General features: G+C 41.2%; 2 protein-coding genes across 5 annotated transcripts; one reads left to right on the plus strand and one right to left on the minus strand.

The window, feature by feature from the left end:
- Positions 1 to 9,203: 9,203 nt before the first annotated feature.
- SMAD5 (SMAD family member 5) lies at positions 9,204 to 39,318 on the plus strand. 4 transcript variants are annotated; one of them, XM_068408448.1, is made up of 8 exons: positions 9,204 to 9,354; positions 13,192 to 13,316; positions 27,215 to 27,825; positions 29,057 to 29,308; positions 30,524 to 30,643; positions 31,300 to 31,521; positions 34,030 to 34,286; positions 35,257 to 39,318. In XM_068408448.1, exons 3-8 carry the CDS (start codon positions 27,423 to 27,425, stop codon positions 35,398 to 35,400), a joined length of 1,398 nt encoding a protein of 465 aa, XP_068264549.1. In that variant the 5' UTR covers positions 9,204 to 9,354; positions 13,192 to 13,316; positions 27,215 to 27,422; the 3' UTR covers positions 35,401 to 39,318. The 4 variants fall into 4 exon arrangements, with proteins under 4 accessions (XP_068264549.1, XP_068264548.1, XP_068264547.1 ...); XM_068408447.1 differs by lacking the exons at positions 9,204 to 9,354; positions 13,192 to 13,316 and adding exons at positions 17,171 to 17,312; positions 17,772 to 17,854; XM_068408446.1 differs by lacking the exons at positions 9,204 to 9,354; positions 13,192 to 13,316 and adding an exon at positions 17,171 to 17,312.
- Positions 39,319 to 46,317: 6,999 nt separating this feature from the next.
- On the minus strand, positions 46,318 to 46,638 carry SMIM32 (small integral membrane protein 32). The gene has a single exon (XM_068409742.1). It carries the CDS (start codon positions 46,636 to 46,638, stop codon positions 46,318 to 46,320), a length of 321 nt encoding a protein of 106 aa, XP_068265843.1.
- Between the last annotated feature and the right edge of the window lie 24,789 nt (positions 46,639 to 71,427).

Below are 71,427 nucleotides of genomic sequence, written 5' to 3' on the forward strand. Positions count from 1 at the left end.
ATTTTCAAAAAGTGGCAAATAGATTTTCTTAGAATTCTCAGAAACTGAAACAAAGTTTCAGTTATCAAAATGGTTTGTTATCAAAACCATGGAACTGATGGAAAAAGAAGCTACTGTTACCTTCATGCTGCTAAATTTACTGAATGGCTTTTGCAAACCCCAGTCACTATGTGCTTTGCTTTAAAAGGGCAGCCTAGATTCACGGCGCAGAGCTTCCCAAAATTTTCTCCTTATTCTGTGTAATTGTGCCATCACGTTGTAGGAACCTCGTTATTGTACACTACAGGTTTTGAGGCTAAAGCTTCCTTTCAACTCTTCCCATTATAGTAAATCAGTGACAATTCAGCTTGAGTACAGATCCAGAATGGTTTACTGCTTTTCTGAAGCTTTGTGGTGTTATTTTGGTGCTAGCACTTTAGTTTGCACATCTATGCCACTGAATCCATATAGCCACCTATTTTACTCAGTCCTGGGTCAACAGGATAATATTGTGTTACCATTCTTAGGATATATTCTTAGCCAAAGGTAAAAAAATTTTTTTCCCAGTTCAGGTTATAAGGGGAATATTGTTAATGAACTTTGCCTTTAGGACTTGTAAATCAGCACAGAACTACAGAGATTTAGAAAGGGGGTTCTCATGTTTCCCGTTACTGTGCAGGCTGTGTAAGTCACTGATATCTTTTTAAAAGAGTAATGGACCAATTCACATTTTTTTTTCCCCTCTGCTTTTTACTTCAGGGGCAGAAGACAGGATGTGAAGCTTGTCACTGCATGTAAGTAACTTGGCATCCATTGTACAGGCCAGACTGCAGCTGATGCCGCGCATCAGCTGGGGAGCAGAGCTTTGGTTTCAGCGTGGGGGTGGGCATGAGACCACCGATTTCTGGAGGCGCATCATACGATGGGCACAGCCTGTGACTTCTGGCAAGGCACAAGCCAGCACACTGCTATGGTCTCTGTGCTTCATGACCCTGCTTTTTACAGCTGCTGGCTACTGGCATCCTGGTACTGTGGATGCTGAGTGAAATGAAGGACCTTGCACAGAGTGCTCAAGCCTGGATTTGCTAAGCAGACCCCTGGACAGGCTATTCATGGCCTGATGCTCCTGAAACTACTACCAGGAGTAGCACCAAAGCGAGCGGTCTCAGCAGGACAGCTCTGTCCCTCCCCTGGATGTCAGCAGGAACTGACGGGGCTGTGTGCGCAGAGAACTCCTTTCCTTTGCGAGAGGTTAGCTTGAGATGCTGCGGTGGGGCCACCCTTTGTTCCAGGCAGAAAGCCGGTGTAGGACCCACCTCCTGGAAGCAGGGAGGAAGGAAACTCTAAGGAAGGAAGATTAACAACACTCTGAGTCATGACCTAAGTCTCAGCCTGCCTCCGGGCAGCACGTGTGGTGCTAACCCTGAGCTGGGTTTAGGGCAAAGGGACAACAGATGCTCCTGATTCAAGTGTTGTGAAGAAACTACTCTTAGGTTTTCAACTTAACATTCTAGAATTTAGTGTCTAGACTGTTTTTAAAGGTGGACATCTGGGGGAATATATAATGTCATGGCTTATTTAAGAAATGTTAGCGATGAGCACAGGTTAGTGTGTAAGGTGAGAGAACGAAGGCTGTATTGCTGCTAGTGCATCGTCCCGGTTTGATGGACCATCAGTTAGTGGCTTTGGCTCACCCCTGAGAGATTTCACAAGTAAAGCCAAAAGTCATAAGGACACTATCAGACTGAGAAGAGTTTTTGTGACTTGCCTGCATCTTGTGAGTGTACAAAATCCTTCCATTGCTGACATACTAGTTTTAAAGAGCTGAGGAAGAGTCAGGAATACTCAGTAACTTCTGGCTTGAATTGCACTGCGAGGAGCTTTGAGAGGAGGAAAATGCCCTTTTCTCTTCTCCCTTGCTGATGGTCCATCCTTGACCTGTGTCACAGTCCCTTCCAGGCAGGGCCGCTCGCTAAGGCTAAATGACCTTCACATATTTGACATTGTAAAAGGAGGTCTGGGTGTTTCACAAAAATGAACTCATCAGAGATGTCCATTAACCACAGGCTTAGTGCAGTTATTTAGCTGAGTATGGTAATGAGATGAGTTCTAGTTATGCAGTAAAAATGGCAAATCTGACATTTTCTAGCATTAGAAATGCGGGAGTTGTTGACAAGAAGTTGAAGATTATCAGTAAAAGGGTGCCAAGAGGGAACACAGACATTGTGGGGTTTGACACTGGTTTGCCCTTTGCTCTGCCCATGTAAATTCCGACACATTCAGTCTTCAAAGAAATCACAGAAGAGACAAAGTTGTCAAAGTTTGAGATAAAATCAATACCCAGGTGAAAACAATGCAAATTTCTGAAAACAAAGGCAGCAAAACATTGAACAAAGGTAAAAACTCTTTGCTAACATTTGGCTCTCCAGCCTCAGATCCCTGGAAAACGTTTGATAACTTAATACAGAGATGTTCTTGTTTGTTGCTTCTCTCCAATCTTTCACGGTCATTTGAAAGCTAAAACAGATCCTCCTCCTCCAGACAGTCTAGTACGGTGAAAGCAGCTTGTTACAAAACATGGCTAAGAATGTTTAAATAAAAATATGTAGAATAAAGAAGGAACTATTCATGATGCATCACTCCTCTGACAGGCTGTGAAGTTATTTCACCCTTCAACACAAGTGCTAAAACATAATGGAATCCCTACTGAGTGTTTTCATGCCTACCAGAACATAAAAAAAAGCACAACAAAATGCCCAGTGTGCCCCTAACTATGAGCTTGGATGAGTAAGGAGGCCAAGAGAAAACAGTGGCACTGTGGGAAATATTTGTGGCGAGGGAAAGAAACAATAACTGAAAGTGATAAAAATGGATGATTCTCGCGCAACCATGCGTCGGCCGGGGAAGCGCGTTGTGCCCCTTGCTATGGAGGACAATCTGCCAGCAGAGCATCAATGTAGACTATGTTCTTTTTCTTGCTGTTACCATAAAGCATTTTAAAAGCCAGATTTTAAAAAGACCTCCAGTTGGGAAAGGAGGGTGTTTCTGGTCCTTTTGGTTACAAAAAGGGCCATTCAGCTTACGAGCCGAGAGATGTGAGAGATACTTGGAAGGCACCGATTCAGTCTCTTCTTTTTTTGCTTCTGATTTAACTGCGAACATGAAATGGGCACAGATGTAGCATTGCAGTGTGCAAAAGTGGGGTACTAAGTGGTGCATTAACGTAGACCTGAATTCTGCTGGCGTTAATCAGGCCTTATTCAGAAAGAAAGCAGCGAGGCTTCTGCCTGCATAAAAAGCCTATATGACTTGGCCTTTAATATACAAGAATTCATTTACATTTTACTGAATTCACTGAACTTTATGAACTCAGAGTGGTTGCTCAGGTACACGTTAATAGTGAACTGGCTGTAAATGATAATTTGCTTTTTCTTCTCTGATTTTCAGCGCAGATTGAAAGCACTTCTGAAGCCTTGCATCTTATTTGATGTTTAAATACAAAGAACCTCGGAAGAATTCTCCTGAATTATTGTCTTTTACAACAAGGAAGTGAACTTTTATGGAGGTCCAAAAGCCTTTCTCTACTCAGAAGCTGGGATGGTTTAACTTTGTTCTGCCTTTGCATTGATGTAGCTTCATAACCACCCAACGGGAAGTGATGGTTACAGTGTTGTAAAACTGGTGGAAATAACAGGATTATCTTTGACTAACCACAGGTTTTTCCATGTCAGGAATTTGAACAGCCTGAAGTCATTCTGCCCCCGGATGTTTTTTTTTTTTTCCTTTTAGAAGAAAGGACTAAATAATGTACTTAGGGCTTATTCATGGCATTACGCTCTTCTCAGTGCAAAGCCTGTGAAAATAAGTGGAAAGGACGAAAGGTAGGAGGGGGAAGCAATCAGCCAGAGACAGACCTTTGCAAACCAAACCTGGTATTTCTTCAAGTTAGAAAAAGGTATTTGTCAGTCAGGTGAAGGGTAGGACTGGGGCAAGCAATCCTACTCAGCGTTTTTGTTGTCCATAAATTCTGGAGCTACCACCAGCAGTACCAATATGTTGTAATTTGAGAGAAAACCCCGAGTGCTCATTGCAAGCTTCTCAGAGTCTCACTTCATCATCATTCATCTTCATTTCCTGCAGCAATACTGGCCCGAAGGAGGGAAAGTCCACTCTCCTTCCACCTCTCCGGGCTGAACCAGCTCCCTGGGGTGCGTGATGGTGCGAGCGATGGCTCTGCCTTCTGCTGGGGATCTCCTCGAAGGTACGTGTGGCAGTTCAGGTGTTGGCACCCACGGCGCCCTGGTTGTACCCACAGTTGCTTTCCAGTTCTTGCAGAGATGAGCAGCCAGTGGCAGTTTCTCAGCTCTCTAAACTGGTTGTGTGTCACTCAAAACTTTCCAAAACTCTTGGTTTTGAAGGAACCAAGTTTCCTCTCTGAAGTTCTCCCAAAATCCATTCAGCATTGTTGTTCTTCCGCCAGGAATGTTTTTTCCTCTATATGAAAATATTGCAGTAATTGTCAAAAGGTAAAAAACAGAAGCATGCCCCATGCAGTCAATGTATTTTTTTATACCAAGCCTTCATTAATATCGCTATTCATAGAAGTAATTATATGGAAAACAGAAATTCCAATTTTGCTGGGTTTGCTTTTGGTCTGGTTCCATAAACACTAATGGTGTCAGAAAATTCTGAAAATCTTTTATTTCATGTTAATTGAAGTAACTATGACAACGTAACACAATTTATTTCCTTTAAAATGGAATGGTAGTAAATTGGGCATGATTTTATGTCAGTTCTCAATTTGCATCAGAAACATTCTAGCCAGTGGTGTAAGTTGCTTTATGTTCAGATTTTTCAATTATTCTTTTACTTCTTTTTAAAATGGTCACTTCGCTGGTGAATGGATCAAATGTTAATGATGTTTGAAAGGGTTTTTTTGAGCCACGTAAGACTTAATAAAACCATAATTTTGCATTTTACTGCTTCGGTGGGGAAAAGCTGTTAATTAGGAGTACCATGGTAAAGAAAACTGCTTTTCCCTCTGCCTACCAACTGGTTTATTCTTCTTATAAACAATTGGTCCTACTTAATGACCAGACCACGCTGTATTTACTAGCTACCGTCAAACATTCCCAGACCTCATAGTTTTATGTCTGTGAAACACTTGCATATTATGATCTCACCTCATGATACAGAATCTCTCTATTCAAGTTTATACATGACGTGGAAAGTCTCCGAGATGTACTCTGAGGTGTAAAATTAGCGTAATTCCCCTGGAATGAAAGAGACGTGCCAATTTATATCAAGTGAAGCTTTGGCCCACAATGTCTCAAAGACATCTGCTTTTGTCTAGCAAACAAGCAAACAAACGTTCTTCATTTCAATGGAAAATAACAATTTATGTCTCTCCTTGCTCATGTACAGAAGGAGTTCAAAGGTGGTACAATCTCTGCTTGCAAGGCAGCGTTTCACTACCAGACAATTAATATGATAGTATCAGGGAAATGAAAATCTATCCCATGCCTAGGTGTTTCCCCTCATGGACTGGAAAACTACTCGGTTTATCATTTTCTGTCTTTAGGCAAAAAAGTAACGCTTATTTGCATGTTTGTCAGTTTGTGCTTTAGAGTACGAGATTTACTTAAAAACAAGCTCAGCCAGCTAAATGAAATGCCAATGGTCTTATTATCCTGAGAGAGCAAAGCACTTAAGCTCATGATTAAAATGAAGTTAATTGAATTTAAGCATGTGCTTAAAGTAAAGCATAGCCATGAATACTTTGCTGAATAGATGGGAGATTATTCTCATGCTTAAATATAAGCACTAATCAGTATTTTCCTAAAACCGAGGTTTATAGTCTTCTACCAGCAGTTCCAACTATCCCACTAATAAAAACTGGCATCAAAATCAGAGGTTTTCTAAGAGACTCGTTTGACAGAATTAAGACCAAGGTGCTGCTTATATAATAAATTGGCACAGTAGGTTTGAAACAAGAACACAAATATGAAAATCTGGGTGTGATGAGTTATGTATAAGAAAGGCAGGAAAGGGCTTATTTCAAGTTGAATTGTGTGGCTTTCTCAGAAATACATCCTTGGTAATCCAGAATGAAAACACCTCCTTGTTCTACGAAATCCCAAAACGTCAGTATTTAGGGTGTAGTGGGAACTGCAGTGCAACTACAACTGCTCTGTGGTTTTACACCCGTGATCCTCTGTATCAGATTAGTCTTTGGAATTCAAAATTGGGGTTGAATGAAAAATTTCAGCTCTGAAATTGCCACTGATATATCTGGCTGATTTTGGACACATACTGAACTTAATTTTCTTTGTATTTCTAATAGGAATGAAAATGTCTTTTTCTTAGAAAGTGTAGTAATTAAATATTCATCAGGTATTTTGCTGTCCTTTTGAGCTGGACCAAAGAAACTCTGGCCTAAATCTGTCCCATTGGCATATATAAATTTGTTAAAATACCTTGTGAGATACATTGCATTTTACTGCTAGTTTAGGGAAGGAGAAGAACAGACAAATGGAAAAGTTCAGCTGCAATCCCATCTCCTCACTGTCAAAACACAAGTTTTGGAAATGACTTCTCCAGTAGATGTTCCTCATTTGCATTACTGTTTTAAAAGGAATTTTTTTGTACCAAAACACAACTTTTCAAGAGTCAACTGTAATTTATAAATGTGTAATTATATTTGTAGAATGGTAGAGAGGTAGAACTGGGGTATCACACAGTTTGGAAAAAATACAGATCAGAATTTGTGATATTTCAGACAATAAAACACGACTGCAGTGAGATAGGAGCTTCAGGATGAAAAGCATTTCTCCCATCAGCACGTGAAGAACATGAGCATGACCCTGCTGGGTGGGATCAAAGGTCTGCCTAGCTCAGTGTCCTGTCCAACAACCAGAGGATGCCCAGAGGAAGAATGCAAGTCCAGGGCAAGCGGTAATAGCACAGAAAACTCTCCCAGCAATTTGCAACCAAGGGACTTCAGAGCCAGAGTTGAATGTCTTTATATTTAGTGACCTTTAATGGGTTTTTCTTCTGTGAATTTGCTCTGTCACTGGGTTTGTTTTTTGAACTCATGTAAACTTTTAGTACCCACAATGTCTGGTGGCAGAGATTTGAACCCCTTATTATGCTTTGTGTGAAGAACTACCTTTTTCTTCTTGAAAGCCTACAGCTAAGCTTCCTTTCACCTCCTCTAGAACTGGAAGACAAAGTTGTCTTTCACCTTCCCTGTTCCACTTGGGCTTTTTGCAGATGTCTGTAATATCCCTTCTCAGCTGTTTCTTTTCCAGATGGAAGAGACTATTTAGACGTTCCCTCCATGGGGCCCATTTGATGTTCAGATCACTCTTTTTGGCCTTGTCTGTACCTCTGCCAGATGTAGCATTTCTTTTTGAGATGGAGAACCAGACCTCTACATGGAACGTGAGACGCAGGTGCACCAGGAATTCACAGCGTCATAACGATCTTCATTGCCTTGTTTGCCATTCCTTTTGTAGCTATTCCTGACATTCAGTGCTCTCCTTGGTGATCAAAAACACATTCAACACCTGCATTGAACTATTGTAAAATCTTGTTCCTGAGTATGTTAGAGCACATTGTCTTGGAAGTGACTTCACTCCCACGTGTGCAACTTTGTATTTATATTTACACCAAATTCCATCTGCCTTTTGTTTCCCACTCAGTATGGCAAACTCCTTCTTCAGCTCTTCACACTGAGTCCTTATCTTCGCTTTCCTACACAACTTCATTATCCACAGATCGTCTTACTCCCTTCTCCAGCTCACTCAGCAATACGTTGAGTGGCACCAATGTGCACACACTTGCCTGTGAAATTCCACTTCCCTCTGCTGTGAAAAGTAACCAGGTACTGCCACTCTTTGCTGCCTTACTTTTGAGTAGTTATTACCTTCTTAGACCATTACCTCCTTTGCCCTGGCAGATTATATTCCCTGAGAAAGTTGGGAGGCATTGCCAAGTCTTTTAGAAATCCAGGTAGAATACATCAAGAAGAACATTATCTTTCTCACTGCTGATTGAATCCTTCAAAGAAATCCAGTAGTGATCTGCAAAGTCTGACTTTCCTTTAACAAGCCACGCTCATCCTTCCCTGCTGTATGCCTTACTGGGGGGTGTCTGAACCTTCCTTTCTACTGTTGGCTCAGATCTTGCCAGATAATTGGAGCTCTGGCAAGGGAACTCAAGTTGCAGTGTGAGGGAGACACAAGGTTTCTCATGAACTAGGGTTTGAGAGGGTTGAGTTGATCATTTAGACAAAACCCTAGTCATCTTCATGAAGACCAATGGCTAATGATTAGACATAATCATAATATTCTCATTATTTTAGTAAGAAACGCTTTGATTCTGCAAGCATCTAATAGCATGAATTTTATTTTCTGTTTTAAGTGGTTCTTCTGGGGTGTGCAGCTGTCAGACTGTTCCTATTAACTGGACTTTGAAACTTCTGTGAGCTCTGTTGTCAACAAGACTAATCAGCTTTCATTGTGTTTAGCCCAGTAGATTCACAGAGAACGACCTGTCTTTTGCAGACTTACACTCTCATTTATAAATGTTACTCTCTATTTTTACCAGCTTTGTATATACACACAGAGCAGTAAAATGCAAATGTAGAAAGCCTGGTATGAAGATCATTCATACTTTATAATTGTATTTTTTACATGAAAAGCGCCATTATACTAATTAAACTGACCCATTTTGAGGTGTGTGCGTGCATGTGCACATAGACATACCATCTGAATGCCTTAAATGTGTGTATATATATTTATATGTGTGTATATATATCTGTTTATACGTATTATACATGTATATACACATTTATATCCATTAAGTGCATTCAGATTGCGAGTATTCTTTTTGGGCAGAGAGACTTAATGCAAAGAGTCAATACACTGATTGTAGTTGCTCCCATTTTGCAAACTAGATAAAATATTCCCCAAAAGGGATCAGCCAGCTCTTGCAACGCCAGGATTGACACTGGCAAAGCGCTTTTGATCTACAGATTGTACGAAAGACACAGCACAAAAGATGGCTGCGTTGCATCGGACCGCCGAGCGTTATTACAGGATGAAGGAAGGAAGCAAAAATAGACTTGACACACAAGTATTGCAGAAAGTTTCTAAAGTGGGAATTTGAATTCTCTGCAGCCAGCTCTGGGTGTGCTGCGGGGTGTGTTACCCGATCCGGTCCCCGCTCCCCGGCGGGCTGGGGACCCTCCGCGCAGGGCTCCTCCCCAGCCGCCCTGCCGCCAGCATGGGAGAGAGAAATAGAAATCACTTGGAAGGGAGCTAGGGAAAAAATAAAGGGTCAGAAAATGGAGCCGCAGTAATTTTCTGGAAGGTAAAGCTGTGTTCATTTGTTTGGGGTTGGTTTTTTTGCTTACGAGAGCCTGCCTGCCACTTCATTTGTTAAGCTTTGAAGTACGTTTTGCAGCAGAGGGAAGGAGATTCGCAGAGATGGCGTCACTTTATAAAAGTTTCCAGATTTTATTGAGCTGCTTGTTTGTTTTCTTTTTTTTTTTTTTAAGGGGGGTGGGTTGTACTATTCGTAATGCAAGTGGGCGATGTGGCTGAGCTCTAAATATACGCCTGTGAAAACAGCACCCCCGAGATAGCGACACCGATAGCAGAAGCTATTGTTAACTTTTGGGATTCCAAAGAAATCCTGCAATGTTAAATATTTATTTAATTACTGGATAGAGAGCAGGAATGCTCTCTGACTGCACTAATGGAGTCAGAATAATGCAGTAAGGGAGAGTTTTTTTCTGCTACCCCCCCACTTCCAAATCTAAATAGCTATAGGCAAGCACAGGCTGGAATATGAACATTAAAGGACAAAAAGTTTCATCTTTGTTTTAGGAGTTATATTTCAGTCGGGTAAGCAAACTGTATTGCATGTATTTTTCCATATCTTCAGCTCAATCCAAACATAACATTCCAAAGGATAAAATCTGTTACAAAATAAAACCGACTTCGTGACAGCTGAACTTCTACGCAGAGTCTAAAAATTATCTAAAAGCGCCTCGAGAATCCTAAATGTCATTCCCAAGATGTGGTGAATTGTAATTAGGGTTGTGAACTATTTTAGTGACAGTGCCTTACATGGGGCCCATCTAAGCAGCTGGAGCATTTATGAACTTCTTATTTTTTCCTTCACTGCGTGACATATGAAGGCGTTTAGACAATAACAATAATCCTAATTTATTTCAGATTTGCAAAAATGTAACCAAAATTGAAAATGTGCTGTTTGCCTTTTGATTTTCCTTCCTGTATTTCCTTTTAAAACATATGTCATAGGGCAGTGCTTAAAGAGTGGAAGAAAATTAATCAACAATAAAATAGCGAATGAAAAATAACATTTTTTATTATTATTATGAGAAAAAAACCCTATTTTGTGATTTTCTCATCTCACTGGCTTCTCCAAAAAGTTTTAGTTTTTGTTTTAGAAAATGATCCTGTTCCCTGTTCTCCTAACAAAAAGCAAAGAAAGGAAAATAAAATTTCTGTGGAAATTTTGAAAAGAGAAGCAAATAGCTTTCAACGTGCTGTCCAAAAACCTGCACTACACCATGCCCAAAAGCACTTTAGTTTTATAATAGGCATTATTATACTTGTATATGCAGATCTTGATACTGTAGAGGAAATTATTAAACTCAACTACTTGGTTATGAGGGTGGAAAAAAAAGTTGTGTCCCTGAGTGTGCCACGAAATTTAAATACAAGTTGTAAAGGCCCAGCGTCCTGTAACTTGGGGACTCTGGGAGAAATACACCCAGGAGGAGAAAGTCAGGTCCTGTCGGTTCCTACCTGAGAAAGCTCGAGTACTCTGCATTGCCATCACTAATTGTTTTGTGTTGTGAAATCCTGAGGTGATAAAACTGCTGTTAGAAAGTTGGCTTGTGAGTAATTAAGTGTAGGTCTAGCTATTAAAACCTGATTTGTTACTCATAGGCTACACTCATCTGCTGTGTCTTCTCTCAAGACACAGATAAACGCAGTGTCCTTTTCACTGGTCTAAGCCAGAAGTATCTGCATAATGAATGGAGAGATTTTAGCTATAGGTATTGTTCAAACATATACAGTGGGATGAATTACCTTTATCATAAAAGGTCCAATTATTGTAACAGATCACTTCTATTTCCAACTGTTCCTTTTTCCTTTCCTTTTCTTTATTTCTAGAGGAAATGCTGGAGGATGTGTACCCTTCTTCATCTAAAGTTTAAAATACTGATTTCACTCATAAGCAAAAGTTTCCCTTTTTTTTTTAAAATTTATGTTTCAGAGTGTTTCTGTTTATTATACTCAAGCTTCTCCACAGAGTGGGTGTAACCAGGAGAAGAATTTGGCCCACGATGTGAGCTAAATTTTCAGTGCTTCCACTATTTAGAGCTCCATTGCGCTAAAAATAGTTTTCCTGTGGTTTTGGCCATGGAGCCACAAATACGAGTTTTCAGTGCACAGTTATTGTGGATGTTGGTCCCAACTATTGCTACAAGAAATGGAATTCCAGCTCATGACTGTGTCAGCAGATGATTATGTTGAGTGCGAGGCTGCATGTTAGATCTCCTCACTGTCCCAAAGCGAGAATGTGTCCCACCCAAACGCCAGTCGCTTCCCTAAGGGAGCATCAGAAGGCAGCGCTTGGGCTGGGGGGTGAAGAGCCCTGGGAAAAACGGGGTCTACGCAGGCGATAATGTTGAAGAATACACCCAGGAGGCTCCGCATTTGGCTAACGGTGTAGGACCTTAACCAAGTGGTAGGGAAGGGAGCAAATCTTTAAGAAAATAAAACACAATTTTGTTTGTGACTAATTTTGAGCAGGGTCTTTGTAAAAGAAAAAAGCTCACGGTGATCACGTCGTCATGGTAAGTGGAAGGAAGTTAACCATGATGTCTGATTCATTCTCTTTCTGTACTACCTTTTCTACCCCACTTCGATGGTCCAGCTCTTCCGTTGTCCATGGGTATTTGGTCTGGTTGTTGCAGACAGCTTTTAGGTGGCAGGGGCTATCCTTCTTCTGAGTTTAGCAGTGGGTGTCAGACTCCAGAAACTGTTCTTGTAATGTGAGGTCATGTTCTGGAAATAGTTGAAAATCACTGATGTAGAAGAAGGAGAGTACTACATGTTTCTGTACTGCTGATGCAATGGTGAGGGCAAGCTGAGGGAGGGTCTAGAAAAACAGCAACACTGGAGGAATAGTCAAAGGGATCGTGCCATTTAAAATTCTTTTCTTTATCATTTCCTCCATGAGAGCAGTGTATTACTTTGTGTTAATCAGCTGGGACATTTTTTCCATTCCTCTGGGAAGTTTTCCACCCCGTTCCAAGAAGCAGATCCAATTTAGCAGTACTGTGCCCCGACCAGACTCTGTCCACAGGTGTCAACAGAAGCAGGTTCACACTCTGATGTGGACTTTGTGATGGTTCTCAGGCAAAGGCTTCTCTTATTCATTACTACTTATACGTCTTACTCTTCCCACAGTGTCCTTCTTCCCTTTTTAGGATTTTGCCTTTTTTGTATGTGTTTTAGACATTTATTTTTTGAATTGCATGTTCAGTTTTGCACCCTTAGTTGACTCTGATCTGTCAAACTGGATATATCATCCCCAATATATTCACATTTTTATTCCATAGAGTGTGAAAAGACACTGTTGAGCTGAACTTACAAAACCTTTAAATAATGTCTTTGTTTCTAACATCTCCATAGATGTACCAGTATTCAGTTACATGTCTCATCTCATTTATTTTTCCAGTCTAGGAAGAAAAGTCTGCAGCTTTAAACTTGCTGGGAAGTATACCTTTGGCTTGCCTTTTCCTCCTCTGGTCTACAATTTCATGTTAATGTCTTGTACCTGTAGCTTCAGGAAACAAGACTAATTCTTCTCTCCCTTTCTCAGTACTGCTGTGTGAGTTGAGTCATGCGAGGCACCCAGAAGTGTGGCTGTAACAATAACAGGGTACATAATTCATTCTAAAATTCAAAGGCTGCGAGCCAGTGAGTGTAATGTCACAGGAGCCCACACCACCAAGGGCCTTGCAGATAAACACTTTTAATGTATTTCCTCCGGACACTAAACATTTTTTTCCATTTTCTTACATTTGCGATGTGATGTACACAACATATCTATTGCCTTCTTGTTGTGAGGCAGCCACTCACCATCTACTGTGCTTGTTCTCAGCGTGCCATGAATTGCGGAGTTATTTAAGAGGACCAAATGGCCGGAGCGAACGCCACCTCCCTTTCCACTTGCTGAACTCTGCTCAAACATAACACTGTTTTTCTGCCTCAAAAATATACGTAAAGGTATGTATAGTATGTTAGCCCCTCCTTAGCCTTTCCCACCCTGAAACTTTTCAAACAGGGATGGCATGTTCCTCTCTTCACTGCCAAAAAAAAAATAAATTCCTTTCTCAGCATTTCCCCCTTCCCCCGTTTCTTCTCAGCTAACAGCTGTGAGAGTGGAACTTTCTTGAGCTATCCTATCCATTTCCCCCAACTCTGATTTTAAGCTAGATTTGGTTTAAAAATCCAAGCCATCTTTCACACTACAGGGATTTTTTTAACATAGTTATAAAGTGGTTTTGCAAATTTTTAATATGGGTAGAGACATGGTAACTGGTTTTATTTTGTTTGTTTGGTTGTTTTTTTTTATTTCCCTCTCCTCTCCAGCAATTTAGAAAGTTGATAGGGAATTAAGTTGAACAATGCAGTCATTTTAGAAGTCACAGGAAGGCCGAAGTTTCATAATAAAGCAACTTTTTTCAAGACTGTTTCCTTATAATTCAAACAATCTATTTGATTTTCAAACTCTTCCTTTCTAACCAAACAAAAATCTCATTAAGAAATACAGGGATCATATTCAAAATCTGGAGAGAAAAATCAAAATAATGTAATTTAAGATACTTGTTGGACTTCATGGTTGCTTCTCAACCATGCAAGGCCTGATACAAACCGGTGGTAGTTTTTCTGCTGATTGTTTTGTACTTTGATCAGCCTGTAAGGTTAGAGCTAGCTCCAACATAAACATCTACAGCAGCACAGGTTTATGAGAAAGCAGTTTTCTCTCTTCATTGCCGTTAGACTGTGCACAAAGGAATGTGAGACAAGTACTTGTACTTTAGTTGACTTTACAAGGCAGGACCAAAAGTATAAACGTGCAGTTGACTGCAGAATCTGAACACACAATTAATAATTAAAACAGTCAGGTAAATGGAAGGTTAGCTAGTCATTTTTCCTCGGATTATCACAGCTGCACGTCCATATGTTGGAAAATCTAGGTTTCCCCATGCTAAAAGAGGATTGACGGTTCCGTGAGTTGTGAAATTCATGATTTCGTGAAATCACGGGATTTCTGGAAAATGTGCTCAGGATGCCTTGAGTCTACTTGTTGCAAGACTTTTCTTGAGCTTGAGGTGGTATTAGAATGGACCCACTGGAGCATGGCACTAGACATTTAAGTGATGGAAACCATGTATGAAGTAGACAGTGGTGTAAGTGGTGTTAATTTTATTGTGACCTTAAGGATATACAGACTTGAATCATTAGATAGCAAATGTCATTTACTTTGCCTGTTACTCTGTCCCATCGACTAGAAGGAGATAAATTGACTTTAGATATTTGGTTGTTGGCCATTCAACATTAGTCTGTAACAAAATGGCAAAAAAAAAAAAAAGAGGAAAACTGTTTTTCAGCTGGTGTATCATATAGATTATTACCATACTCCAAAATAGTCTGCTTATTGTGCTTAAGAATCACTGCTTTCTGGGGAGTGGTGTGCTGCAAGCAGCCATGTCTAACTTGCCTGTAGTTTTAAATTGAGAACATTTTGGAAAACTTAAGTTTTGGAAAACTTTCAGTTTTCCTTGTCCTCTCCCATACACTTCCATGCACACCTTCAGCTTTCCTCATTACTGGAACTCTAAAACCTTCGCAGGAGGAAGCACATCGGAGTTCTGCATTGTAGCTTCATCTGACAGCATACAACTGTTGTGTAACTTCTCAATAAGAGAACATTTTGTTTTGTAGAGACATGATGGCTGGCACATGAACAACACCTAAAATGCCTGCTGCCAATTTGTTGTTTGTTACTTGGTTTATTAATTAAGTTACACAAAAGATTTGGAAAAAGACCAACAGGGGTTTTTTTTGTCCCATATTTTGGACTGCCTGGCCAAAGCAGAACAATTGCTGGTGCAGAGATACATAGGAGTCCCTGAAGGTTAGTTCTGTTCTGTGACTAAATTACACCGAAGTCTTGCTCTTTCACCGTTGTCATGAACTTTAGTAGAGATATCCTGTTGGGCTATTAATTGACCTCTGTATAGATCTGATCAGAGTACACTGGTGCTAAAAACTTCTGTTTACATCAGAAATAATCAAGAGCCATGTAGTTTTGAACCAGAAGAAAATTTCTTCAAAGCTCAAATATATTTGAAATTGAAACTTCAGTTTGGCTCACTGGATATTTTTCTGTGTGTCTACAAACTTTACATTGCTTTTTCTTTTTTTTTTTTTTGGTAGATGTTTTACCCTTAATTTACACAAATAAAACATGGAGTTTCATGTGGTTTCTTTTTAGCTTAATTATATGTGTCTTTGTCTATATACATATAGATGTATATATAAAATTACTTTTCATTACATTTGCTTGTTTCTAATATTTTTTCCAAAAGGAATTTGATAGCAAGATTCAGCCGGCACGCCAGATGCAATTGGTATGTCAGATTTTTAACTGTTGCAAGATGGTGTAGTCACATGTCCTACAACAGAGATACAAATTTACATACAAATGATGCTTTTGCCCAGTATATTTGTTCCTACATGGTATTTTTGCCACAGGAAGAAACTCTTCTGTAGGGATTTCTGTAGTGAATCAGACTAGGATTCAGTTTAGTTCAGTAGTGTGTCTGAAACAGGCTCCAATCGGTCTCCTCTGAGGAAGGCAGCCTTTGGGTTATAAAGTGTGAGATACTTTCCCTTAATTGTGGATGGTCCCATTGCCCATATAAAGCTAAATATCTCAATGCCATCAGTTCAGGCCTCAACAGTATTTCATGGCAAGCAGTTCCACCTGCTCGTGAACCAAGAGAAGAGCAGAACTGGATACGGTTCAGCCTCCCACGCATTGCTCTAAGGCATCTTGTCTTTTGCAAGGGAAACAAGACTTTGCCAGCCCTTCCCTACGATAAGAGGCCTTTGAGTGGGCAAGTCATTTTTATTATCAATTTCAACGAAAGTAAGAACGTTCTTCAGATCTAGTGGAAATTTAGGCATTTGCAGTTCCAGAAGTCAGTTGTGTATTTAAAAACTGAAAACATTCTGACATCAAGTCATGGCGTGGAACCCAATTCTTCTTTAATTTACCTTTGTATCAATCAGTTTACTTAGTTAAAAGTGACAAGAAACAATTATGCCTGCAGTATACTTAGTCAAGGTCAGGCGCTGTTGTGGTGTGTTAGAGGTAGTTTTGGCCTGGTACCTCTCTGAAATGTTCTTCTGTGCTTTTCAAAAAATGGCTTTGAGGAAAGAGTGGTCATATCCACTGCATGCAATGAGGACAATTATGAGAAAAGCAGGAGTTTGTCCCTTACTGGCATTATAACACGTTTTGTTGAAGCTTTACCACTTGGGTTTAGTAACTTCCTCCAAGATGTAGCTATCTGAAGGACCTCAGCACTGCGGCTAAAACTGGTGTCGCAAAACCACCCCAAAGCACCAGGGCCGAGGCCAGTGGGTCAGTCTCAGCCACCGGGAAGGCAGCACACAGCACTGGGCGGGAGGGAGTGCAGGCTCTCAGCCCCGCAGCACACCGGTCACTGGCTGCCATTAGGCCCCTCAGCAGGCCTGGTCGGGGGCGTTCCTCGTGAGGGGTCACCGTAGGACCGCTATAAGTTTGAGGAAACTTTTCTATTCCTCCGTCTTAGGGTAAATTACTTTTTTCGACAACAAAACCGAACATCTCGCTGTTTTATTTATTTCACACTCTTTTGCGGTACAGGCTGGATTCGCGCAAGACCCTTCCGAGGCGGCCCCTCAACCCCCCCGGCCCAGCCCTTCCCGCCGCGTCCGCTTCCTCCCGGCCGCCAGGCGCATGCGCGGCGCGCAGGATCCCGCCCGCGCGCTGCCCCCCGCCCCTCGCGCACATCCGGGTCCCGGCGCTGGCCCCGCCGGCGCCGCCGCGCCGCTGTCCCCTCCGCGGGCTCCCAATAAAGTTTTGTTGCGAGCGGGCGGCCGCGGCCCAGCCGGCGCCTCCAGCCTGACGGACACCGGCGGCGGGGAGGCCACCTCGCTCCGTGCCGGGTGGGTCGGGACGGCCCGCGGGGGTTGGGGCCGGGGGTGGGGGGGTGTCGGGGGGAGCGGCGCCTCCTCCTCAGCGCCGAGCGGCGTCGGGGCGCTGCGGTTCGGGCTCCCGGAGGAGGGCGGGGGGCGCGGGGAACGGGCCCTTTCGGAAACTTAGAGGGGACGAGGCCTCCCCAGGCTGCGCGGGCCGGGCTGTGACAGGCTTTGGGTCGTCCCGGGCCGGGGGCTGTGGGGGGAGGGGGGAGGAGGCCGGTAAGCGGCGTGTGGGGGAAGGAGCAGCCCCAGGAGGGCAAGGGGAGCGCAGGACCGCGCTGCGGGGCTGCTAAAACACGCTTCGTGCCGATAAAAATAAGTCTGTGCACGTAACTGTAGGAGCAAACTGTTGCAATGCTAATAAGAGGCTCGTTGGTTTTTGTTTCTTTTTGTTTTGTTTTGATTTTTTTTTTTTTTTTTTTTAAGACGAGGAACTCCGCGCGTAGCCGCTGTAAGGCCCGAGCGATGGGAAGGGGAGAGTCACAAATCCACCCGTTTCCAACCCGTCGGTAAAGAGGCCCTTTCCCGCGGAGGCGATGTTAGGGCACACACACTTGTCCACCTCGGCCTTTCTTGCACGCACCCAGCACTGACAGCTGCCTGACAACAGATGGACCGCTTAAGTGATTTATTTAGAACGGCAATTTCTGTTTCTGCGGGTTGTAAACTTAATAGAGGAAATACGGTCCTGTGGTTAAAAGCACAAGACTGGAAATCAAGTGATCTGTGCTCTGTTCCAGTTGTGTAGTTTCTGATGGGACTTTAAGCTGCTTAAATGAAGGTATTTCTCAGTAAAATGAGGTAGGGAAGAACTGATTCAGCGGTAGTTGTTGAATATATTGTTGAATAGGTTCAGTAATAGTTGTTGAATCCTTTGGTGGAATCTGTAGGGATTTAGAGGTTTTAGTTGGTGAATTACTTGGGCTCTCTGCTTTAACAAAACCTCCAAGGAATTAACTGTCAAAATTTGCATCAGCCTATAAGTTTTGTCTTGTCATGGGAAATTAGATTGTCAGTATGTCGTGGTTTTAGATGAAGTCTCTTACTGGTTTTCATTCCTTTGTTAATTTCAGGTAATTTACCTGCCATGGGTGGCTTTAAAGTACTGAAAAGTGAAATGAGCATTGTTTGTCGCGTATCTCAGTTATGGAAGTTCTGCACAGAGTATCCTTCTGATATTCTGAGGAATCACAGAATTTGGTTGAAGAGAAGGAGGGAAAAAACCTGTGCAAACACTCTATTGCAGTCGTGTGCCCATGCTCATCAAAAGCTGCAGTACTTTATGAAGTTGGCAGCTGGTGGTAGTGAAAGTTAATAGAAGCAGCAAATAACTTAATTGAAGATGTTTCATAATTAGCGTGTTGTAACTTTTGAGAGTGCCCTGTCTGTGTAGGGTGCTGTTGGATTTAATGTCTTAATCTGTACCGTTTGATAGTGGTTTACTCTTACCTCTGATATTAAGATTTTGTTCACTTGGCCTTGAAGTTACCGCTAAGTGCTTAACGGCACTTATTTTTGCAAAACAAACCAAACCCCAACAAACCATGTGCTTATTGGTGTACCTGCCTTTGTCAAACTTTTCTTTTCCTTTCAAATGTGGAGAAAATACACTTGAGGGAGGCATTTCCTTTTTTTTTCCCCAAAGAAAACTTCCCTAGTGAAAGCCCAAGATGGACAGTCATGGTGGAGATGAGAAATGGGAAAGGAGGAAGAGAGGTTTCCTCTGCATGTCTTTCTCTCGATGACAAAACATCACAACAAAAGGGTGTCCTCCTATGATGCTGCTTACAGCTGTGGTGGGTGGTTTTTGCTTGAGGTTTGGAATTTCAATCTCGGATGGAACCTGAAGGAACTACAGCTGTGGACCCTGTACTACTTGGTTCTTGTTATGAAGTCAGATTTTCAATCTTGTGCCTTGAGTGGGTGATCTGTGCAGAGTTTTCATGATGATAGAATATTATCTGAGCTGGAAGAAATTCCATCTCTCAAGATGGAGTGCTCGTGGTCTGTTAAGTGTAGCGTATATTTTTGAGTTTATTCAAATGGTCTTTGCAAATTAGGTTGTGATCTTTAATATTCCAGAGGACACTTTTAATTTCAGAAAAATGTCCTGCATATTTTCTTTATAGCTCTCTAAAGAAAACTCTAAAAACTCCTTTGTTGCTCTTGGCTGTATTATATACCTGCAGAAATACTGCTGCGGCAATCCTATGCAAGTCTCTGTTTCTTCTTTCCCTGCCAGTTAAATTTTTCATGTTGATTAAAATGCAACTTTCTTCTAATGTCTGTGATAGTTTTGCTGAAATTAATTTTAACGTGTTAATGGTTCTTCTTTAAAGATGTTTAGGTGATTTTTCTATAGCAACAGGTAAGGAGAGCAGCTTGTGCTCAGAATGAAGAGATTTGTTCTTGTGTGAGCTGCAAACACTTCAGATATTTAATGGCTAACATTGATAAACAGCTCATTAAAAGCAAGTTGAACAGCAATTCAAGACTTCTGCAGTTACCATTAGTCGCAGTGCAAGTTCCTGCGCTGTTTTCTAGAAGCCTTTTTAGCCATGTTCCTGTGACCACGTAGAAAAGTTTGGCTGGCACTTCAGCGTGCTTGACCAGCGTGGGTTGGCAAAGTGCAGAACGTCGCCTGCCAAGTCTGTATCCCTACTGACCTACCACCAAGGTTGAGCCTGCCAGGACTGTCATCCTTGACAGAGGATCTTTGTCAGAATCGCTGCTACTGATCCACCAGCTATGAGGTAGTGTCTCTGAATTCTGGGTCAGTGGATGTCACAAACTGACAAATTTAGAATACTTTGCCATTCATTCATTCTGTGGAAGGGGAAAAAAAGCTTGCTGAATTACTATTGTCAGTGTTCCCTCCAAATCCTGTAGCTTTTGTAAACTTGTCACAGTCTTAATGCGATTCAGTTGGAATGGAAGTGTGTACACGCATATACATCTTTATTTTTCTTCCCCTCTTTTAAAGCTTTATGAAAGTCTGTACAGTCCTTGCTTTCAATGCTTTTTGTTGCCAATTCACATTTTTAGTGGCTGTATTTAGGATCTTATTCTTTAATGAAGGTCTTGCATATGATCATCTAAATTTTTAGAAGGCTTTGTCAAGCTTGTCAATTTTTTAACATACTTTAGAGTTTGTGAAAAGTATAAGATGTCCTTTATTTTCCCATTTTTTTTCTCCAGGTGTAGTACTGAAGTAATTCCTAATCACCCACTTACCTATCTGTGTCCACCAACCTACCAGTGGAGGCTTAGGCTTTTGTTTTCATGTTTAGTGAAATTTAGTGCTGCTCTTGTATGTAATTTTAATTAAGAAGTGGATGCTAACTTATTTATCTGCTGTGGTTAAAGTAGCTCTTAAATAACCTTAAAAAATGAGGCAGTTTCAGGGCTGACTTTCAGATGTGCTGACTACTGTTGATGGTGGCATTTTTCAGCATAATGCTTCTGTTGGAAAGCGCCAATTAGCTGAAATAGAAGTGTGAGAAAATGCACGGTTCTGACAAAACACTTAAGGGAGAGAGATTTTGGTTCTAAGATGGAATTTGTAGTTTTTGAGAACTTCTACAAAAGCTAATTGCTCAGTAATTAGAGTAGTTGCAGAGACCAGGGCCTTGTGAGCATTGGATTTTTGTGTTCTAAGTGGATGCCTTAAGAAACAGATACTAACTTTTTTAGGCTTGGGAAGTTTTTAGGTTTTCTCCCTCCCCTTCCCCTCCCCTGTATCGCAGTTAAATTCAAGTTTTGCCATGATGCAGGACAAATGCAAAACTTTCTGTTCTTTGGTTACACTTCTCTGAGGTTTTCTTGGCATCAGTTGGAAGTGAGGGTGCTTTTGAAGTGCAGTGGAGCTCTATTAGTGCACTCTTTCTGACTGGACCTCTTTTGTGATAGAAATCACTATCACTTGTATGATTTATTTTAACAGTGATTTTTGAGAAGACTTTGCAAAAGTGATGTTTGTGTTTTTTCTTAATCTGAGCTACATGGCTCTTATGATACCAGTTCTTCCATGTACAATGCGTTACTGCTTCTGCATGGCCTCAGAGATTTTCATTATGTTTCTTTTAAGGGAGCGCTAGTTAAATACTTCTCTGCTGACAGAGTTATATGCTTCAGGTTTGGTTTTTTTTGTTAGCTGTGTTAGATGATATACAGATGTGGAAATGAAAAGGACAAGTACTGTGTGAGAAAGCCATGTCTGAAGTTGTCAATACATTTTTTGTTTGGAGAGCGGTCATGGTTAGTTAAATTTTTGAAGATACCAGACAATTCTTTTCTGTTCTTGTTTACATGTATTGTTAGTTAGAATATATTGCCTTACAAGGCATGTTTGAAGCAAAGAAATCTAGTGCTAGTATAAAAGCATTTATTATAGGTTTTAGTCAACTGGATGTGCATTTGGATATGCAAGCCCAGTTCTGATGAAAATACCACAAGTTCCTTTTTGGTATCATTCATAAAATCTCCTTTCATCTATTACTTACCCTTAAAGGGAAGAGGGGGGAAAAAAAGATGACTTAAATCATTGATGATATTCTTTGAGTAAGATGTTGCACAGGATAATTGAAAGAATTTTTTTTTGTTGAAAAGCCATTCATGGTAGGGAAATATGTAGGCCCTTCAAGTTTATTGATTTTATACACAACCACTGTGTAACTTTAGGGTTTATTTTATCCTTGATGTGCATGGAAAAACTATGGAGCCGATGTCTCTTCTATGTTTGTCCTCAGGAAAAGGCTCTAATGAATGCCACTGCATGCGTCCCTGTGCTGGGCTACAATATAAGATGTAGACTTGGGAAAATGATAATAAAAGCCAAGCACAATTCCTGTCAGGAGTTTTACAAGGAAAGAAGGACCTTAATAAAACCGGGTGATATTACTGTGTGAGGTTCTAGTTTTAGGTAGTTTTAAAGAAAATATTGATAATTGAATATAGCGTGATATGCTGTAATATACTGTAATTGAGTTTCTAACCTTTCTGTGTGAATGTGTAGTGTGTTAACGTGTGTGTGGAGTCAAAATACGTGAACGTTTCTAAGTTTGAAGGGGTAATAAAGTTAGGCACAAGAGCTGACTGCAAAGCACAGTTTTAACTGCGAGTCTGCAGCAGCTCTAATGAACTACCAATTGTGTGGCTAGTTATAAGTGGTGGTTTGTTTATATTACAAAATTGAGTCTCAAAGCGGCTTCGAATCATGAGGAGTGACGTTCCTTATTTCAGGTTGGATATGATGCTACGGGAAGCTTTCTTAAATTGCAAACAAGTAAGTTAAGCAGGAAAAGAGTAGTGCTTGTACATGTGCAACAAAAGCTTAGCATTGGCAGGAGGAACGGATGAGGACCATGTAGTCGTTACCCATTTTATGCTTGTGAAAAGCATTGTTCGTTGCCATGCTGCTTGGGGTGATGGGTTGCTTGGTTAATGGTACTTTAAATTTAGATTTTACAAGTGGGAAATTAGTTTGGAATCAATGGCAGAACGTGTTACATAAGAAAAAAAAAAAGCCTCTCATTAAGATAAATACATAGTATGTAATTTTATATTGATCTGTTCTGCTGAGAGTCCCGCTCAGGCCGTTTTAGCCGGAAGATTCCTTGATAGTGAATCAAATTAATCTGCTGAACTTGACAGTTTAATATAGTAGGCTAAGAAAATCTCAGAAGAGGAACTGAAAGGTAGTTGAATTGCTTAGTATTTGTGATGGTAGATGAAAGATAGTTTATTTCTCCCATCTTCTCAAATGAAATGTAATTTCTAAGTTCTGCTGTTAACCAACTTTGTTTATATCTATCTGGCTTGATGAGGTATTAAGAAGGGGTTCAAACAATGGACCTGTTCACACAACTAGTTTCCTTCCATTTGCTGTAGTCATTAACAAGAACTTTAAAGGTATAAATAATGCATGCCCCAAAGTCTCATTTTGATACAGCGATTACTTCCTTTTACATTCACCCGTTAAAAGCCCCCTCATGCTACCCCGTGCAGTGCATTACACTCGCTCTTTAAAGAGTGTTTGTAACTGTTTTTTAATGTAATCACATGTTTTTCAGCTGATGTTCTCCTGTAGCTCAGTTGAAAAGTTATTTAATAAAAGAAGGTAATGCATAATAGACCCTCTGCTTCTTAAGGAAGTTCAAGTACACTTTTTTCTCCATGAAAGTTGTTACCAGCTGCCTCTAGAGGTGCAACAATACGAGTAATTTGTGCAATACTGTGAATGAAAATGCAACTCTTTAAAGCATTTGTTTCTGTGCTCAAATCTTACAGTGATGCGCTGTTGTACTGCAGTCACAGCTTATAACATGCACTTTTAAAGGCTTGGAGGAAACTGATTGTAAATATAGATGATCTGGTGAAGCTGTTCCTAGCAGATGTCGTGATTACTTAGAAGCCTTTCAAAAATTAGATGCTGAAATTACATCAAATGCAAGTAAATATTCTAAATGTGGTTTATGCCATTCATTCAGAAATTTTAAAGCCCTATAAAAGTTGCAGTTTCTACATGAAAATGTTTGTTTTCTACATAAATGCCTGAACCTACTGCTTTGTGACCTTAAATAGCTCCAAAGAAGGGAACACTTTTAGTCTACAAATAATTCATGAAACTTTTTAATACTGCTTTGTTTCCTTAAGAAAAAGCAAAACCTGTAAACCTTCAGTATTTTTGCTGTCCAGAATTAACTTCTGAAAGGTCAATAATGAGATAAATTCGGTGTCATGTGTGCCTATCAAAGCCTATCAGTTTGTTGCAGAGTTTCTTTTTTGCCCTTGCTGTTCTTGAACAGGTAAAAATACACTTCAGCAGAAGAGTCTTGAAAGCCTCATGGGTGGCCGGAATGAATTTACAGTAAATGCTGTTAAAAGTTTTGAACGTCAACAGTCTGGTTTTTCAGTGGTTATAGTACAAGCATGTATGTGGAAACTTTTTTTTTAAGAAGTTGAAACAGTTTTGATCAAATCTGTTATGATGCTTCTGAAATACTTGTTCTACTAGGTTTTGCTTTTGTTGATGGGTATTCAGACTAATGTAAAGTTTTTAGAGCTAATTATGTTAGTTAGTCCTAGCAGATTATTTCTAAAATCATATTTTATAGGACAGAGTCATTTATCAGAATTCTCTTGACAGTTGCCCTACAAATACTAGTTACTGCAAAGCATCGTTTCAGTAGAACTGTTCCAGCTCTCTTTGCTTTTAGTTAGCTTGTTTGTTCCATGAGCATACCTGTGGGTAAATGATGTTGAAGTGATATACACCCAGTAAAATTTCGTTCCTAGTTGCTGCATGTTACTGTGTTTGAAATACTGAAAAAAAAAAATTATACATGATCAAAGATTAGAATCGTAGATCTGTAAACTTGATTGCATAATATAGATGGGGCAGCCTTAATGGAATAGGCAGAGTGGAAACAGCCAAGAAGCGTTTATTGAAATCTCTTTTGAGCTCGACTCAACTATAGGAATGTCAAGTCTATGTTCTGCCTTGATGATTCTTAAGATTCTTTGAAAGCATAGCTGAGAAACAGAAATAGAACTTTTTAATTGTCTGCTTGCTGGTCTGAGGTTCTAGGTGGGTTCACTTCCTTTTCTAGGGCTGTGAGCAACTGCTATCTTACAGCTATTGAATGTGCGCAAGGCTTGGAAGTTAATTGTGACTGTAAACAGCTTTTACTTTTTAGAACACTAAACTTTTATCCTCAGTAAAAGAATAAATTTAGTCTGTGTTCTTGGCCAAGTTTATCTCCCTTTATGTATTTCCTGTTACTTTGAAGGGTGCAAAGGTTCTCATGTGTAATAGTTCTAGGGAACTAAGTTTATATTTAAAGTGCAGACGTGTCCTTATTTCTAAAGAAATAAGGTGACACGTAATTGTTTTGTTTTTATTTTCTTTTTGCAATACCCTCGTCTAAGGACTTAATGAAGCAGTGAAAGACTTTTGTTCTTTTACTTTCTTTTTTTTTTCATTTTTTTTAATGAGAGTTTAGGAAGAAAGATCTTCAAACAGTTTTTCTGTTTATTTTGCTTTTCCCAGTTTTTTCCGTATTATTGAAACAAAGCTGAATAATCAAAGAAGTACCAATGAGGTTAACCTACTGTGTGAAATAAATGGATTTTTTTCCTGTAAAGGGGGTTTATAAGTTTTTAAACTTACACTCTTCATCATAGCCAAGTGTCCTTGGGTCTGTTCCCAGCTTTCCTCATCTTCCACCTTCCCAGTAGAAAATCTTAGGATGGTTACATGTGGGACATTATAAATCCTTTGTCTAGGGATGTTTGCTGTATCTTTGGCTGATGATGCTTAGTACATGGTTCTGTAATAGGAAAATATCCATCCATGTATTTAAAAGACGTCTAGATGTGGTGCTGAGGGACATGGTTTAGTGGTGGACTTGGCAGTGGTGGGTTAATGGTTGGACTTGGTGATCTTAAAAGTCCTTTTCAACCAAAATGATTCTCTGATTCTGTGTGTCTGAGTGAGCTTGTAAATGTGCCTAGACACTTAGAAAAGCCTTATCAGATGGCGTGTAGTAAATCAAAGATGGGAGGAAGAAAGATCCCCTTGATTAAAGGTAGCAATCTAAGAGAAACAGCACAAAGATACTTAAATCTTGCTTTGCCCCCCACACCTTTTTCTCTTATGTGCAGATTTGGTGTCTCAGGGTATGTTAGGTGTTCTAACTCACCACGGTTTGTCAGAAGTTGAGAGGCAATGTTGTTTGGCAGTCTCTGTAGCAAGAAAGGAAGCATCTTTTGTTATTGACATCCTTTCTCTTAGCTCTGCTCTTGCTTTTTGCCAGCTGCTCATTGTCTATACTTGCTTATTTAGTATTCACAAGGGATTTTACAAGTTCTTATCAGTTCGTTGCCACAGCACATCATTTCCTCTTGTCATCGTTACTCCTTAAATTGAGGGGGGGGAGGGTTTGCATTGGAGCTGGTGAGTGGTGGAAAACACCACCATTCATGAGCGCAGCCTGAGTTGCACAGTGCTGTTCTGCTCCTCTCCTTTCTGAGGCAGTTTGTAGTAAAGGTCACATTTCTAGTACTTACTCTGCCATGCCTTTTCCCCCCTTCTTTTTCTGGGGAAAAGAAAACAATTTTTGTTGCCAAAGGCTAAAAATATCCAGTGCTTCAAATATTCTTCTTAAAAGATATAAGGAAGTGCAGCATAAAAATAGCCACAGCTGAAAAGGTTGACCACCTTTTGGAGTGGCTGGGGAGGGGTTGGTTTGAGTTTTTTATTGGGTTTTTCTTTCAATTGTTTTTATTTTTCTTTTAGTTATCTGCAGTTTCTTCCTCATTTTTTTAATACTCTTAAAAAAAACCCATGGAGTACCTAATTAGAGCTCAGGAACAAGTAGATGCTTTAGTATTTTTTCCTTTTGGGAAATAAAGATCCATTTGAGAAGCTGAGTACTTCTATGCAGTACTGGCTGTGGAACTACTGGTTTCACTGTGCCTCTTCCCTATTTCTTCATAGCAAGTTTAAGTCTTCTGGTGAAGCACTGTGACAGAGATATAATACCAGTTTTAAAGCATGTTCCCCAAGCCTTTCTTCTGAAGGAAACTCCCAGATTTAAGGAATGCTGTTAACAGAAGCCATGCCGTCCCTTTGGTCTCTTGACTGTCCTTTTCCCCACCAATCAGTAATGCAAGACCTGGGGACTCTGATCATGTTTTACTTTATTTAGCTTTGGGGTGAGGTCCTAGTACTTCTGGGATTTTGTTTTGAAATAAAATCAGGTGTGATGGCTAGGGTTGAAACAGGCATTCTTTTAATATCTGCCTTTTTGTTTTACCACTTTTTTTTACTTGTTTACTAATTACTTGTTAACTGATCTTTTTAATAGAACTAAATCGGAGGAATCGATCATTATTTTTGGTGGGAAGACTTCATCACTGACATCTATATGTTCATTTGTCAGCCTCCAAGAACTAATACAGCTCACCGGTGGCAATAACTGCTTTTGGTATACACTGACATTTATTTGAAAAAACAAATAAACAAAAAAACCCCAACAGACAAAACCCAAGAAACCTTTTGAAGACTTGTGTCAAATGACGTCAATGGCCAGTTTGTTCTCCTTTACTAGCCCAGCTGTAAAGCGTCTGTTGGGCTGGAAACAAGGAGATGAAGAAGAAAAATGGGCAGAAAAAGCTGTTGATGCTTTGGTAAAAAAGCTGAAAAAGAAAAAAGGTGCTATGGAAGAACTGGAGAAAGCCTTGAGCAGTCCAGGACAGCCCAGCAAGTGTGTTACTATCCCCCGCTCTTTAGATGGACGACTTCAAGTTTCTCACAGAAAAGGCCTTCCCCATGTAATTTACTGTCGTGTTTGGCGTTGGCCCGATCTACAAAGCCATCACGAGCTGAAGCCATTGGATATTTGTGAATTTCCTTTTGGATCTAAACAGAAGGAAGTCTGCATCAATCCATACCACTATAAGAGGGTGGAGAGCCCAGGTATGTTTGAACATGGCTGTCTAAAAACTGAACAAAATCTCCAGGAAACACAGTTGTTCACTCCCTCCTCCTCCAGTACCGTATGACAAATTACATTTGGTATATGGGGGAGTTTGGAAGGGGAATGTTCAAAGTGTACTTTTGTGGTGGGGTTTTGGGGAGGTGTGTCGTCCATTCTGTACTAGCTGATTTTCTTTGTGGTAAATCACACTTCCCACAGATCTCTTTAGCCTACTACCCTTAAAGTTAGCGTGAAAGTCCTCATTTATAAGGAAATAGGAAAGTAGTAATCAAAAGACTTGAATTTCTTTGAGAAATTTGTTTAAAAACCTCAGTCCTTGCAAAGAGGTTGGTAGCCGCCTTTCAGGGGCCTGATAGTTCATCAGTGAGTGACATGAATTGAGGAGATTAAAAAAAAAAAAGGAAATTCTAGGGTGCAGTGTTCCCCACTTGATTTCCCAGTAGCAGAGCTGAGCAGAACCAAGAGTGATGCTCAGTTAGAGCAAGGTACGTACCAAATTTGTGTCAGGTAGCAAGTTTGCTGTTAAGGCCTGTTGCCATGGGAGAGGGTGAGGAGGATTGTGGTTACGAGTGGGAGAGGTGAATTATGTTGCTGTGGAAAGTATAGTGAAAAGTTACTTCCGTTGTTCCACAAAATGGTTGTAACTCTACTGCAACCGGCTGTAGTGCTCGAGTGCTCTACTGTAGCACTTGAATTCCAGACTCCAGCCCTCTTGAATTTAAAAATTAAAACTCCAGCTTAGCAATAGCTGTATATTGTAGTAGAGATTTTGTTTGTCTTCACTGAAACGGACTATATGTAACTATATAGTTTCACTATAGTAATATAGACTGTATTTCCATTTTTACTGATTCGATAATATGTTCATGCCATGAGTTTTGCACTTCTAAATCAGTACTTTGGTACGTGCCACATGTGGACTGTTTTGGTTTTTTTTTAAAAGGTCTGCTACCAGTTGCATGAAATATAGGTGCATTTCTGCTTTGATTTTTGCGAGAGTAAAATCTGAGTCTTCTGTGAAGCATAATGTAAAAAAAATGGAGAGAGGGTGGAGCAAAGGCATGACAGATGAATCCCCTACTCCTGTTTCCACTCCAGCTAGTGTTGAAATTTTCATGATGAGCACATTATTTGTATCTATTTCCTTCTGTCTCAGTTTTTAATCTAAGTTTCCCTGTTTTTTGTTTGGGTTTTGTTTTTTTTTTTCAGTTCTACCTCCAGTGTTAGTGCCTAGACATAGTGAATTCAATCCACAGCACAGTCTACTAGTTCAGTTCAGGAACCTAAGCCACAATGAACCACATATGCCACACAACGCGACATTTCCAGATTCTTTCCAGCAACCCAACAGCACTCCATTTTCCATTTCGCCAAACAGTCCCTACCCACCTTCTCCGGCCAGCAGCACTTACCCGAGCTCCCCAGCTAGCTCTGGACCATCTAGTCCGTTTCAGCTACCAGGTAAGTACAGCCTAGATGTCAACCTAATAAAAATAATTGAAATGACCCATGCTGTTGTGACTTATTACCTCAGGAATTTCTGCTACTTGCAATAAATTGCTTTTTTATTTGCATTTTAGGGGGGTTTCTTTCTAGTTCTGTCACTGGTCAGAGTTAATTGTTATAGTTCGATTTTTTTTTTTTTTTTTTTTTTTTCCAAATGTTGGTTGTCATGGATACTATGGTGGTGAGTTATTTAGCACAGCTTCAGTGTAGAATAGCTGTTGCATACTTTAGAGGAATATCTAGCAATGAAAAGAAAGCAGGTGTAAGAGTCTTAGTAAGAAGTTTATTGATTAAAGACACTTACATGCGGTATTTAACTGAAAAAAATAGAGGAAATTTTTGATAAGAACTTAACCGATTTGGGTGAAAACAGGGGAAAAAACAGTTGATGGGGACAAAGGAAAAAAGCCTTATTGAGTCCATGTGGTTATTGGTGTGGTTTATAAAGCCAAGAAGTTAATAAGTTAAAGAATTTATTTTTCCAGTAGCTCAGTGGCCTCATCTTTGTTCTTTCTGGGTGCCCAGTGCCACAAAAAGAGTGTCTGTTCAGTGAGGTATCCCTCTTCGATAAGGACTGTGGTCACTGGGATGGATGCGTTAATGGTACCTGGCGGGAGTTTCTGAAATAGGGGATAATAGTGTGTTGGTGCACTGACTCCTGTACTGAATGAAAGAATGCAGAGATCCACACTTTTATAATGAACTCAGCCTACAGAAGCAGCAAAAAAGTAACTGGTTTAGGCCTTCGTTATGCTATGGCAAATAAAGTTATTTCTTCTACGACTTCTTTCTTTCTGAACACAGAGAAGTGGATAGGGAAGAAAGCTAATGTTTGTGTGGGGGGGAAAGGAAGTGGGACCTATAGTCCTCTTACCCAGCTGCAGGAGTGCAGTTATTAAAGAAAAAAGGCAAAAAGAAAAAAGCACATTTCTTAGTTTTCCTCAAGTGTCCAATCTTATTATGAGTGCCGTAGGTAAGAATCCAACTATTGAAGGAGATTACTATAAAGACAGCTGGCTGGGTTGTCTTCAGGTTGCTTTGAAAATGGGTCCAAATGTTTTAACGTCTCTTGTTCAAGAGTATTTTTGTGTGTTTACAACTGTAGAGTGAATAAATGAATATTCTAAATTGTTGAGATTTATTCTGGTTTATTCTTTTTCATGTTTGTAGCTGATACTCCACCTCCTGCCTATATGCCCCCTGATGATCAAATGGGGCAGGATAATTCTCAGTCTATGGACACAAGCAATGCAATGATCCCTCAAATCATGCCAAATATATCTACCAGAGGTAAGTTGTATAGTATGGTGTAAAATTAACATAGTTTGGCTTCTCACAACTCATGACCAAATTGAGCGAATAACTTCAAGTGGCCCAGTAAACCTTGTTGGTAAGGGGAAGCAGTCCTCCAAAGCAAACTGGGGCTGTAGCTGAAAGAATTGAGAAATAAAACTGAAAGAATTGACAAATAGTTGCCTTGCTTGTTTGCATCTCTTGCTTTTAAAGCCTCAGGTGCATAGTATGGCTTACAACACGCTGAACTTTTTTCATTTCTCAGAATTAGTGTTTTCTGCTACCCTTGCCTGCTGTTGGAATTGTATATGCACAAAGGTTCTGAAAATTGAGTCCTAGAATATCAGTTAAAACTTTTTTTTTTAAAGTGAACAGAAGAATCATGTTTCACCTGATGTCAGTTATCTGTATTTTTTTGTGTAGGGTTTTTTTCTTTTGTTTAATAGGCTTAAAATAGGAAAATAGTTATAAAATCAGTGGACTAGCTAAAATGCATGAAAGTAAAAATCATTAAGATCTTAATCAGGACTCTTCTCACCCATCATAACTGTTGACTAAGCTTTTAGTTTATCTGTTGATATTTTGAATTATGCTTTTAGGTTTAATATTTTAACATTTATGTAAACTGGTATTTCCATTTTGCTTATTTTCAGATGTTCAACCTGTTGCCTATGAAGAACCCAAACACTGGTGTTCGATTGTGTATTACGAGTTAAATAACCGTGTTGGGGAGGCTTTTCATGCATCTTCTACAAGTGTCTTAGTAGATGGGTTTACAGATCCCTCCAATAATAAAAACAGATTCTGCTTAGGTTTGCTCTCAAATGTTAATCGCAACTCAACAATTGAGAACACGAGACGACATATTGGAAAAGGTAAAGCTTGGTTGTATTACGTGTGATTAAGAAGCTAAGTCCTTGTTTTTATTTCAACTTCTGTATACTGCAACAATGATTATTCTCGATAAGAATAGTAGAAGTCATCTGTGGTGTATTATCTGCCTCTCCAGTATCTGAAGACAAGTTACTTAAGCATAGTTTGATTCTAGTTAGTATAGGAATTGCATATAAAAGATGAAATATTACCTCTTCCTTACCAAACTGTACTGTCATAGGGGCTTGTTTGTTATGGTTAATTATAGTCTGTACGTAGAATTTTCTCTTTCAGCACCAAGAAATATATTGCAGGACTTCTGATGTTCTATGTTGTATCTGCTTCTTAAATCAAATTCTTCATACCGCTTTACAGTATATCAAAAGATTTTTTCTTTTAATTTTGTTGTTCATGCACGGTATTACATTGCTGTCTACAGTATGTTCAAATATCTTGCATGAGTTGGCAGCAGGACTTTGAAGTGCTAATGCAAAACTGCAAGGGCTCATTTGTCTGAGTGAATCCGTGGGGTGTGTATGTGTGTGGGAGGGATTCCTGGAGACAGCAGGTTTTGCAAGATCTTCTAGTTTTCCCATATTGTTTGGCTGATAGCACATATAGGTGCACGGTTTTCATCTTTGATGGAATGTGCTTGGATTATCTTAAAATGTAGTACTCCTTTTCTGAATATCTCCATTTTGTAAGTAAGTCAGGCCTGAGAAGAGAACCCTGTTTCTGGTGCACATATCTAGAGGCCTTTTTAACACCCAAGATCATTTGGTACAGTTGGTCTTGAGTTTTGTTTGCTGAAAGTCACTGTTGCTTGTAATATATCTTCAAGACCCATCTGTCCCTTAATAGTCTGTTAATTAGAAACTACTATAAATATGGCAAGATTTTGCAGATAATCTGGAGACCACGAGTTATATTAATAGCTGTTGGAAACTTGGCTCTGCAATGCTGTTGTCTGAGAAAACTTGACGTTATAAAGGGGAACAGCTGATTTCTGAGGTGTAGGTGGTTTGTCAGGTGCTTTTGTTTTGGCTTACACCTTTTGATGGTACTGGCAGAGAAATCTTGCACATCTGCCTAAGGTCAGAAAGGTAACAGGGATCCAACATCAAGTTATAGAACAGTATTGGCTGCAATAAGCTTTAAAATGTCTACATCTCTAATACTAATTACTAAACTAAAACTTTGCTTTATGGTATCAGTTCTGAGAACAATTAAGATTGTTTTGGGATAAAATATTATTTATTTATGGCTTTTGTTTGGACGGTCGTAGTTTTTTGCCTCCTTAAAACTACCCAATCTTATTTGCTAAGCTTTTTTCTGTAGAAGTGTTGCATTGCAAGCATAACTGACTTCTAATTGTGCATTGGATTATTTTTGAAGTATCTGTGTTCTTCTCAGACTGTTACATTATCCAGCTCCCCTCTTCAGAGATCTCTGGGAAGGTCTTTACCCAAAAGAAGTTAGCTAGCAAGTGGTGGTCCCTGTCTTTAAATGAATAGGGTTGTGCTGTAGAAATGATTTCTTGCCCACCCCAGATTTTCTGACAGCTGCTTATAGTTGTTGAAGCCAAAGGTTCCTCTGTGTAACCTTCATCCTACCTGAGCCCCCAGTGGATCTAGCAATGTTCACAACAGTTGCTGCTGTCTGAAAGATTAACTTGCATCTGTTGACTTGCTGCAGCCTCATCTGGCAAACCACGGGATAGTCTGCAGTGGATTCTCAAGGTATTGCAAGGAAGACTTAAACTGAACTGTATCCCAACCATGTAACAGTGGTGGGTGAGGGAAAGGGAGAAGATCTGGGAGAAGGAAGGCGAGTATCTCAACTGAAGTAGCAGTGAGAATCTGTGTTTGGATGCTGAAAGGATCAGCAGCTTTTATATATTAGTTTTTAGTCAGTAATAGTGTTATATAGGCTTCAGAACATAAAGGGAGGGAAGCACTTATGTGCATAGCTGAATCCAGGCAGATGTGATAAATCTAGGGGCTTTGTTGATTTTAAGGTCTGTAAAGCCTGATGGTATTTAAGTTGTGCAGCTAATTGGACTTACCTCTCCTTTTGCTTGATAAAATACATTGAAAATCAGAGCAGACTACGGATATACTTTCTCATTCATGTCTATCACTGCCCCTTCTCCCCGGCCACTTTTATTTCTGTTGGAATTGCTGTAGGCACAAGCTACCAATTTTATAAAACTGGAGTGTTAAAATCCACGTAAATTCTCTAGGAAAATAGCTTGACATAACAGTTGACATGTGGAAGTCTTTTCATTCTATTCTGTAACTGATGGGAGAAGGACATCTAGTGGCTGACATATAATGAAGTCTACTGTGTTTTGAAGTGAGAAAGTATGTTATAGTGTGGGCAAAAGAGCTTTTCTGAAAAGCTCCTCAAACAGAAAATTTACTTTGTTGCCTCTGATTTCGAGGGAATTGTATTTAGTACTCTATTTTTGGGAAAAAGTAATTTGAAACATTTTTATCTTTGTTTTCAAGGAGTTCATCTCTACTATGTTGGTGGGGAAGTCTATGCTGAGTGTTTAAGTGATAGCAGCATATTTGTACAGAGCAGGAACTGCAACTACCACCATGGCTTTCATCCAACAACTGTATGCAAGATCCCTAGTGGATGCAGTCTGAAAATTTTTAACAATCAGGAGTTTGCTCAGCTTTTAGCTCAGTCCGTCAACCATGGATTTGAAGCAGTATATGAGCTCACCAAAATGTGCACCATTCGAATGAGTTTTGTAAAGGTAAACAAATTATTTTGGGGGCATTTAAATTTCTTGTGGATTTGGGTATTCAGCCGTAATTACATTAGCACTGTAACAAATGTAGCAGAGCTATTCTGACCTGATAGGGTTCTTTTCAATGACAAGTATGTTGCAAATGGTTAATTTGGAGAGAGGGAAATCGATGCAAGAAAGGAAAAGCATATATTGCTGTATTGAATGTTGGCTATGTATTTAGTTACTTCAGTATTCAGAACAGGGAGTTAATCATTGTAGTTGCTCTATTTTTTTAAAGGAGATTTGAGCTCATGCCCTAAATTTGAAGGAACAAAGTGAACTACAAGACCACTAAAAGAATGCGAGTAGAGAGGAGCATAAGTGATTGCAGAAAAAATTGCAGCTTTTTCCTAAGAGATTAATATATTTTTTTTAAATTTATTATGGACAAAAGACATGATTTGAATTTATGAAGTCAAACTGTGCTGTTATTCTCACAGTACTGTTTTCTCAACATTATTTAATCAAGATGCTGCACGTTTCAGATTTAGCATGGAGTCTAGACTTGGGCCTTCCAGGTGGTTGGTTTTTTTGCATCTTGTACAAAAGATGTCTTGTTTCTTTTGTCTATTATGATAAATACCGCTCAGTTTGAGAGTGTGGAGGACAGGGAGCAGGAGGGAGACACAGAAGAGAGATGTGGCTATAGCCAGGAGTAATTCTTGACTCAGCAGTGCGCTCCACAGAGGAGCTTGTGTAGTCACCCCAAGTCTGAGGCAGACGAGGCTTGATTCAGGCTTCCAGGTGCAGCGTCCCTGCCACTCCCTTCCAACCTCAGGTTTTTTTCCTTTTGATAACAACTGTTTGCTAGATTGTGAGTTACCTTCAGATAAGTATCTTAGAACATGATTTCCTGCTTGTCTTTCAAAATAACTGTACTAACAAGAAGCACGTTCTCAACTTGATTGATAACTTTTTGTTCTTTTTTTTATAGGGCTGGGGAGCTGAATATCACCGACAAGATGTCACAAGCACCCCATGCTGGATAGAAATTCATCTTCATGGGCCCCTCCAGTGGCTGGATAAAGTACTTACGCAAATGGGTTCTCCTCTTAACCCGATCTCATCTGTTTCATAGTGCTGAAATTCTATCTTCAGCCTTATTTTTAGCGAACTTATTCTAATTCTAGAGAAACTTCCAGTGTGGATACTGTGAGCTATATGGAGAATGGATCTTATGATTTAACCTTTTTTTTTTTTTAAATCCCTTTGTGACCAATTCCATTGTGTATAGCTAATCAGTTTTACATTTCAATTTGTTCTTGTGATGCTTAAGTGACAGTTGAGCCCTAAGGGAAAGAAAAAGTCTATTGAAAAATTCAGAACACTTTTCCCCTCCTTCAAGTAGAACTTAAACAGACCTATGTCTTAACTGGAAATTTTTTTTTCTTTTTGTCCTGTAGGGACACGAATTATGAAGACTGACTTCAGAAAATAAATACATATCATAGTTTGGGATTTTTTTTAAACGTTTATGAAACTATTTGAACATGTGCAGCTCCAGCTTGCAAGCTGTATTTTTAGTTGTTTAACATCTTAAAGTTGACATCTGTCATAAGCAAAATTAGAATTTATTGCGACTAATTTGCCTCAGATTGAACAATATGATTTTTTTAAGTGTACACATGAAATATACTTTTTACAAATATTGGAGTGGTGTAAAAACACTTGTCTATTGGAAAATGCTGTCATAAACACACTGTATATTAATGCAGAATAGCAGTTCTTAGCCTTTTCCCACTTCAGTTTTGTAATATCTCTTTTAACCACCGTTTTAAATAGTAATTGATACAAGGTAAACATCTTGCACGTTTCTGGAGTAGTAATTCTTGTTTTGCTTTGATTTACACTCATGCCGTTTGGATTTGGTTGCCAAGACTATTTCTTTTTAGGTACCCTTCTCTGTTTTAACATAAACACTACTATTTGTAAATGGCAGTGCTTACTACTTTTTGGAAGGAATAAGTTTTTTGTTTTCTTTTTGGTGTTCTAGCTGTTTATTTTACCTGTCTGGAATTGATCTGTCTTAGGCCTTTTTAATCTCTCAGTAGACATTATGCAGTATTAGTGATTACACTGTATTTAATTCACTTTCAGTATGAGTTTGAGTCTCTTTGAAGACTGTGAGTGGCTTAGCAAGTTAGTAACTGAATGCAGGAGCTTTTACTTCCAGATCATGTAATTTAATACAGACCTGTTGGTAATGACCAAAAGTAATCACTTCTTTGTAGCCTACATGAAACAGTGGTCTTGATCCTGTCCCTGATGGCAGGTGTTCAATCAGAAGACTCGTAACTGTAGTTGGCAGCTTTATGGGATTGAAGGACTGCATTAATCTGACGATGGAATTTCTCTCTCACATGTAAGGAATCCTGTTGACTGTGTTGTTGTATTACTCAGTAGAGAATTTAAACACTGTACTAAACACTAAAAGAAATTGGTTAAATAATGTATGCATATTTTTCCCTATTAAATAATAAAAAAGGAGGCTGAAAGAAATATTCTAAGAGAATTAGAAGTGAATTATATACAAAATTTCTTTGCATGCAGAAGACGACCTCTTGTATTTTTTAACTTCTCACCCTCCTTTTTCCCAAACACTTCTTCAGAAAAGGGTTCAGTGTTTGGGGGAGAGGCTGAAAACTCTAAAATGCAAATACTTAAAAGATGTGTTGCAGTTAATTACTGCAATCCTGAGACATTGCTTACACAAGTTCTTGTGTCTTCTATTGAATGACAGTTTCTGCTCAGATGTGGAAATCATGCATCACATGGTACCTAAGTAACAAATTATCTTAAAGGAATAAAATTGTTTGTGTCATTAAAATGTTTCTTATGAAATGCCTTAAAGGAATAAACTGTAACACTTCTGCAGAACCCAAATGTTCTCTTGTACAGGAATTTCTATATTACTTGGTGGTTTGGGTTTTTTGTTTGTTTTTTTTTTAGGCAGTTTCTCAAGTGTGATTAAAAACAAACAAGTGCATCTTCAGGAGAAGGGGTATAACATTATTTGCCACTCACGTTTGGGGTCTTCTCTTTCATTCTTTGGAACCATGGATTGTTCTTTTGATCGAATAAGATGCAAAGTCAGTTGGCCACAGGATCAGGCTTCTATTTTCTTCTCCCCGGGGCTGACTTTTGTTGAGTTGCTGAATATGTATATTTAACACTACAGGATTTTTTTTTTTGTGACTAGCTTTTATAATAGACGTCCTGGCACATCAGATTAATGAAAGATCTCAGTTGTAGGTACAAGATTTTACTTTATCCAAAATGTTTTTCACCTGGCTTCATCTCTGTTCACTTGTATGTTTAGATGTGGCCAGCTAAATGACTCAAGAATGGGTGCTGAAGTGGGTGTTCATGAGCCAGAGCTGGTGCTTAGTGCTAGTATTGTGGTTAGATTGGCTACCCATGCACTGAACCATAATTTCTGCAATAATATCCAGTTAACCCACTTCCGATGCTGTCATTAAGTACTAAAGTACTCTGGCATTTTTCTAGTTGTGTACATATTCTTGAACTGTATGCAGTGCTGGGGATATCCTTGTGACTGCTGATTTTGCCAGGGTAGGCTTGTGGGAGCAGACCCAGTCAGATTTGTCTATTTTCTACTTTTCTGTTCCTTTTAAGTAGGACTTTTTGAGAGCTTTCTAGTTAGCAAATTTTGTGTGCTGCTGGTTCATGGTGTTCCTAATCATGTTTAGTTCTCTGTGCTGCTGATACAAAATTCAGATATCGGCGCACAGAGGGATCGGGTGGAGAACTGTTTGACCCTAATGATGTTTTAAGTATAGCGACAGCAGACAGTGCAGCTTCTGTTGCAGCATACTTGTGTATAAGTCACTTCTTGATCTAGATGGAGGGATGGAGAAATTGAATCAGCCAGTAGTATGGTAGTGAGAGATGGAGCCTTTCCAGTATAGCCCAGCTTAGACTGAATGTTACTCTTCAGTGAAAACTGTTTTGACTTTTGTAGTGTATTTTCTTCTTCTTGGGCATCTTTCTACTTTGCACCAACCACAGCATTAACTAACAGCTTTGGCAATACCAGTAAAGAGCCTGGAACGGGCATATACTGAAGTTGTTTCTGGGTTTGCTTTTATAGTCACTAGGATAGGATAGTAGCTTGGGTATTCCTCCTTAGAGGACTTCAGTCTTGCTGGCAGTCAATCCAGTGCCTTGCGTAAGTATTACGTTCATTTAATTGCATTAGGCATGAAGTAGTTGTACATGAAGAGGGATGACATTGGGTTATAGTATCTCTAGGACCAAAATAAAACTTTCTAGTATGACTGACCGATAAGAGACAAATCTAACAGAACAGCCCATTAGTCAAAAGAATGATGAAACATGTGTTATGATTCAGTATAGAATTGTTTAAAATATTGGAATTCTCTTGGGTTTTGCTTGAAGCTATGATTTCCCCCCACACACACACAGTATTACAGTGTGAAAGTTGTAAATTTTTGGGCAGCTACTCTTGCAGTGTAAGTCTAGACAACATTAAAATGTGTCAAGCTTTCTCCCTAGTTTGAAATATTTTTTTCAGGATTGTTTTAGTTGCCCAAAGTGTTGCTAGTGATGGTTTTTAGAAGAAAAAAAACCCACCAAAAACCAAACCAAAACATTTTCTAAATGTTTTGCTTCAAAAGACAAATGTGACACTTTTTTTTTGTAATTGTGAAGTTTCTGTTTAGGAAGGAACCCATTCTGAATTCAAATCAATAGACCAAACCATCAGATTACAACATAATGTTGCTTTATTGTGCTGCTCCATAAACCTGCTTCTGTGTTTGTTGCAAGCATAACCTTTATGCTTTTGTTTACATTGTAGGAAACACAGTTCTAGCAATGAGTTTTTTCATTTAACTCTAAACATCTTTTTATTTTGTTAATTTTAAAATTATTAGGTGTTGCTATGTTATGTTTTTAAAGATATTTTTTGCATACTGCTGCTCATATTTCAATAAACAAAACAAAAAAACCCTCAGTATGTCTCAAATATTTGTTTACCAGGGCTGATTTATGACTTCTTGTAACTCTTGCTGCTGATGCCTTACCGTGTACATACTCCTCCTTGTACAAATGTGATCTTGTAATTTTAAAAATACTTTTCTATAGCTTCTTGGTAACGCAAAAGCTGCAGTGCTCGGAGAAGCAAAGACTACATTATTTCATTAACTTACTGAAGAATTCTTTTTTCTTCTAGAATGCAGCCAGCCAAAATGGTATCAGTTTGTTGGTATTTATACAAATATTTAAATCAGTAGTACAAAGAATGTATATCTATAAGACTTCAGCAACACTCTGATGATTGTGTTGAGGGTGGTTGGGGTTGCTCTTTTTTTTTTTTTTACCATTGTGGCTGACCATAACGTTTTTAAACAGCCATCATCATGTCTGAATCTGTAGAGCTTTAAACTGATGACCGATAACCTTTTCGTTGAAATGAAGGCTGTTCGAATCTCTCTTGAAACTCAAGGACTGTTCCAATAAAATGGAAATTTAGAAGTTTAGTGAGCTGTTCTTTTACTGTCTATTAGCCTTATTTTTTAAGATTGAGGGGAAGAAAACTTATTTACCAAGATACTACAGAAAGAGCTTGAAATAGTAATTGGTGGTATGCACAAATTAGAAGAAATCTCTCTTTTTGGCAGGATGATGTGCACAAATACTGAATCCCAATTCCACAGGCATATCCATATAAGAGCTACAGAAAGGACAAATTATTTGTTTAGTATAAAACTGAAACAAAAGGTGTTGACACTGCCTGATCTTGTCTATGCTTCCCGCTTTGGGATTTCATTTGGCTAGCAGGCTGCCACCTTGCAGTAATACTCTGTGAAGTTCTCTCATCTTCTCAATAATAATAGCTTTTTTCCTCTGAACATGCAACTGCACTACACTAAGGAGGATCCAATCACTCAGGTAGTAATTTATTTTTTTTAATATCTCCTGATACTGTTTTGATGCTTTTGCTTCCAAAACAATGATTGCTACGTAAAGGTTCCAGAACATTCACTATGATAGTATTACCTAGGTGATACAGTCTAATTTGTGAATAACATCTCAAATTAAGTGTTGCAGTGGCTTGTTGGCTTTCCAGAAACGTTGTATGGACTTGTGTTAATAGCTTCCTATATAAGTAAAAAAAACCAAATAAAAAAACCCCAACTTGGTTATTAAAAGTTCTAAATCATTATTTTATAGAACTGAAGAGTTTTTGTTAATCTTACTAGTCTTTCTGGGGAATTTAGATAGATAGTAACAGTTGATAATTACATCTCTGTGAGTAGCTAGCCAAAGTAACCCGTGAAAATGTTCATTTGAGTTTTTTTCAGAAGAAAAAAAACAAGATTTGGGCAAAACACACCACTTCCACCCCCACTCCAACCTGCATTGTGGTGTTAAATGAGTCAGAGGCTACTTCTGTTCACTGCTACGTAAAAAGCAAATATCTCACTGGCGTTTAAAGTAATTAAATGTTGGGTGTCCTATACCCTGCGCCAAGAGAAATCTGCCTTTCTTGTCCTGGAGTGCCCTGTTGTAGCCAAGGACTGTGCCTTCTCTGACACCATCCCAAGAAAGCCTTACTCATCTAGAAAAACTGTTTCATAAAAGTTAGGAAAACTTGGGAAATTAATTTTACTATAGATACTCTGGTCAGGGGACATTGGGGATTGGAGTGTCAAGTCAGTGCACTATATCAAGCTTTTCCAAATACTTTTCCTGAAGTAAGCACCTCTGTATCATGGAAATGCTGATTCCCTTTAACTTGCCAAATTCAGTATTTTGGCCTATGTGATTTACACTGTGTGTTTTCCAGACACTGCTAGCATAAAAAAAATGTTGAACTACAATCAGTGCTGATACTGGCTGTAGTTTCCCTTACTTAGGATGCAGAGCAAGCTATCTTCTGTGTGCACGGAGATGTTTGTAAAAAGTCCCAAAGTGCCTGTGAATTGTCAGCCACTCAGTTAAATGTAAATGTTTTTAGATACTGCATCATCTTAATGCTCAGTTAGTACTGGCAAGAGAATTGGCTTCTGCTGATTAGCGTTTTGTAGTCAGCCAGTGTTAGCGCGTTGGGTTGGGAACATTCAACACAATCATTCCCTTTAGTTTTGGATATCTGTGTATAAACTTTGAAGTAAAGAAATGCCATACTCTGCATTTTTATCATACAGGTGCAGCCAAGATGGTTGTAGCTCTGTAGTGTGAATTCTCACTCCAACCACTCACAAATTTCATAGCGAAGCAGAAGAAATCTGCATGCTGCAAAGTAGCTTACCTAGACTGAAAAATGAAGCCTACGCATGCTATAGAGTGGAGGTACGAGACTTTTGCAATCTGTCCAGCATCTGTCCCCGTTGTGCTGTGGGAACTGCAAAAGTCAAAGCAGAAACTACATTTTTTTGGGAAAAAAACCCTATTAATCCCCCACAGCATAAAACCATCACCAAAGCCACCGAAAGGACAATACTCTTGAGTCCTGTTGTCTTGCTACTTCTCCCAGATGTTCAGTTCTGTGTTTCTTTTCCACGACTTTCCAACTCCTGCGAGTTGGAAGGCTCCTTTAGCCTCATAAGAAACATCAGTTTGACGTTTCTGTTCCTTTTACCTCTTACCACGTTTGTTGTCGCCTGCCCAGGTGAAGGGGACCTGTGTGCCCAAGTTTTCAGACATGCTGGAGAAGTTGCATGTCACGCCTTGAGTGTGTGCCAGCCGTTTGTTACAGGTAGACTAAAACACCCAGTCTGACTTTTTCTCTGCCCTGTATTTCTATATTTAGCAGTATTTTCCTCTAAAACTGTCCTGAGAAGTCTCTGAAGTCCAGCACAGTCAAAGCACTAGCCCTCAGGATCCCGAGTAAGAAGCCTGTAGCTGATGGAGTTCTGGTGGCACATTCACATTAAAAGAGGGAGCAAACCTTAATGGAAGACAGCTTGGCCTGAGCACAATCACGTACAATACCCGTGTGACAGGTGCTTCAGTGTTTTACAATTTCTGAGCAGTTTGTATCAAATTCTTTTTGAATATACTGTTCTTGTTAACTGCTGTATAGGGCCACATGTTCCAGTGTGCTGCACAAATATTTCTGTAAGCAACATTTTTTTTTTTAGCTCTAGTTCAGTGCAAACCCAAGGGAAGGTCTGGCTTGGGATTCTCTTAATCCTCCTGTTCTCTTGCTTCTAAAGGTAAGTCTGAGGCTGCAGTTTCATCGGCTGGTAAATGCGGTTATAGGGCATGTGGGTGTCCAGTTAAAAAGCAAACATTGCAGCCACCAAGAATGGTAACGTTTGAAATGGCGAAAATAAAACCCCAGTCTAAAAGTTCATTCCAAAAATCTGGAAGCAGGTAATCTGTCCCAGCAGAGAGATCTTGCCAGACAAGATATATTTTTTACCTTAAGTTCATGCTGGATTGGTAATCATCTGCTCTTCTAAGGATGGCAAGAAGCCAGCATGGCAACAGTGTCCTGTTTTCTGAGCGTGATGGTCACACCTGATCTAGAACAAGTGGTTGCTGTTGGGCAATCCCACAGTGAGCAGTTCTGTGTGAATGTCTCTGTTGAAGGAGCTCTGCCCTAGGAGAATGCTAAAAGTGTTCACTTTAGTGCAAGAAATGAAGACACAGATCTATAGAAAATCATATGAGAGAAGCACAGTGCTGAATTCTCTTCTACCCACAGTTTTTGCTGTGCTAACCACTGTTCCCCTTAAATGTATGTGACCGGGGAAACTGCTAACAAGCCAGACCAGCTCTAGCTGCAAAGTAGGTTTGTGCCAGGTCAATCAGTTCTGTATTTAATTGATTAACTCTCTGTATTGCTGTTTGAATGGTGCTGACTGCTGCTGCACTGGAGGGAAGAGAAGCAGGACGAAAGGAGTAAGGCCACACATCCAGAGGGTGGTCACGGGCAGCTGCGGTGCTGTACGTCACCTGGAGCCCACCAGCGTCCTGCTCGAGGTACGAGTTGGTTTTGGTGTGGGATGACAAAGCTGTTGTCAAAGGAATGCTCTGAGTTACCAGGGACTTGGCTGTGCCAGGGTGGGGTGGTGGTTGTGGAAATGCTTTAGGTGCCCTTATCTACTACAAGCGATGTAGGACACCTAAGGCAAGGTAAAAGTCTAATAAAGACAAAACAATAGGTAGTTTTTATACATACCAGCAAGTTAATGTGAAATCTCTTTTTTTTCCCATTTTAAGTCTGGTTTCAAAACCAGCCGTGGACTAAGAGATTAAAGCCAACAGACTGAAATGTAACTATAATAATAATCCATTGGCAGGGTGGCATCAGATGTGAAAGGTCTCACTGCTTCCAGGTGGAAGTGATGAGTTGTTTCCCTGGCCCAGAGGAAGAAGAGTTAAAACCTTATTTAACACACAGGTCCTGATTCAGCAGAGCACACAGCGTGTGTTTTAAGTGTATGGATGCTCTCCAAAGCGTTGTGGGAGCTATTCATCTTTGGAAAGCAAAGTATAGAATTAAGAGCTGCTCTGAACTGGGGCCACCCCGCTTCTCACACCATCATGTCCCAGATTTCTGGTGTTTGACTCATCCTTTGTATTTCAGCATATGGACCTCTGGTCTCCCTTGAAGAGAAGCCATCAGGCAGGAGGTGCTCAGGGCTGCGAGCAAAGAGGCGTTTCTGAAAGGCACATTGAGAAAGTGGAGTTTGCTATAAAGATGCAATGAATGGAGCGTTTGTGTCGGGCAAGAGTCTGACTGGCAGAAGGTGAGGGGAAGGGATGGAGTATACATTTGGGACCCCACGTGTGTTATGCAGCTGATAAACCAGTTACAGCAAGTGAATAAATGCCCATCGGTCCCTCTCCTGGCGTGCCTGTGGTCACGAAATGAATTTTATGGGCAGCGTGAATTTTGAGCCTGGTGAAAGAGAATATATCAGATGTTTTCTATAAATACGTTTCATATATTGGTTAAAATGTCATTGACAGAACTTTAGTCTGCAATAGAAGTGATTCTGGGTATTGATGAGAGCAACACAGGGCATGCACAAAAGCTTTCCCAGTAAATCAGTTATCACTCTAAGCATGACAGGTTCTGCTGGGGTATTAGTCCAACTATCGGGCTGTGGGGGAAAATAGGATTATTCCAGGGTTATTCTTGAACATTTAAATAAAATACAGTATGGTGCAATGCATCATGTGCTTTATCAGGTTCTGAGGCTTTTGCCAGCAGAAATTCTTAGACCAAACTCATTATGGCTGATAACTGAAAACAAGCTGGTGTTACTTAAACACAAATAAGAAATGCCTGATTTGATAAAACTTGATTTATTCAAAAAGGGCTGAGATAAACACACTTGAGTTTATTCTCGCTTTCTACATTAGAGTAATTACTTGGAATTACACCAGTTAAATTTGGTTCAGAGAAGATAAAAACTGGCCACCTATCGAGGAATAAAATATTTAAGCCTGTTACATAGTAGTTTAATTTACTTGAGCATAATAAAACATGGTAACTAAGACATTGACATGGAAGTGTTATCAACTGTGCAGTTTCTGTATAAAAAAAGCTTGCAAACAGGCTCCCGTATATACACGTTTTGTCTGTGTGCTCGAGTGAGAGCCTGGGTGCTTGTAATCACATAGCAAAATCTTTCCATTTGGATTAAATAAGTTATGTACATATATACACACAGCTCTTCTGCTGTACTCCATGTTAAGAACAGATTTAGGGGCAAAGCATCTGACACCTCTTGAACTCCATTCTTCTGATAGATGATCCACGAGTAAAAACTGCAGCAAAAACAGAGTTTAGGACTCTGTGTTTCTGGAGAGCTGCAATTCAGTTGTATGTTGAACTGCTGGGGTTAAAAAAAAAAAAAGCCCTTTGCCCACTGTTTGTGGGATGTAGAAATACTGTTCTGGGGTTGTGCAGTTTGATCTGGAATTGTGCTGTAACTGCCAGTTTATTAAAAGTCAGCATCGGTAAAATAGCATGTCAGCTAACAAGGTTAAGCAGAAGCTTTTAGAACAAAATCAGGTAGCTAAAAATTGAAACTGGTATTTTTTCCCAGTGATGAATGTTGAATCAAACTGTTGCCATATTGATAATTGCTTCTAATTGTTCTAGATTTGTATAAAGAGCAAGGAGTGGGGATATTGTGCATTAAAGCACCTACTCCTATAAAACTGTGTTTTATGGCTTTTAGAAGTTATCTGCTTTGTGTACTGAACTCGGAGCACTCTGCTCTCCCCTTTCATTAGTTTACACACTATTAATGATATTTATTTTCTCTCCTTCCTTCTCCCCATCCTGATTACTTTAGTTTCATGCTGTGGTGAATAATTTCCTTTGTGGCTTAAGAAAGTTGAAAACAAATTCCTTAGTTATTTAGTGTTTCACAGAAATGGTAACTTAAAACCTGTTTGATGATGCAGTAAAATATCAAACCCACCCTTAACAGAATCACAATCAAAAGTGTAAATAAACATTTTTAATTTTCTCCTCCTGCCTGGCAGGACTCCCACTGCATTACGGCACCGTTTCAGCAGCAGTTGACAGAAATGGGTCTGGAAAGTAAACTCGTATCCTCAGCGTGGAGCCGTTAGGTAAATACACTGTGTTTTTTACATTTGATGCTATGGTTTCATAAACATGGGTAACAAGCTCCACCAGATGCCCGAATCAGAGATTGTTGTTAATGCAAATATCCTTGTGTGGACACTGAATGGGTGGATGATGACATTTGCATACATATAGCTCTTACTTTGGAATCACGGGGCAATTTTTTGCACAAAACTGTATAAATCTGCTGAAGCATTCTCTCTTTAGTTCATTACAGAGCTTTTTATTTACAGCTATTCCCATTTGCATACAGCATATTTTTCAGCAATCTTTTCCGGCGAGGCAGCCTGTTCCTCTAAAGAGGGTCACATCCATTCACGGACACACACGCCTTATTGCACAGGGTTTCTGGTGCCTACTACTGTTGTAATACATAGTTGCTCTCTAGTGTCAGACAGCTTGTGTCCTCCACGGGCTCCTCGCTTCTCTGAGCGATCTGTCGTAAGGCAGAGTAGCAAAAAAGGAATTTTTCAGCTGGCAGTTTATGAAAAGCACAATGAGAGTCACAGTCAAGAGCAGAAAGAAAAACAGAATGATGTAAGTCACCAGGTCTGGCTTATTGATTTCGCCTTCTTTTAGCACCCTGGCTGTTGACATGTAAAAAGCGGAGGAGCTCACGGGTCTCGACGTGCCGCTCAGGTAGGGTGTGTTGGTCTGAATGATTAGGTGGGCTTCAGTGGCACTGGTTGAATTTAGCAATTCACTATACATGTTCTTGCTTAAATTCCCTCCACAGTAGAAGTAAAGCAAGAGAGCAAACGCAGTCAGTCTTTGGCATAGGAAAGAAATAATGTTCCTGCTTGTAAAAGGCTGAAAACCAGCCGCATTTTGTCTAAAAGCAAATTAATTCACGTGCATGGCTCAGTGACTTTCTTTTAAATCTTCTTGGCTCATATTTACAGCATTCATCCACAAATATTAATCAAAAATGGTACAGGTACCTCGTGTCCTGGCCCTCGTTCCCCCAGCACACCTCTTTGGGGAAGATGTGCTGGTTCATCTGCAGGTCAGCTGGGACGGGCTGGGAGCTCTGGGAGGCTGCTGGGAGCCTGCATGGGAAAAGGCTCTCCCTGACGCAGAGCCGGTGCCGGCAGCCGGGCAGAGGGGAGCCAAGGGTTCGGCTGGCAGCGCTCACTGTCCGCGCAGGGAAGGCACGGTGGATTTCCAGCTGATTGTCAGAAGTGGGATGCACACAAATCTGGGGTTAAACGGCATCTGTGGGGCGAGGCGGCTGCTTTGAGATCCTCCTGGATCTGCTGTCGCCGTTCTCTGCCTCGGGAGGCTCCGTGCTGCTGAAATCCTGGTGCTGTGAAGCATTAGTTGACTTTCTTAATCCCAGTTGACGGCACGCTGTGGAGCCAGTGTTAAGAGGCTGAGCTTTCTGCGTGAGCTTTCCAGGCACTCCTTTCCATTGCTTTGAGAAAAATAAATTAAAAAAAAAAAAATTGACCAATGTCCCTTTGTTCAAAAAAGAAACACCACAAAAGCCTCCCTGGGAATGGGAGGGGGGTCAGTTCTTTAGAAACCTCCTCTCTGCCCTTGGCTCAGCCACGCTGCGAGGTGGGACTGGGCAGGGTTCTGTCAAACATGACTTTTTCCCCCCGACAGAAGCTCCAGCGCAGCGTCACTTGCTACCGTGGGAAGGGGAGAACTGCGTGGTGGTGCCGACTGGGCTCCGCAGCCCGTGGTGCATCTGGCAGTGACACGATGCTAAAAAGGAAGAGATCTTCTGATAAATCCCTGTGAGTGCCTGAGGCTCTGGCTAGAGGTTTTGAGCTGGGGGAGGGTAGCAGAGAATGGGACAAAAAAAGGAAAATTGCATCAAAACCTTTCTTTCTTCTTCAGACCTTTATTGTTAAAATCTAGAGTCATCAGAAAATGTCTCGTCTCCCCCCACCCCCTCCACCTTCTGTATGGTCCCCAGCACCCTCTCCAGCCTGACAATTAGCATGTTAATTTTTTTTTTCCTCCATCAAATTGCTTTTATGCTGCTATTAGCTGCTGGCTGCTTGCCAGCTCGCTCTCACAATCTCTCGCTCCCGTGCGTCAGATAAGCGCGTTAATACTTTTATTTTAACGCATTGTAACTTGCACAAGGGCAGGGGCAGGGCTGGGGGTGAGAGGAGCGAGGGAAAGAGGAGCACTTGGTAACTGGGCAGAGGAAAGGGTGAAACACGTTCTCCAGTCCCAGGGTGTGGATCCAAGCACACGTTAAAGCTGCTTCTGATGAGATATTGCAGCCAACAGTCCCGGGAGGTTAAATGTTTCAATTAGCATAATAAATCTTTCTGCTGGGAGAGGGGGAATGAAGAGAGGAGAAATCTTCTGGTCAGTTAGATTTAAATAAAAGAAAATAAAGTCTCTGCAAGAGGGTAACACCCTCTGAGGCCCTGGTCAGCGTGTTCCTCCTCTCCTGCCAAGCTCCAGGTGCTCCGGTTAAACCCCTTGTGCCTGCGGTAGGTCTGCTGGGGCAGCCAAAGGCTGTCACCTCCCTGTTGGCATCCTTGTACATCTGTCCTCAGAAAAACCACCATGTGCGTGTTTACCTCCAAGTCTTGGGGACCTTTTGAATTCCCAAGGAGATCTTCCTCTAAGGCTTTGCTGATTTTTGTTTCTCTCTTTTTGTTTTCTCCCCTTTTTCAGCTGAAGGGAGCTGACTCTTCCCCGTGCCGCTCTCCAGGATGGCGGGGGGGGCTTTTCCCTGCCTGTACCTGACGCTCCTCCTGGGGACACGTCTCCTGCCCGCAGAGCCACAGCAGTTACACCTATTTACTCTGTTCGGGTTCAAAGGACAGAACGCAGAGGCAGGCAGCCAGCACGGGGATTGGAAAAATCAACAGTGTCATAAAAAAGCTAATACAGTTCACAGCTCTTTTACCTACCATGTCTCCTTGAAGTCAGAGAGTTTGTGAGCAGCAGCACGACGTGGCTGCCTGGAAGGCTGGATGTCTTCCCAGGACCATCCTGGCTTCAGCTCTCTCCTCCCTGAACTGTTTTTGAGTTTAACCAAACTTTGCATCCTTTTTTATTTATTTGCTTTATTGTTTGTATTAGGAAAAGCAGGAAGGCATCTGGGGGCTGAGCCCTATAAATAGCATGGACAGTCTTAATGTTTCACATACTTTAGCAAGAAGTTTGTTATAAATAGCTTCTCTGCAAATGTTACCAGCTCTGCAGGAGGGAGGAAAAACACTACAAAGGATGCACATGAATGTCATAGCCGTGGGTGCGTTTTCTCCCAGCACACAAGTGTGTTTTTTGGCAGCCCTGTGTTGCTCCGCTTGATGGCTCGGAGTCAGGCTGGGCAGAGGTGAAGGAAAGGCTCTGCCAGGGTGGCTGCTCTGTGGCCGTGTGCTCATCCTCTACGTCCCTGCAGGGATTGTTCCCCTGAGCCGTCGGAGGTGTCCCTGGAGGTGGATGGGACAGTCACCTCGCTGCTGGGAGGGGACAAACATGCTGTTTGCTCTGCCAGGTCAGTGCCTCCGTACGACCTTGTGTGGCTGCGTGTCTCTTCCCTGCAAACACGGGTGCCCCCCTGAGCCTCCTCTTTCCACCCCTTTTCACATGCAGGTTGCACGCAGGTGCAGAGCTGGAATCTTTATTTATTTTTTCCCTTTTACTCCTACAAAATGTTATCTCTTAGTCTTGGAAAACTTGTTTTCTGCCCCAAATATGCAGTAGTTCAGCTCCAGTGCTAGTGCTTTGGGCTGAGGACTGTTGCTTATGGTCACGGTCCAACCAGCTGGTGCTGGGGTAAATCCTCGGGGTGTTTTACAAGCGCCCTGTGTGCACCCAGGCTTGGGGGCATGCAGAACTCCTCCTGCTTCTTGGCTGACTGGCTGAAGCTGATACAGAGATTGATGAAAAGCCCTGGGAGTAAATCAGATGTGTTTTCCGCAGCACTGTATCCAGGCTTGATCTCAAAAAAAAGCTAAATTGCCATAAATAATACCTGAATTGCAAAAGTAAGAGTTGATCCTTTCCCTTTGTTCTCCTTAATTTGGAAGAGGATTTAAACTCTTTAGTTCATTGTACTTTTTCCTCATTAACTTACTTCTTATTTAGTAGCTTTGTTGTTATTGTTGCTTGTTTTCTTTTTTTTTTTTTTTAAGGTTTCCAGCATTTAATTACTTGTTTTGTTTGTTTTTTTAATGTGCATTGGCAATGATGCTGCAAGAACAAATGTCAAGCCTCTGACGGTGGCTGGAGTTTAACAATAATAAACCTTTGGGTGTTGCAACTTCCTGGCGCGTTTGGAAGCTGGGTCAGCATCGCTGGCCCTGGTGGCATCATGGGGACAAGTCCCATGGCTGGAGAGGCTCTCTGCCTGATCCTATCTCACCCTCTTCTATGGGCATCTCTTCCCCCAGCTACATTCAAGAGCAAGAAATTTCATCTCGGAGGTGTTGGAGCCTCCTGGAGCCCCAGCTGACCCAAGGAATTTATCCATGGTTGCAGTGACTTGGTGGCAGTTCTGGCCTGAGCTTGGCCCACTCTTGCCATAGCGTGAAATAAATAGAGCTGAAAGAAGGGAGAACAGAGCCTGCGACCCTCAGCACCGCCCTGCTGCTGCTCTCCGGGCTGGCAGGGCCATCGTGTTTGCTTTAACAATCCTTCAGCCAAGCTACAACCAAACCCAACACAAATCTTGGCAGGTGGGAACTGCTCGGGGTTCAGCCGCGCTGTGACAGGCTGGAGCCTTTCCCCATTTCCAGGCTGGTAAATAATGCATGATCTCTCTCTCAAATGCTTACGCAACCCCTACCACGATAAATACCAACCGAGGGAAATGAAAGTGGAAAGAAACATTATCTTTCTCAGTAATGCAACCATTTACAATCTGCGTTACCATCCTGCTGCTCTCAGGAGTGAGCGGCAGTCAGGGGAATGTTTCTATTAGCAGACAAGAGTGTAACAAATCACAAGCCTAACTTCCCAGTGCTGCATAAAAGCAGCCTTAAAACCATATAAAGGAAAGCAAATAAAAATAATACACAGAGATTATTTTCTTTTTAATCACTCCAAAGGAAAATTTCCAGGTACTTGAGAATTGGATATTGAGAACCGTATTTTCAAATGCAGGGGCATGAAACTAAGCACTAGACACCTACTCTGGGGATCTTGCCTTCAGTGCTTAGAAATGGGGCTGGATGCCTGAAGAAATTGGCCCAAGTGCAGAGACATCCTGAAAATATTTTTGTTTCAAAAGAGCTTGTGTATGCTATTTAAAACTAACTTCTAACATAAGGTTTCTCGGGACATATTTGCACCAGATGAAGCAGAAGCATTTAGAAAGTTTCCAGAGAAGTCTGTGAAAAAGGGAGCTGGTGTGTATGTTCAGGGCTGCGTCTGAATCCTTCGTTCTTCTCTGGGTTGTGAGGAGCATCACGATTCACCAACGCATGCTCCACGGGAGGACGGGGAATGAGCATCCTGCACCTCCTGCCATCCAGGTAAGCTTTGCCACTGCTCAAGTGGACGTGGGGAAATAACTTGGGCTGTTGGGTGAATGTGGCAGCGTCCCAGCCTGCCTGCCCTCCCGTCACCAGCCCCGCACACTGCAGCAGCTCGACGGAGCTTCCAAGGGGTTTTGCAGTGCTGGGAGCTTTGCCCATAGCGAAAGGTTTTGTGTCCTTGTGTGGTAGATATGTGGATTCCCTGTGTCCTGAATAAAACTGTCATTTTCTCTTTGCAAATGCTTGGTGTACGTGGAAGGGAAAGCACAACTGAGTGTCGTGCAGCCAGGAGCGTGTGGGTGGGCGTCCAGTGACGCTCCAGGAGATGCAGCATCAGTACGTCCATGCACGTAGCCCGTGAGCAGGAGGGTGTTTTGGAAGTAAAAGCAAAGGTATAATTGTAGAGAAGTCTTGTCTTTTTTACCTCATTTACGCTTAGAGAACTGATTTCTAGTCATGAGGCGCTGGTTTGTGCGCAGAGCTGGGTGCGGAAGGGGACACCAGTGCTGTGCTAGGCTCTGCGATGACCCAGCTCTGGGCAGGAGAAAGGCTTTGCCCAGGCCATCGGGTGTGTGTCAGGTGGGTCCTCAGACAGACACGGGCTGCTGCTCTGGGCGTGCTGGCTTGTTAGTCCTGTGTGCAGCATGGCAGTGCTCCCTGGGGCTCGTTCCTGGTCCAGCCTGTCCCTACCCAGCGAGATACATCCAAGAACAGGTATGTGCATTAACAGGGCTGCGTGCTGTAGGCAGCGTCTGTGTTCCCAGCGTTTAATCTCAATTATTGGGGGTTGAATTTGAGTTAAGAAAAAAAGGGACGAAGTGTTACAGCTCGCTGTGTGTTTTAGTTTTGGATACATTTTGCTTTTGGTGCTAGCAGTGCCTTAGCACCTGCAATTTGAATGAAGGGCACTGTCTGTCCCATCCTGAATACACGCTCTGGGGATCAGAAGCGGCTTTGGGGAGGCTGTGGGAATAGGGCTTTTCATCTCCTATTCATGTCTCTTCTCAAAGGGAATAAAACGACTCTTTCTCCAGGCTGCTGCACAAAACACATCCCACCTGTAGATATAACCCTCCTCCTGCCTGTTCCACTGGTATGCTGTAAAACTTTGTGTTTAACCATAATATTATCTTCATTGTAGGGAATTCTGATCCAGAGGGACAGGGGGTCCCCATAATCTTTCTCAAAAGTGTTGAACTCAGCTAGAAATCCTCTTCCTCTGTCATTGCCCTGCTTTCTCTCTGCCTTAATTTTGCCAGCATTAGGTGTTTGTGATGAGACAAGGATTGTTCGGGAAGCTTCACAGATCATCACAGGGCTCTTTTATTAGTGGAGCCTGTCTTTATTCATGGCTTCTTGCTTGTATAACTCACCTGTCTGGTGTCAGGAATTTTTCCTCCTTTCTTGCAGGTGTCTGGGCATGGTCTGTCAGTGATGGGAAGCTGTGGCTGTGTCTATCAGACAGCAGGTGACAGGTTGGGCAGAGAGGGTTCCTCTTGCTTCTCTAGTTACTGATTTTTGCTTTGTTTTTTTTTTAAGGTCCATGTTGATTATAAATTTTGAGGGGAGTCAACACTACGTAATGAAGGTGAGTTTTTAAACCTAGGTGATCCCTTAGACATACATAGAAAGTTTCTTTTACAGACCAGGGGCACCCCCACCTCCCTGCATGCACGCCAAGCCTGGATACCTCTGATCAGGTTCTGTGCAACAAGGTGTCTGTTTTGCAGCCTCCTTCATGGTTTGAAAAATGGACTTGATAATAATTCCTTACCCTGCAGGGGTCCAGAGGATTAATTACTGAAAGTGGCAGGGTGCTCTTGATGGATTAAAAAAGACTAAAGAACCACCTAAAACAAGGTGAGAGAAGGAGCTGAACCCTGGGAGCGATGGAGCTGAAATCTTAATAGATGTCGATAGTCTCTGGGGAGTTAAACCTTATTCCCATTGCTCTAACACAGCACCCCTGCCCCAGCTGAGCAATCCTCACCTCCGAGCAGTGTTAGGGTTTGCTGCGCCTGTGCCTCCCTGCTTATGGGAGTTAATAAAGCAGATGTGTCACTCAAGGTTGATTATTTATTGTTGGTCTCAGTGTGAGCTCAGCCTACTTGCAGCATTAGCTCAGAGAAACAACGATCATATAAATGGGGCTGACTCGCAAGTCCTTGGGTGCCCCTCGGGTATGGGAACAGCAGATCAAATTAGAGCGCAGCACATCACCCTCCTCAGACTGGACATAAACTTCAGAGTTTTAGATAAGCTTTATTTTGGGAATTACCAAACTCTCAGGGTGGCTGGCTACTGCTTTAAGGCGTATTTCCATCTATGACTGTAAAAAAATTAAAGGAAAATTGAACACGGTGTTCCTCAGCAGGCCAGGGAATTGGGGAGTTTAATTGTTTGTGTGCTGCTTGATAAAGCAAAACAGTTTTATAATTTCTAATTTGTCATTTATAACAGCCTGACTCAACAAATGACGTTGCTCATTGTTTTTAACTCAGAGATCGTTTTGGTGTTAAGATAGAAACCTTCTATAAAACACAGAGCATCTCTGGGAGCGGGTGGGCTCCCCACGGCAGGGGCTGGGGCTGCCTTGGCCACTGTCAGGCCTCAGCAGAGCCAAGGTTTCAGTCAGCTGAACTCTTGTGTCCCCGACTGAAGTCACCTATAGGATGGCAGAATAAAAGGATTTGTTTCAATTTTCTTGGATTAAATCCTTCATTAAGAAAAACAACCTCTTCCCTTTTTTTTCTGCTCACCGAAGCCGCCTGCAGATGTACAAGAAAATGGTGACGTTGTGCTTTCAATTCCTACAGCAGAGCTGATCTGAAAGATATGGCCTGTTCACTGAACATATTAACCCAAAAAGGGGGAAAAAGGCTCATAGACCTGTACGTCAGGTTTCTGTATCTGTTTATTCCTTCTTCTGGAGGGGAGGTTGAATCCTGGAGAAGGACTTGATGTATATTATCAGCGCTCTCTATTTAGGCTCCATTTAATTATATAAGTGACTACGCAATGTCCCTGCATGGAGCGGGCCCAGCCTTGAATCAGATGAATTCAGTCAATTTTTCTCGTGTTCCAGATTTCTAAGGCTCCCCATAAACCTAGGAGCACACTCTCCTTGTCTCTACGGGAGGTTGCTGGTCAGGCTTTTATGGAAAGCAGGGTTTGCTTTAGGTTATTTGTGTGTTTGTGTAAGCCAGAAGAAAGAGGAAAGACCAGCTGCCAGGCAGAGATGGGAAAAGACATCTGTGAGTGGCAAGCCCGGCCGGCAACGTGTGCTGGACGGGAAACCACTCTTACTCATCTTCTTGGTTCTCCTGTTAGCATGGCTTAACCTTGCAAGTCCTCTTCACCCTCTTCATTAACTCTGATGGCTCGGCGTCTTTGGCTCTCATTGCCTAAGACTGTAATTACTGTTAGTCAAGGCAAGGTGGCTGCCCTCGGTTGCCAAATGGGATGGGACTGCACCAAGCTGGAACACCCCTTGCTTCGGGAAGCCTTGGAGAGGTGCTCCATTGAAGGGTGGTGGCTTGTCTGTGAGTATGCGGCATCCTGGTGTCCTCTGGCCACCACTCAGGGAAGCTGTAAAATGCCCTCAGCAAAGATGGTCTGAAACCTGTGCTTATTGGATAGACTTAGAAAGAAAATCTGTCAGGGTGTGACAAGGGTTATTTTAATAATTTAAAATCTTATTTCTTCTGGAACATCTGCTCTTTCATGGAGCAAACACATTGGTTTTAATTTCATTGCCGTCAGTTCATGGAAATAAATTTGAAAAGCTCGAAAAACAGTATCAGGATAACAGTAGTACCTTTTTCACATCTATAAGAGTGCTCATAAAAGGCAAGCTGCATGAAACATAAAGCAAATAGAAATATCTCAAATCTCAGCTCCTTGAAATATTTGCAACTAACACCCGCCCCCCCTTAGTAAAATAAAACTTCACCTGACTTTTGACTTTGCAGAGGAAAAGAGTGTTTTCAAGTGCTGTTTCTTTTTTTGAGACGGTGCAGGAAGATGTTGTTACTCAGTCATGTTCTTTGCCTAGATAGAGGCAAACACATTCCAGTTGTATTTTAATTAGTTCTCAACCTATGCTGGTGAGAAATACAGGATGGTATTGTTATTAAAATTCATGCTTTATAATCAGTACAGTTAGTACGGTCTCTGAGAACTGCAATCTAAAGGACTTTCAACTTTGATTAATAGTGGAATTATCTAACTCTTGCTATCATTTAACCCACTGCTAAATTTTTAAGTAGAGAGAAAGGTTGTGGTATTGAAGAGAAATCGTTACATTGAGATCTTGAAGAGAAAATGTTGTGATCCTTCTCAATGGCTACGTCAGGCCAGCCATTAATTATGGATGCTCATTAATTAGAACAGATTGTCTGCCATAAAAATCTCTTCAACTGAACTTTTGAACTGAACTTCAGTAGGGCAATTTTGACCAATATAGGAGGACTGTCCCTTTGAAAATGCTGGGGTTTTTATCTCTCGTGGCATCCATATTTAAAATTAAGCAAAGTGACTAATGAAGTTAAGAAACTCATTCTTTAGAAGATCAAAGTCATAAAATTCTGTTCATTTCCTTTGAAACAAAACTATGAACTATAGCTAAGTAACTTTTTGTTGCATTTTAAAACTCTCTAATTGTTCCCCAAGACAGTCTTCCTTTGTATTTTGCTGTAAATTAATTTGCTGCAGTGTCAGGAACCTAAAAAAACCTCTAGGACAAAACCTATCATATATTTTTCTTAACATACGTTCTTCTTAAGAACCAAAGTAACACCCAGTTCCTCCTTAATAAAACCCAGCACAGGCTGTTTGGTTTAACAGAGAGCTCTGCTGGCATTAGAGTACACAAAATCCACGTTCATAGAAAGAGGGGGATAAATCTTGGTATTTTTGTTTAGCGTTTATATTTCTGGTCTTCTCCACTCTGAGCTGCCTCGGTCTTCTCTTTTTGTGGTTCAAGACTCTTTGCTGAATGTTTATAGGGTAAATTTCAGCTGAATTTCTTAAAATCAGCCTTCCCAAGCGTATTTTTGTATCCCCATCCGTTTTTGGGGAATCCTGGAGAGCAGGGAGGGCTGGAGACGTTTGGCTGTTGAACCTTGGGAGCGCAGGTGCCTTGTGTGCACGGCCAGTGATAACTGCATGGTTGCGATACAAAAAAATTTGCCTGTAGTTTTCATCTAGCGTTAACTGGAGTTTTTAACTCTTCCAGTGCCAGGTTATTCCTAGAGCCACTGTCATTGCTTTGCCCTGTCTAGTATTGCACTTGGCTGCAATATCACAGATCTACGTGGTACCCGCGCTGTAGCCTGGAGGTGCACATCTTTTCAATTACTGGCAAATTTCCACAGAAGTATATTTTCCTTTGATATTTCAGAAAAATCTCGTAGGATGAAAATGTTGCCTCAATGTTTTTAATGGTTATTTAGAGAGCAAAGTGTTTGGACATGCTTGAAAATACCGTTGGGCACCTATTTGCATGTGTAGGTGCCTAAATATCTGAGAAAAACGACCATCTGGTGTCTCTGGACTTAGATCCTCAGAAAATATGCAGACTACTGAAATGAAGCGAATTCAGGCACATACATTTCTTTTGATGATTTGTTCAACTCTTAATGTCTCTATCGCTAATGTGCAGAGGAAGAAAAAACAAGACTTCGAAAGGCTCTGATACCTTTGTACTGTCTGCATGTTTTTTACAGATAACATTATGGAAGATTAGTGCGAAAAAAAATCCCATATGTTTTGTACAACTATTCTGCCCTTCACTTTTAACATACATTTGAGCTCTTACTTTATAAAATAAATAATTGCTTACCTGGTGCCTAAGCAGCATTGGCAATTCTAAGTCAGGTAATTTCTGAAATAATTTTGAGCTACCTCAAGGTGCTTCTCCTCCTTGAAGACTTTGTTCTTCCATCCTTTTCTAATAGAATTTCAGATTTGTCTTTTAATTTATGTGAAACTCCTGGGCTGGCTGTAAGAGAGGATTCGGCCTCAGCATGGTGGCATACAAACCATTTTGATGTTAGAAAACTGAAATCAATCCTGCTTTATGCGTGCCTGTACTTGGTGCAGAAGACAGAAGCGTTAGTACCCCGATGCAGAATGTTTTCTGGTCTCTGCATGGGGTCACTGCTGCAAAGCAATACGAAATCCTGTAATTCAGGGCTAAAGACCATATTTTGGCAGATTTGGGAGGGCGTTCTCCCAAAAGAGATCTAGGTAACTTTCAGTGGGTGACTGCCAGCATTTTGGGCTTTTTTATGTTTGGTCACTAGATTAAATGAACCCTGAGAAACACCAGGAAAAAGCCACTGCTAAACCTAGAAGTTGTTCCAGCTTCTACAGGGAGAAGCTTGGGACAGGGAATTAGTAAAATTATTATTGATTTCAGTGGTGGCTCTTTAAATATAGGACAATGTATTGATTCTGAACCTGTTTCATGACCATTTTCCTGCAGTGTTGGCGGTATTTACTGCCAAAATTAATTAGATACTCGTTGACGCTGGGCCAATTCCCTGACTTGCACGTTGTCAATCAGGTAGAAATCCAAATGTTCGCCCACTCTCTAAACCATTTTTCTCTCTGACACCATCAGAAGCACATGACACATCTTGTAGATCATGTGGAAGAAAGTCAGATATTCTCTCCTTTTCACTCTGATGGAAAAAAGCCCCATGATTCTCAACTGTATAATCGTTTCCTATAAAATAAATTACTTTATCTGTCTTAATACTGTCACAGTTCTGTTCCCCAGTGATCTACTACTTCCATCTGTGTGCATAATTGTAATCTTTTCTACACCTACTCTATGTACTCTCAAGTGTCAAAATCTAGCCTCAATCATTGCTGTCATTAGTCTCTTGTTCCTGATGGGATAGTGGGCGAAACGTCCCATTCCTCAGACCTCTTTGGATAATTTCTGGGCTCACTTTGCAGAGTTTATGTGAGCTATCAGAAATATGACGTGACTGAATTTTGTTTTGGTTTGGTATGTCACCTGAAATTTTCCACTTGAAATGACTGGGTATTTTTATTGCTGTGTGTGTCTTGTCTCCCTTATGACTGCTGCTGCAGCTGAGTGTAACTTCAGGAGGTACCCACATTACCCAAATCCTGTCAAAGTTGACTTACTGTTTTTTATTGAGTAATTCTGCGTGACTCATGCTTTGTTCTCTGATGTAACTTTTTACACTCATTTGTAGAATATTGTTCAGACAATTGAGCTTACTTACCCAAATCACCATCTTTTGTAGCGAGGCAGTGCAATCACTTTCCCTTTTCACAATGCTGTTGCAAGAACGATGGGGTCACCCATAAATTATGACTGTCTTGTTTTCCTTAAAATACAGATTGTACTTGGCTAAACGAAATAACTGCAGAAAAAAAGAAACCCTCTTGGAAGCTATGCATCTTCATAGTTTAATGTGACAACGTGCCTCTCCTGCTGAGCTGTGACCTACTTTGCTCGCGAAATGCTCTCATTACCTTCCCCCAAACATGAGCCTGTCAGAGCCTCAGGAATTCTTCACCTCCGGATCTGAAGTGTCAGTCACTAACGAACGGTCCTGCCATGGTTTCCTTGTGAATCACTGTCAGACTCCGCGCTGCTTTTTGCGTTTCGTGTAAATACCCCCTCTTCTCCTACAGTTGCTGTTTGTATAATTTCTTGTCTCTGCTCCAGATTCCAGACTGCCCTCAGCATCCACCCCTCAAATTCAAAGCTGGATAAATTTTGCCATCTTGTGAGAGATTTTGATACTTTTTTGGACTGATTTTTTTTTATCAGCTCAATTAAAATGTTTTGCTCTGGTACTTCAAAACATCTCTCTCTCTTTTTCCCCCCCTTTCCTTTTTTATTATTGAAAAGGAATCCTTTTCCTCTACCCAATACATTATGTGCATCAAAACTTGGTAGGATGCCTGCTCATGAAGAAACAGGAGACAAGAGATTAAGCATCAACAGCCGTGGGAATGACCTACAACATATGGGACGTCTGGTAATTATCCAGTTTATATTATGTAAGACATAAAATCATGCAGTTCTGCTAGAACACGTAAGTAGAGAGAAGGAAAATGATGGCAAATGACTACTCCCAAAGATAAAGGTCCTTAATTGTATGTTCATATTTTTTGGTGCTTCAACAAATGCCTAAAATCTGGTTGTTGAGTCTAAGTTTGTTACGCAGCAAAGGCTTGGCTTTGAAAGGTGTTTATGGATAAAAGAACCCATGTTTGCAGCATAAATATCGACAGCTAAGAATGATTTGCAAATGTGTGACTGCAGGGACTGGCTGTAAAAGGAAGCCTGTGCTGGTCTAACTCTGCTCCCACTGGAGTCGGGAAAATTTCTGATGCGTGTCAGAAGACAGAAGGGTAAGCTGTGGACTGTCAAAAATCCTCCCACTCTCAATGTGTGGTGTTTTATGTCCAAATGAAGCAGGCACTTATACTTCCAGAGGGGTGAAGTCATCAGAGCAGAACAAACTTACAGCAATATCTGTAAAGTTACGTACAGAATAGATCTCTTAGTAACAAAAAATTAGGACATTCTGTCCTACCAACAATGGATGTTGAGTTGGACACTACAATACAGGGGATGGGATGGGACAAGTCTACAGAAGACCCAACATGTAGCTGTTTCCACTGGCACTATTTTGGTCAGGATTTCTTTTTAAAGAACCTGACAGTTGCTGACCTGTCTTGAAAATCTGCTCTGCAGCCCTCAAACACATACTCAAATTGTTGTCGTAGTTAAGCACCACAGCACTCACGTGTAAAAACTTGAGTTTGTCCATCAGGTTGTGCATTTGCAACTCACAACCCAGCACTCCCATCCCCACGGAAACTGGGCTCCTCAAGAGGACAGCTCAGCAGAGCTGTGAGGAACCTCTTCCCTGCTTCTACGAGGAGTCTTGGCGCCTGCCTTGGTGCTAGGGCAAATGGCTGAAGTTGGTGGAAAACCTATCCACACCTGCGATTTCTACAGGGAATTGGTTTTCCCCCAAATTACTTAATGTTGTTGAACATAGTAACACATTGGAAAACCAGCTTGCAAGTTAAGGACCCCAAATTAATTTACAAACTCCCTCTGGCAGCTGGTCCAGTGTGTAATTTGCTCCCTGAAGTTGGAACTTTGAGTTGCATTGAAGAGTCTTATTGTACATTTATCAGCTTGAAATTTGGATACCACTATATTGTTGGGAAGTAGAACTATTGTATTATAATATATGCCATTATTTTAAAAATGTGTGTCTTTGTAATTAAAGAAGATGTGTACAGAAGTGGCAGAGTGAAGGTCAAGGTATTTATAGACCATGTGTTTAACAATACAGCCCAAATCATCAGTCCTCAAGTTTTCTGTTACAGTAAGGTATAGCCTTCCATGTTTTAAATGATCAGAAGTCACTCTTTGCAGTAATTCTCAAACTCTTTAGTTAGTACTTATGAATTCATTTTGTATTATGCTTTGCTTGCTTATGATATTGCTTTACTTGGATTTACAGAACTCATTCTTGCATACAGAAAGAAGCTGTCTGCGCTGTACCTTCTAGAAATAAAAGGCTGTAATCTGCTGTACTTGGGCTAATAAATATTTTATTATTCACAGTTTCAAATATTCTCTTGGTGAATCTCAGCAGCTGTACTTTCTGAAAATAGTGCCTGATTCAAGGATGAAAATTGTCCTCCAATTTATGAGAAAAAAACACAACCCAGCACTGCCCTTCCTCAAGAAACTCCCAAACAATTGTCGAAGTGTTGCTGCGTTTTTCCTCTCACTGCCATGTACTTCTACTCATTGCCACACATTGTATTGAGAGAACTGCATTTGTAAGAAACAAGTGACATGTAATAAATAACTCCTCTCTGACCTTGCAGGAGCCTCAGCATCTTCAATGGCAGCAGAGCCAAATGGTGACATCCTGTGCTGTTCTCACCAAGGAATAATACGGAGCTCCTCGACCAGGAGGTAACTCTGTGTCACTGTGATGGGGGAGATGATAACCAGATCCCTCTTGGTCCCACTGCTCTGGGCTTCCAAGGGTCAGCTGTAAGGGATGAGACAGGGTGAAAGAGAAGGAGGGTGTGGGGTAGATGAGCAACTTCTTCCTAGTACCATCCAGGGCCATCTTGACCCAGAGATGCTAAAGAATATAGTTCATCCAGCACTCAGGTGGCTAAACTGGATTAAAATCTGATGTGATATGCAAAAAGAAAAAAAGGGAAGGGCATTGGGTTGTAGCTCAAACCACCACCTACCACTGAAGTTCATTTATCAATAGAGGATCAGACACTGCTTGCCTTCATTGTTTCAAGTTGTTCCTTACTCTGCAGTCGAGTTCATTGATTTCACCAGGGCTACTCACACTCTTCAGTACAAACTGTTGTAAGTAAGGATGAGAGAATTGTACCCTAATCCCTAAACCATGTTTCAGACCCCTTTGTCCATCCACTAAAATTGTGATGCCATCTACTCAGAGTGAAAAAGTGAATTGTGTTGAAGATCTTGGGCTTAGCTAAAAGACTTAAGGGTTTGGGTTTTTTTAATAAATTGTAAAACTACCTCTCAAAATGCTGCACATTTGCTTTTCAGATATGCAATTTTCATTATATTGAATTTTTTGACATATGGTTATATAAAGCATCTAATAGCAAACTCTATCCATTTATACCTTCCAGAAGGCAGTAACTTCAGGAGTTAATGCAGAATTATTTTTAGTATGTATTCAAGTTTATTCATGCTGAAAGGTGGTACTTATCTTTTGTAATTTTAGAGTAGTTATTTGAATAAAAACGAGTGTAGTTCCATTTTAACTGTCATGTGACATTTGAGATATGGTTAAAACCTCTCCCAAGATGCAAAAATCTCAGCATTTTTTCTTTGAAGAAACTCAGCAACACACACAATACCTATGTATATGTTTGGACCTATGTCTGTAAATGCATAAAATATGAGTAATCTCCTATACGCTGAGAGAATATTATATGATAAACAATTAAAGTATCCATCGGCCTAAAGAAAGTGCGATTTTCAGTGTTCTTTGCAGGAAAAGCTAGTTGAAGTTCAATTACCCTTTTGAGTCCAAATTCCATATTAAACTGTCACCAGAGAAGTGGTTAGATAAAAATCTGTGGCTGAGTATTTTCCCTGGAGCTGCGTAAATATTTCTGTTAGCCAGCTAACTGATCCCTTTTTCAGTTCATAGACTATCTGTGCAGAGGTTGCAAGTTTCTCATGTTTTGGGGTCACTGTTTAGATAAGCCTTATGCTGTTGTTTCTACTCCCTAACAAACACTGAAAAACGAGGGGGCTGCAAAATCAGCATGTAATTTTGGTGGAAGGAGTTAACTGTTTGTCCAAGAGGACACACAGGGATTTGGCTGGGACAGACTAACGCGAAGGCAATAGCAAAAGGTCAACAAAATGGATTTTGCAAAGTTTTCTTTGTTCTGAGTTTGATTTACAAGAAGGGGAATATAAACCTCTTATTTAGAGATAACTGTGGGTCTGACACTGGCAAAAGCTATGCAGTAAAAATAATAAGTGAGTCATGATGATAATGAGGCTATAGTTATGCAATACCAAGTTGTGCTTATTTCCTTTGCAGGCAATGCACGATTGTACATTTTGATATTCAAGATAATCTGGGTTGCTCCAACTTTTGGTCCTGTGTTGATATCTCTGTGCAGTACTATCTTGCAGAGGAAAATATACCAATATTCACAGAATAATGACTTTTACAGTCTCTTTCACAAGCAAACTTACCATAAAATTATTTGTACTACTGGGTTCGTTGACAGTAATGTTCCAACAGGCATTTTACGATGTGTTTCTTCTCCTAATCTGTATTTCTATTCAGTGCATTTTGAAAGCATTTTCCAGCTCGTGAGTCCTAATGAACCAGGCCTGTATATGCTTGTTTCATAGAATCAATCATAGAACACCGGGTTGGAAGGGACCTCAAGGATCGTGTTTCCTTGACAATAACCTCTTCTAACTTCCGAGCAGCGTTTGGCAGTTGAAATCACGTAGCTGCTGTAGATCCATGGAAAGCAGATTCACAGCAATTCCTCCAGACGTGACCAATTCACAGGAGCAGGGAAGTGCGTTGAGTGATCTGTGTTTGTATTTGACTTTCCCCTTGCAGCAGCTGAGAGATTTAATAGACCATTACTGCGAGCACATGGTATTTTCTTAGACCATTAGCTGTGTGGCATCGGGGCAGTCATGGCAGAACTGCTCCGATGGAGGAGGTTGGATCCCAGGTCTGCCCAGCTCCTTCCCGAGGGCAGTATGTGCCTCTCTGGCGTATCCCAGCTCCTACGTGTGCCTTCAGGTCTCCCCTACAGCTGGTCTGACTCCCAGCAGATGACAGGCAGAGCGTGTGTCTCCTTCAGCACTCGTAAAACATGAAACAGCCCTTACTCCAGCTGGGACAGCCAGGCTGAGCCTGCTGCTGGCTGCAGCCTTTGGGGTCAGGGCAGAAGAGGGGAGCTCATAAATTCATTCAGATGCTCTACTAATTTTCACATAAAGAGTGGGTATCTTTTCCTAATCCTTCTCCTGAATGGAATATTTCCATGACTCGTTAATGGAGCTAATTCCGGAAGACTGTAAAGAGGTCCCAGACTGAGCGAGCTATCGTAGATCACTGGGATGAGGCTCAGCAATGCACATGGATGCAAAGAAAACTGAAGTAAATCCTCTTTCTCTCAGTCACAGGTATTTGCTGTTGACTCTGGGATTTTCTTAGTGAGGAGCAGCAGGTGCTCCCTCCCTCTTAGCATTGCTGCTGAGTAAGAAATAAACTTTGGTGGAACTGTTATTTAGATGAAGGAAGCATTTTATGCAGGCAGCTGCCAGAGGTCGTGTGGGAGCTGTTGTGCTTTTCTTACCTTAATTTCAGTGTTGTTATTTGGATTGTGGTTAACGTACTTAACTCCAAGCAGGTTACTGTTTTCTATTTACCGTATATTCTTGCTAAATTCCTTATCTTCAACTTCTTAAGAAACTGAGGGCTTCCTTACTGCAAAGCTGTTATCAAAGGCACTCCTGAGGAGTCCGTTCAGGTAACACATTCTCGATTTTTTTGCTTTGGTTTGGTGTTTTTACAGCCAAGTATTTCCCCCCACATGTCTGCTGGCACAAGAGTCCACGTGAGCTCTCCCTGACCAGTGTCAAACATGGACCCTCCAGGATCTCCCACCACTCCTGTCCCCTCCCAGCTCCTGCTTCAGGTAAACTATGTGCAGTGTTGAACAGATCCTCCTTCTAACCCTTTTTAGAAACATGTATCATAAGGCTCATGGGATGCCAGCCTGGATCCTGCCAGCTCTGTTCCCATCTCTTAACATCCCCTGACCTACGGTTCATTTGGAGAGTGGCCACTTGGGCAGGTTGTACCTGGAGGTGACAGTATGCAGCCCTCCAGGTACAGCAGAGATGTAATTTATCAAGGACACTTGGACAAACAGAAAAAAATACCTCTGTACACAGCTGTTTCTTCCCTGCCCCAAAGTCAGGACAGGTAATCCCCTGGCTACGGAGAGAAATTAGGCCATATTTCTCCAGTTCCTTTGGAAATACCCACAGGTACAGTGGGATCCTTGAGTATGATAATCCTCTGCCTCTCTTGATGTGATAAGAAAGTTGCTTTGTATTGTGCTTTTATTCCTCGGGAAGGTGTCAGTGCTGTCCCTCCTGCCCCTTTACTCTTCAAAGATGCTTTTTTATCTCCAGGCAGAGAGCTTGTTAAACATAAAGGCCCATATACTGCAGTCTCTATCACTGGTTCACCCGCACCACACCAGTTTGTATACACCAAGAGCCAGAGAAACATCCCAGTTCTCTGAATAGCTGTGCTTTTGGTCCCTCCTCGAGGGCATCTCTTCTCTTCAGCCATCTTATCCCACATACCCACCTTGCTGAAAGCCCAGCAGCTTGGCTCCTCTGGCAGGAACAGCAGAGCTAAGCACCACCCAGGGCATTATTTGTTTACCCCTGGGTCCTCCTTGTTTTGCTAATCCATTCATTTAATTATTAATTGATAAATTGAGGCCACCTCCTTTCTTCCCTTTCCACCTGCATCCTTCCTTTCCCTCAAGGGCTGTGTCACTGTTCCTGCATCACTATTCACAGAAATTGCTCTGCTCCTACTGCTGGTCTCTGCATTCAGTTTTTCTGCATTTTGGAAGCGGAGTTCTGAGAGGAATTACCTAAATCTGGAGAAACACCACCATGAATCAGACCCATTAACTCCCTGATGTTTTATTCTTTTGTTCAGCTTCTCTTGAAATATATTTGGTGGGAAGTGACACGGTGAGACAGATCCAAAAAAGTCAATATTGAAACTTCCCCAGCTGAAGCCTTCGTGTAGCACGTGGATTGCATACACATGAGGGAACAGGCTCCCGTCTGCCCTCCGCTCCTTGCTGTTGACAATTTTAAGTCTGCCAGGAGTGAAAGCCAGGCAGGAACTTGTCCCTGGCCCTGTTACAAAAGTCTCAATACAAAAATTCATGTTTTTGTGCTGGGTGGGCTCCAAGAACATGGCAATCAGCAGGAACCTCTGGCAGCAGGTGAATGGTAGGTCTTGGGCATTGAACAGCTCCATTACATGTTGCTTTGTTTTTGAGCTTCAAGAAAGCAAGAGAACAGCCCAACTTCTGCTTTTGCAGTGACAATGATAAGAAGCTCCTGGCAGCAGTGCCAGGATGTTTCTAAACTGACTTTTCCTCCCTCTGTCTTTTAAGTCTCATGAGAAATAAATTGGTATATTTGGTGAATTAACATAAGGTGATTATAGAGATATGAAAGGTCTTTGCCAAGCTTAGTCCATTTACAACTTGTGAGCAAATCATTTAATTGATGAGAAACATTTATACTAAGTGCATGTTAGGATTTATTCCAGGCTCTGTGGCAGCCCTGGAGAGCCCAGCTTGGGCTGATGTGGGATGAAGGGCCATGGTGGGCAATGGGTCAGATGCTTCCTCCGACACATTCACTCCTGCTCCCTAATCTGGTGGCTGGTGTGTCTGACACAGCTCTGGATTTCAAAGGTCAAGCTGAAAAGTGGTTTTTATCAGTCTTTGTGGCAGCATCTGCACTGCTCTACAGGAATGACCTTCAAGGCTGGGCTGACTGACAAACTGCATGTTTTGGCTTGTCCAAGGATGATCAGAGTCAGTCGAGGGATGGTCCTGGCTGGAGGGGAGTGGGGGTCTGAGGTTTGGACTGGCCTCATTGGCTCCATCCAGCCATTCTGGTTTCACAGGGGCCACTTGCATGCAACTCACCCAGGTGATGTGCGAGCTCGGGTCGTGCCGGGCTGCTGGGGGTGGTGGGCACTTGATGTCCTGGGACCCCACCAGCTCCCAGCCTCGCCCAATGCCCTCCTGCCCCTCGGCCGCGTCTGAGGCAGGATGCAGAGGGGATGTGGTAGGAAGGACCCAAAAGCAGCAAAGCAGCTCTTCTGTAATCCGTTTCAGGTAGTGATTTTTCTTTCTTCTGTAAAGGACCCAAACACCTCAGAAGTTTTAGGGAAAATAGAGCTGATCACAGTATTCACATGTCTCTTTGGTAAACCAAGAGAAATGGGAAAAAAACCCAGCTCTTGTTTTTTTTTTAGTCTCTGTATCAGGCTTTATTTATACAATCCATCAAGAAGTACCTCACGAACAACATTATTTAAACTGAAATAAGAGACTCACTATTAGTCTTGAAAACTCATAAGATAAGCAGATTTTGACATTTAATTTGTTGTAGCCAGTGGAAGAATAAATTACTGAGCAAACATTGTGCAGAAAATATTTAAGCAAAGGAGAAATCAGTGTTCTTTATATGGGATCATATATCAGGACCATATATTTTTCATGTTCTGTTTATTTTTGCATTGGATACGATGAAGTGCGCAGTTTGTGTTGTTTGCTTAGGGAATAATTTAAACATAGCTAAGGATGGAGCATCTGTGGAACAATTCTTCAGTCACTAAACAGTATAAGATATATTCTTATTAAACATACCCCAACCCTCTCCCTTTTTGGGTGTTCCCCAAGGGGGCACATGTGGAAGAAACTCAGGAAACACAGCTAGGTCTGGTATAAAAGGGCAGTTTGGGGCTGTTGGGACTTTGCTTTCGGCATCTGACAGTGCCCAGAGCTGCCTGTCCCCAGCCCTGCCTTCACCTGCCCTGACCTCCGGCACTGGTTGTTATTGAGCCAGAAAACACCTTGGCCCCAATAGTTGTGATAAATCAAATGTTGTGGTTATGATTTTTAAAATCTTTTCTTTGAAATCTACCAACTGTTGAGAAATTCTGTTTAAAAAAATAGGTTAGCCTGGTAGAGGTGAACATTCTGCTTCTGATTATTATGGGGTTTTTAAAATTTTAATAGCTTCTGTTAGAAAACCACACTCACATGAGTGTTGTTGAAGTACCACATGGTATAGACCATGGAGAAGTTTTGCTTGTCTTTCCCTGTTTTACTCTCCCTTCCCTCCACTTATTTGTCTGCAGCTCTCACCTACTTCTGCCCTTAGTGATGAGGTCCTGGGGTGAGCTGGGGCTTCTAGCTGCTCCTACCGTGCAAATAGTCAAAGAGAAGGCATAGTCAGAAGGTATTTACACATGCAGCATAGCTATTTTGATTATTTCTAATGATGCATGTGGAACTCTCAAGTTTGGGTACTAATTAATTAATTACACTCTTCATTTGGTCTAATGGGAACTGTGGTGCAGACAAGGGAGATGAGGCTGGGGCTGAGCAGCCCTTGCTGGGAACCAAATATGGAACAGCAGATGCTAGAGATTTTGCTGAGCGATTGGATTCGATTAACTCTTGTGCATTCTGAGTGCTATAAATCTGGGAGCTGGGTGGGCCAGACTGAAGAGAGAGGTGGCAGATGGGACGAGGGGAAGATGATTAATAGAAATATAAGCAAGCAGTCTTCTATTAGCTCCTGCTGCGTGTTTTGAAATGTACAGACTAAAGATGGAAGCAGCAGGAGCTGGCACAGATGGGAAGAGAACTGAGCATGATGCGAGCTAAAACCTGGGATGACAATCTCGGGATGTGAAAGTCCTCAGCCCCTTCGCTGTTGGGTCTGAGTTCAGGTCAGAGCAAAGCTGCCTTCTCATTTGGTGTGTTTCGGTCTGGAAGGAGTATCGCAAATGGAGCCTGAGTAGGTGCTAATGAGAGTTGAGGAAGAGCTGGCAGTGATGTGCTCTGAAAGGTGTTTGGGTTTAGTTTCTTAAACAGTGGGAAGGAGAAGGGGTGTCTCTGGTTTTGGGACCAGTCTGCCTCTGCAGGTGCATATCGTGCTGGCCTTCAGAAGCACTTGGCTGTCCATGTTACTTACAAAGTTGGGAAGTGAAGCAGCGAAGGAAATTTAAAAGAAAAAAGAAAAAAAAAAAGGGGATAAACAGGAATGTAGTCCCCAACTCCCTGGAGCTGTTTGAGAAAGAGGGACAGCAGAAGAGGAGCTGCATCAGAAAAGCACTAAGCAGATACCCAGACAGGCATAATAATAGAGACAAACTTTTAGATCAGTAAGAAACTGTGAGGACAAGCCTGTTCAATAAAAAGCTGATGGCAGGGAACTACAGGGATAGTATGCACTAAATGGCATCACTTACCACTCTGCTTGTTATCACTCATTATACTGCAGTATGCTGTACATCCTATTATATGCTTCTCAATGCAAACCTGGCCCCTGCTGTGTCAGGCACAACACACAAAAAGAGGAAAAAAATATCATTCCTTGCCCCAGGGAGTTCATGGTGGAGAGTAAGGAGTATTTCTATGAAAAATTGCGACATCAGTTCTGTGTTAGAGGCTGTGGAAGACAGTGGCAGGTGGACAGTGTGTTTCTCGGAGTTCACAGTTTTGTAACAAAAGCAAATTATATATATAAAGCAGAAATGACTGTTGGCTGAGTAGATTACAAGGAGAACCTTGGGAGGTATAGCAGTTTCAATTTGTTGAGGAGGAATGATTCATTTTAGTGGGCTAGAGATGCTGGAGATCTCATTTGATCTCAGATTTTAGTAGGCTACAAAACTTCACCCATTCTAACTGCAAGAGACAAATACTATGTGGTTTGGTGGTGTTTGTGGCTTTCATTTGAAACTCAATAAACCTTGGTAACCTTTTGCTTTGACGTGGCAGCTCCTTCCAATGAAGAACCCAAAAATTCAGCAGGTGATAAACCCCAGAAAAGAGAAGGATTCAAGCAAAGTGTTGTGATCCAAAATGGTCTTGTTTTAAACAGCTCCAGGAAGTCTGTATAACAAAACGGCAGCCTGAGATTAAGGGAGGAGCAGAAGTCAGCAAGAAGCGATGGCTGGGAGGAGGCTGTGGTCATCCCAGCCCAGCCCAGGGGTATCCACTGGTGGCACTTGTGGATTCCTCTAAATAGGGAGCAGAGAAGGACCCACTTAGTGTAACATGGTAAACAGCCAATGTCCCTGGTCTCAGCAAAGAATAGAGAATGTGCAGGAAACTAGCCACAGAGAGTTAACTGAATTTAGGATAAATAAAAGACTTCTGTTTGCAGCCCTTGGCAGGAGGAATCTTGAAGACATGTAGCTGTTTTTAAGCAAAAATTATTTGGTTTGGCTGGCAGGGAGCATCATTTGCTAGTTGTTAACAGAGATAGGTGTTTCTGATGATAGCAGGGAAGTGAATTCGCTGTGAAGGAATGATTGCTACCAGGAGCTGGCTTGTAGCTACAGAGGATGCATCCCAAGCCTGAGGAGCCCTTAACTACCCCAAACGACTCTGTAAAGCAAAAAAGCTTTATAGCACAAAAATTATCCTGAGACCCAAGAGAGAGGAAGTTTCTTCTAAATTCCTCTACTGTGGTAAGCGGGGTTTGGGTCCTCTTTGCAAGAATGGCAGGGTAAGATATGAAGCTCAACAAATTTCAGGGTATAAATTAAACTGCACAAAGCCTTGCCACTCTTCTATCTACATAAATGTATGTTTAATTCATGCATTTAATTGAGGAAATTCAGGAATGTGTAGCAGCGCAGGACTATGCTGTCCTGGCCCCTGCAGGGACTCCCTGATACAACCTCCTGGGGGAAAATCCAAGCCTTAGGCTCTCTTGTTTGTGTGCAAAAGTATATGTTGGAGTCAACAACTGAATGGGTGTGAAAACAGCACAAATATTTCAGAGTAAAGGACTTTGATGGGAAATCCATGCCAGCCCCATAGGGCCTGATCCAAAGAAAATACCCACTCAGGAGATAGAGGCTGAGGCCAGACTAAAACCCAGCGCTTAGTTCAGTCACAAGGAAATTGCTCTGACTCAGTTTCCTCAGCTTAGTCAGGGTTAATTGGTATTACTTTGAAGAATGGGCCTTATTCTATAGAACTTGCCATATTCCATTTATTTTCCTAAATTCCTCATCAGCTGGAGAAGTTTCCTTCTTTGTTTCATTGCGTTTGACAATAGAAGAGAATTTTCCTCTCTCAACTGGCAGATTAACCATTATAGTTAGTCAAAAATACTGTCCGGCAGGGTTAAGTCATTCCACTTAGATGGCTTTGACTTTGCTATGCCAATTATTAATTTCCATGAATTTCAAAATATGTTTTATGCTGATAAAGCTTCTTAAAGCGTTTCCTCTAAAGCTGTATTAAAGAAAGTGACACTTACATAAGTCCTCTGGAATACCTAATGTGCCATGGCTTTTGCTATAAATATTCACCACTTCATTATTTTCACTAAACTTCACAAGTGGGTAGGTATTTACAAGAGAAAAGTCTTGGATACTTGCATGTGGTCTGAATAAGCTCGCAAAGCAATCTGCTGCTTTCAGCCTGGCCAAGTGGGCTATCATTTTCCTGGATTTCCTCCCCTCTCTTTCCTCTTGAGTTTTCATTTTTCGCTTTGATGCTGGGAATGAATTTGTTGCCTGTAAAAGCCACTTTACTGACAGGATTGGCCCAGAAAACTCTCTCCCCCCAAGTCCAGAAAGGTTTTTTTCATACCAGGGAAGAACTTTAAAAA

The sequence above is a fragment of the Nyctibius grandis genome, chromosome 10 (genome assembly GCF_013368605.1).
Source record: "Nyctibius grandis isolate bNycGra1 chromosome 10, bNycGra1.pri, whole genome shotgun sequence".
NCBI lineage: Eukaryota > Metazoa > Chordata > Aves > Nyctibiiformes > Nyctibiidae > Nyctibius > Nyctibius grandis.

Bases quoted from the DNA above. Each gene is read 5' to 3' on its own strand.
- SMIM32 (XM_068409742.1), bottom strand. From the start codon at position 46,638: ATGTATAGTGAATTGCTAAATTCAACCAGTGCCACTGAAGCCCACCTA.
- SMAD5 (XM_068408448.1), top strand. From the start codon at position 27,423: ATGACGTCAATGGCCAGTTTGTTCTCCTTTACTAGCCCAGCTGTAAAG. The intron at 30,644-31,299 runs GTAAGTTGTATA...GCTTATTTTCAG, and splicing joins GCCAAATATATCTACCAGAG to ATGTTCAACCTGTTGCCTAT. The intron at 34,287-35,256 runs GTAAACAAATTA...TTTTTTTTATAG, and splicing joins TTCGAATGAGTTTTGTAAAG to GGCTGGGGAGCTGAATATCA.